Source organism: Nycticebus coucang, chromosome 10 (assembly GCF_027406575.1).
Source record: "Nycticebus coucang isolate mNycCou1 chromosome 10, mNycCou1.pri, whole genome shotgun sequence".
Taxonomy (NCBI): Eukaryota; Metazoa; Chordata; class Mammalia; order Primates; family Lorisidae; genus Nycticebus; species Nycticebus coucang.
Window position 1 is genome coordinate 94,501,988 of NC_069789.1, and position 63,890 is coordinate 94,565,877.

The 63,890-nt window shown below is 38.4% G+C and overlaps 1 protein-coding gene and 1 non-coding gene across 2 annotated transcripts; both read right to left on the bottom strand.

The window, feature by feature from the left end:
• Window positions 1–12,772: 12,772 nt before the first annotated feature.
• On the bottom strand, window positions 12,773–12,879 carry LOC128597912 (U6 spliceosomal RNA). The gene has a single exon (XR_008383460.1). It is a non-coding gene; the product is annotated as a U6 spliceosomal RNA (small nuclear RNA).
• Window positions 12,880–14,965: 2,086 nt separating this feature from the next.
• Window positions 14,966–40,766, bottom strand: LOC128596466 (flavin-containing monooxygenase 5-like). The gene is made up of 10 exons (XM_053606087.1): window positions 40,699–40,766; window positions 39,585–39,683; window positions 37,872–38,016; window positions 31,423–31,611; window positions 30,284–30,446; window positions 27,864–28,006; window positions 25,688–25,887; window positions 18,026–18,378; window positions 17,815–17,887; window positions 14,966–15,341 (listed from the first exon to the last, which is right to left on the bottom strand). Exons 3-10 carry the CDS (start codon window positions 38,004–38,006, stop codon window positions 14,966–14,968), a joined length of 1,632 nt encoding a protein of 543 aa, XP_053462062.1. The 5' UTR covers window positions 38,007–38,016; window positions 39,585–39,683; window positions 40,699–40,766.
• Window positions 40,767–63,890: the final 23,124 nt, after the last annotated feature.

Sequence of the window (63,890 nt, forward strand, 5' to 3'; positions counted from 1 at the left end):
GCCAGAGCCTCCCACTAAAACTGTGAGCGATAACACAACTAGTGGATGTTTTATACCATTAAATTTGGGGATGATCACCTATTTATAATGACTAACTGGAACAAGCCTCTATTCATTTTTAAATCTTCAATTATTTGTTCTTTCTTCTCCTTTGAGAGAATAATTCCTGGCTCCTGAATCACTTTCTCCTCCTTTAATTTTTTCACAGTGCTTACACAGGGAGCTTTTTATATGGGGGAGACTTATAGGTGTCCAAATATAAGTTGTTGCTCATTGACTTGCCATTGACATGTATTAACTGCCTGACTGAGTTCTACTCCTGATTTAAAGCTGACTTGGTATTCTCTGTTAATGTTAGAACAGAATATAGAATAGGGAGTTCTGGGGCTTAATCCCTACATCACTGTGAGTCAGTGTGGCACCTGAGGCCAAACAACTCAACCTATCTGTTTCATTGTTTTTAAGATGATGAAAGGATATTAAAACTTCCCAGACATCTGAGTGCTATTATACAGGACAATTACTTAGCATTCCTAATTGTCATATATATATATATATATATATATATATATATAAAAGTTAAACTTTGAAATAGATTCCCTGGCAAAGGTAGAGAAACCACATACCTAGTGAAATCCAAATGAAGGGCTGGTGCCTTTAGGCACAACAAAGTCTAGGTAGGGCCTTTTTAAAACTACAATATTGGGGTGTGGGAGCTTGGTAGTCACTACTGTGCATATGGAAGGAATTGTAAGTGATGAGTGATTGGCTCATGGAGTGATAGACAATAACCTTTCAATGAAATAAAAATTGTGGTGAAGGAGTCTTATTCCTATAACTTTCTGAAGGAAGCTGGTGGCCTCCTTCCCTTTAGCTTCTGTACAGAAGTGTCTTGAAATGTAAAGACAGTGTGCAGGGACCTCTGAAGATTCTGTGACTAGAAGGGTTTCTGGATTGGCATCTTTGCTGAATTAAGGGTCTGCCCCATGTTAAATGTCATACTCCTAAACAAAGGAAACAATACTAAACCCAAGTATATTAATGCTTGTTTGGAATTATTGCTAATATTCCTAAGATTTTTGACTGTGAACTTTTTGGACTCAACTTATTTCAACATTCAAGTTGTGTTTTTTCCTCTCATTTTCTAGATTTGGCATCTAGAGAATTATTTCCCTTGAAGATATCTAGAGTAGCAACACATCAAATTTTTATAAAAGCAAAGGGGAAATACCAAATCAAGTGTGGCTGCTTTAGGGAGCTTTCCTTTTTGGCTATAATCCGTAGAGTAGCAGAGTCCCAATGGCTGAGGAACAAAGTTGACAGGGAACAACTACATAAGTACTGAGGGTAGGCAGGGAGTGGGGTAGAGAGAGGGAGGAAAACCTCAAGTTGTAGGTCTTTATTCTACTAATGGTCACTACCCTGTTTCCCCGAAAATAAGACATCCTCCGAAAATAAGACTTACTCACAGGAAAGATAAGACGTCCCCTGAAAATAAGACCTAGCGCATCTTTGGGAGCAAAACTTAATATAAGACACTGTCTTATTTTTGGGGAAACAGGGTAGCAGTTGTAGGTTTGGGGTGAGAGAAGATGCAATGGCAGCAGCCAGCTAACTAGTGGATAAGTTTTCTCCTCCTTTGTGTCCCCATCTGGCCAACTTCTATATCTGGTTTAAACCTGGAAGAAAGGAAGAGATAATGATACAGGAAAATAACTCTTCTGGGTAAGGAGTTTAAAATTTTTTAAAATGGAGTAGTAATCTTGTGCTGGTTTGTTTAATCAAATAAATGTTACTCTATAAATTTAAAAAATTAGATCTTATAATTTTCTATATTTTTATGTTACAATATAATTCTATATTATCTAATACACTTGATTGAAATAAAATTGTGTATATTTATGTAGTAAGGCAGTATTTAAATTTTTAGTTTTGAAGCCATGTGTATTAGTCTTGGTTCTCCAAAGAAACAAAACCAACAGGATAGATAGATAAATGGTATCATGTCTGTTTTCTGTTGCTTAAAATGGAATTTATAAAACAGGATGATTTACAAAGAAAAGGAATTTATTTACTATAGTTATAGAGGCTGAGAAGTCCAAAGTTGAGAAGCCACACCTGATGAGGCCCTTCTTGCCATTGGGATCCTGAGGTGGCACAGGCATCACAGGGTGAGGGGCTTGGTACACTAGCTCAGGTCTCTCTTCCTTTTTTTATAAAGCCACTAGTTCCACTACCATGATAACTCCTTAATCCTTTAATTCACAAGTGGATTAATCCATTCATAAAGGCAGAGCCCTCATGACCCAATCACCATTAAATGTCCCACCTCTCATTATTGCCACACTGGGGATCAAATTTTAGCATGAATTTTGGAGGGGACAAATTTCAAGCCATAGTAGGTAGATAGATAAAGAGAGAGAATTTTATTATAAAGAATTGACTCACATTGTATGGAGGCTGAGAATTCCCATGATCAGCAGTCAGCAAGCTGGAGACCCAGAAGAGTTGATGTAGACTTCTAGCCCAAAGTCTGAAATCGAGGGCAATAGAAGCTGATGTCCCAGCTGAAGCAAAGAGAGAGAAAGAGAGAGAGAGCACTCATGAGAGAGAATTTTACTTTTCTTTTTGTGTTATTCAGTCCTCTAATAGATTACATGAGGTCCACAGACATTGGGCGGGGTAATATGATTTATTCAGTTTACCAAGGCAAAATGTCAACCTCATCCAGAAACGCTATCACAGACATACCCAGAATAATGTGTAACCTAATATCTGGGCCACCTAGGGGCATGTCCAGTTGACATAGAAAATTAACCATCTACCCCTTGTAATGCTTGCAGCCATATACATTTCCTTAAACCATACTTAATATCCAGCTAAAGCAAAAGGTCATAATTCTACCTAACATGATACAACTATCCTCTATACAACTGAAAATGCATTAACGCTTTCCCCAGAAGGGGAAGTAAAGTCCTTGAGTGAGGTTTACTGAAAGTTTACTCTGTATCCCATAACTTAAATACCATGATGTAAAATGAATAATAGTTAAATACTACCATAATAAGTCAATCTGGTGTTACATGAAAAGGAATAAGAGATGAAAGAAAACAAAGATATTTGCTATCTATCTATTGATCTAAACGTATAAAATATATATGATAAAACAAAGAGAAATGCTCATGACAATTATAGTTCTTGTTTCTGTAAGTGATGGTATGGTTGTAGTTTGTATTTACAAGTTCTCCTTCTTTCACTACCCATTCTGTACTTTACCTTCAGCAAGGTCATTTATTTACTCAATTAAGTGACCCAAACCTTCATTCTTGAAGGGTCTGGGCATTGGTACTCTTGCCTGAATTGTGTTGTGTTTTCTACTGACCTTAATCACAGGGCATGGTAATACTAAGAGATACCCTAAGGGAGCTCCTATATTTCAGACATACTCTTCCTTATTTCCATCATGGGGTAGATATCTAATCCCCCTTTTGTAGTAAAAGAATCACTCCCACCAGCAAAGTAACTCCCTTCTTTGCCTGTTGTCCCACAGACATGAAGACTTTAAAGGGGCGGAGTGGTAATCTTAACTTCCAGTTCAATGGAATCTTTGTTTTGTCTCCTGCTAGAAGCATTCCTCCCTCCAGAACTAAGACCTCTAGGTCAGCAGAGCATACAGTTCTGGGAAATTTTGCTAGCGGAGCACAAGGGTAACAAAGCCCCCGCCAGCTCCAGCCTTTAATTCCTGGGTCTGTGAGTCCTGATTATGGGAGAAACAGAATATACTTGATTTGAACATCACATACATCCTTTTGGAGAACCTTGTTTCAGGTATTGCAAGGTATTGCCATTTATTACTCCTTGGCAGTGTAACTAAGACCTCAAAAGGCCAACCCACTGATCTATCAAACCAGCTGCTACAGGACGGTGGGAAACACAGACCAGAGAATTTCATGAGTATGGGCCCATCTGCATTCTTATTAATTGATTTAATTTTTGTTATGAAGTGAGTTCCATAATCAGAATCAATGTCAGGTAGAATACAGTTTTGGTGGATAAGGCATTCTGTAAGTTCACAGATGGTAGTTCTGGTAGAAACATTGTGTGCTAGGAAGATAAATCTATATCCAGAGTAAGTGTCTATTCCAATATGTACACAATGGTTCCCCTTCTGAGATGGAAATAGTCCAGGGTGATCAGCCTGCCACCAGGTAGCTGCTGGATCACTCCAGGGGATGGTGCCATATTAGGGACTCAGTGTTGGTCTCTGCTGCTGGCAAACTAGGCACTCAACATGGGTTGTTACCAGGTTGGCCCTGGTGAGTAGAAGTCCATGTTGCTCTATCCCTGCCACCAGGGCCACTTTTCTCATGAGCCTAGTGGGTGATGACAGGGGTGGCTGGGGAAAGAGGCTGACTGGCATCCATAGTATGGGCTATTCTATTCACTTGACTATTAAAACCCTCTGCTGATGTCATGCTTTAGTAAGCATTCACAAATATCATCATGTTTTTGCAGATTCAGAGAGCTATCCACATACTTCTTTCTCAAATTTCCTTGTCCCTAACTTTCCAATTATGTTCCTTCTAAGTTTCTGACCATCTAGGCAAACCATAGGTGGCAGCCCATAAATCAGTGTATAATTGCATGTTCGGCCGTTTCTCCTTCTAAGCAAAACAAATAATTAGGTGCACTGCTTGAAGTTTTGCTCACTGGGAGATTTCCCCTCACTGTTATCGTTCAGGAATGTCCCAGAAAGGGACTATAGTGTTGCTGCTGGTCCCTTTTGCAGGATGCCTGCATGTTGTGCAGGACCCATCTGTAAACTGTCATAAGTCTTCTCTTCCTCTGTCGGTTGATCAAAGGAAACTCCCCATGAGGCCACAAGTGCAGACTTGGAGAGAGAAAGGCTGTGTAGCAAAAGTGTGGACTACAGGTATTTGGAAGGTACTTCATGTAACTGACTTGTGCCTTCAGGGCCTGCTAGGGCCTGAGCACATATATACACCTTCAATTTGATAACAGAGAGATAATACTAGATGTGCCGTACTTGGTGTATCAGATAACACCCATTTGGTGATGGACAGCTCAGATTACATGGCAACTTTGTGGCCAGTGGTTAAGCACATAGTTTTTTTTGTTTATAACTCTTACAAACTCATAAACTATACTCTTATAAACTCAGAAACCATAGCTCATGACTATAGGTACTAGTCCTGTACCTGATTGATTTTGAGTTTTCCTTTGCCCTTGATAGTAAGGTTTTTAATCCAAAGTGGTTATAACAAAGGCTAGACTTGCTCTGTATCTATAGAAGTATTGTTGTGTTAAAACATACAAAGACGGGCGGCGCCTGTGGCTCAGTCAGTAAGGCGCCGGCCCCATATACCGAGGGTGGCAGGTTCAAACCCGGCCCCGGCCAAACTGCAACCAAAAAATAGCCGGGCGTTGTGGCGGGCGCCTGTAGTCCCAGCTACTTGGGAGGCTGAGGCAAGAGAATCGCTTAGGCCCAGGAGTTGGAGGTTGCTGTGAGCTGTGTGAGGCCATGGCACTCTACCGAGGGCCATAAAGTGAGACTCTGTCTCTACAAAAAAAAAAAAAAAAAAAAAAATACAAAGACATTCCCCTGTTTCTATCATTCCCATTTCTCATCCTTCTCCTGATCTGTTCTGCATGACAGCTGGCCATACTCTGAATCCTGTGTTTCTGGGGTTTCCATATCAGTTGGATTCTGGCTGTGTTCAACCAGTGGGAGATCCTGAAGGGAGATACAAGGGTACAAAAGGATGGGAAAAGTTGGGATATTTTTCCCTTCATTATCCTTGCTGAGTGGCATTTCTAGTAGCAGCCATGGCTCTTCTGTGGCTCTGGTTCTTCTGTAATCTCAGCTTTTTCTGGTGTCCCCCATTGCAGAGATCCAATAGCACAACCTTTTCTCTTTAGACTTTCAGACCAGAGCTACTAGCAATTTTCTATTGTTGCTAATCTCTGGGTTGCCTTATTGTTCCTTGCTTGGCTTATCACTATTCTATTACCTTTGTAACCAATTTGCTGAATTAAATTGTCTCTATTATCAACATCTTAAGTGGTTTCTATTTTCCGGGTTGGACCCTGACTGATTTACTGTTTTTGGTACAGAAAATACTTTCTCAAGATGGGGTTATGTTCAAATATAAATGCAGTGATATAACCTTTTTTTCCGGGGGAGGAGATGCAATTCAAGTAATTCATGGCTTTGCTGCTCAAACAGTGGTTCATCATGTCATTAGGGAGCCTGTTAGAACTACAGGAATCAGACCCAGACATGCTGAAACAATATTTTTATTATAAAAATATGCCAAAGGGGTTTGTATGTACTTTAAAAATGAAAGAACACAAACATATAACATGCAGAAGTATTGTGATTACTGAAATTATCACTCGTGGTTGCTTGGAATGAAGTGCTATTTGGGAAATTAAGGAGTGGCTGCTTTAGGTCAATGTGTTAATAATGATGACCCTGATGGTGCTGGACAGTTACAGAAAGAAAGGATAATCCCATGGCTTTGAACTTGCTGTTCAAGATTTGGACAGAGAACTAGACATCTGAGCCAGCCTTAAAAGAAGTCTTTTTTCTTGTAGCTGCAGGGTGGGATAGCTGAGTATTAGCCCTCCAAATCCAATTACTTGAATTGCAGAATTACAATGCAAGTCGAACATTCAACTTTGTCAAGCTTAAGGAAATAGTTAGGCAGAAGTAGGATGGATCCTTAAAGTTGGGATAAAGACATTTGGGTGAAGCCAGATGTAACTGAGAACCTTGAACCCATAATTTGCCTGATATTTCTGATTTTCCTTGCCCAAAGACTCTGAAATAGCTTCATCTGGTGTGCTCCTGCATTTGGTGCATAATTATTTAAGATTGTTAAGTCTTCTTGTGGAGTTGTACCTTTCACTATTTTATAGTGTATGCCTTTGTCTTTGTTTACTTGTGTTGATTTTGTTAATGTTATCTGATATGAGAATGGCTACATCAGCTTTCTTTTGATTTCTATTTGCATGGAATATTGTTTTCCACCGTCTCGAATCTATATTAGTCATTGTGGGTTAGACATATTTCCTAGAGACAGAAGACAAATTGGCTTGTATTTTTTAATCCATTCAGTCAGCCTATATCTCTTCACTGGGGAGTTCAAGCCATTCAAATTTATTGTTAGTATTGATACATGTGGTGGATTTATGGTCATCTTGTTGGGTAGACCCTTACTACTTTGTTTTACCTCTTAAGCCATTGTGGTATCTGGGTTCTGAACTTTGGCTTTTGAATGGTTTTACATCGAGGGGCGGCTGTTGGGCTAATGCAGGTCTGAGTACTTCTTGCAGGGCAGGTCTGGTCTTCACAAATTCCCTAATTGCTTATCAGACAAATACTTTATTTCTCCCTCAGAAAAGAAACTTTGTTTTGCAGGCTAGAAAGTTCTAGGCTAGCCATTATCCTACCTTGAAAGGCTAAGGACAGTTCCCCATCTTCTCTGGCTTGTAAGGTGTCAGTTGAGAAGTCTGCAGTTAGTCTGATTGGTTTTCCTTTGTTATTTAGCTGTTTTCACCTGACTGCCCATAGTAGTAAACTTTTTTTTTTTTTTTTTTTGAGACACAGTCTCAATATGTTGCCCTTGGTAGAGTGCCATAGCATCACAGCTCACAGAAACCTCAAACTCTTGAGCTTAAGCTATTCTCTTGCCTCAGCCTCCCAAGTAACTGGGACTATAGGTGCCCACCACAATACCCTGCTATTTTTTTGTTGTTGTTTGGCAGGCCCAGGTCAGGTTTGAACCTGCCAGCCCCAGTGCATGTGGCTGGCACCCTAGCCACTGAGCTACAGGCACCGATCCAGGAGTAAACTTTTTCATGTTTACTTTGGCCAACCTGATGATTGTGTGACTTAGTGACTGCCTCTTTAGGATGAATCTCCCAGGATTTCTGTGTGCTTCCTTTACTGGCATATCTAGATTTCTAGCAAGGCTAGGGAAATTTTCCTCAATAATTCCCTCAAATAAATTATCCAGCTCTTGAGTATTTTCTTCTCTACCCTCACAGATGCCTGTGGTTCTTACGTTTGGCCTCTTTCTATAGTCCCACATTTCTTTTTTTTTTTTTTTTTGTAGAGACAGAGTCTCACTTTATGGCCCTCGGTAGAGTGCCGTGGCGTCACACAGCTCACAGCAACCTCCAACTCCTGGGCTTCAGCGATTCTCTTGCCTCAGCCTCCCGAGTAGCTGGGACTACAGGCGCCCGCCACAATGCCCGGCTATTTTTTTTTTGGTTGCAGTTTGGCCGGGGCCGGGTTTGAACCCGCCACCCTCGGTATATGGGGCCGGCGCCTTACCGACTGAGCCACAGGCGCCGCCCAATCCCACATTTCTCATAAGCTTTGTTGTTTCCTCTTATTTCTCAGTACTTTCTCTTAACTTATTTAACAAAAAGCTATTAACTTCAAGTTCTAATATTCTTTCTTCTGCCTGATCAAGCCTAAGTCTTTCTACTGTGCTTTGTAATTCTTTGAATGAATTTTTCATTTCCAGAAGTTCTGTTCGGGTTTTCTTTTTAGATTTCTTTAGAGAAATTTTCATTAATTTCCTGCATTGTCTTGCAGCTTCTTTTGTTGGATTTTTTTTTCTCTTGTATTTCCATAAGCTTCCTTACAACCTGTGTTCAAAATTCTTCATGTGCTATTTTAATCTTTTTGTTTAAGTTGGTATCCATTGGGGAGCAGTAATTGTTTTCTTTAGGGCAACACCTTTCACTTTGAGTTTTCATATTTCTGGAGTTTTGTTTTACTGATTCCTTCTCCTCTGGTCTCTCATTCGTGAGCCAAGTATATTAGGGCTAGCTTATGGGCTTGTCTCCAAGATCTTGAAAATCAGTTTCTGACTGTGTCAGGGAGAAGAATCCAGGTCCTGAGTTGACTTTTGGTTATTCTAACAGGTTTGATGAACCTCTCTGATTACCTCTGATCTGCTGTCTTCACCTCTTTCAGATGATGTGTAATGACTTAGAACAGGCGTCCTCAAACTTTTTAAACAGGGGGCCAATTTACTGTCCCTCAGACTGTTGGAGGGCTGGACTATAGTTTAGAAAAAACAACTATGAACAAATTCCTATGCACACTGCGCATATCTTATTTTGAAGTAAAAAACAAAACGGGAACAAATACAATTCACACCTCTTCATGTGGCCCGCGGGCCGCAGTTTGAGGACGCCTGACTTAGATCCATGGTGGGTGTTATTTGCTTATGTAAATCCACCACACCCTGTTCACTTGAGTTGGACGATGCTTTGATGGGCGATATTAGCTATATCAGTGTTCTCCCTGTCATCAGTTGATGTTTGTGTGAATGAGGGAACTGCTGAAATGATTTTTTGTGTCCTGGTAGACTCCACCCCAGGTGGAGTAAGTTGAATGCCCCAAGCTTTAGGGAGGGACTCTGTAGCTCCCAGGAGTTTCTTGATCTCCACCACCACTGAGGTGGGAGGAGGAGCAGGGCAGTTCATGCCTAGGTTTTGTGAGCCTGAAAGGTTTTGTGAAGCTTCAGTGGGGCTCAGAGCTTGCTTCCAGCTGATGGGGGAGCTGCTGGCAGGAGGGTCAGGAGCAGCTCTGCTGACCCCAGAGCTGTTCACAGGGAAGGTGCTGAATGCTTGTATGCTAAGGCACAGGATTTAGTTCTTTCTGGCCCTATCCAGTGACACAGCTTTTCTGTAGGGAGGGGTATGTGCTCCTCCAAATGGCCACTCCTTGGACCCCCCCACACACCCCGAAAGATTGAGTCAGAAAATGGTAAAGGGCATACAAACTCACCTCCCAGTTAGCAGGTGCCGCCTGCAGGAAGGAACACGCTGCAATGCAGTTTTTGTACCCTGGACGGGCTCCCGTCCCTCAGTGGAAGAACTCACTGTTCTTCCCTCAGTATCTGCCCCAGGTGGTGGATGGGGCCCTGGGCCTGCCAGGTGAGTCCTTAATCTCTGCGGCAGCAGAGACAGGTGGGGGAGTGCAGCTGGGTGGGGCTGGGTTGGGCAAACTTGGTCTCAGGCTCCACAGAAGCTTTCCAGTTAGCCGTTTTGGCAGGGGTCAAAGTCTGCTCCCAGTTTCTGGGTAAAGCCCCACCAGGGAGAGGCTGAAGTGACCCAACTCAACCAGAAAGTCTGTTGTGGAGGTAGGTCTGTCAAAGATTCATAGACTTCAGTGGGTCTCACTCTTCTCCCCAACCTCTGCTCCACAGTCTCCCTGCCTCTCTTCCCCTGGCTTCTGGGGCAGGCTGGACTCCAGACCAGCCGAGCTCCCCTGTGACTGTTTTGTGGGCTGGGAGGTTCCTGCCCGGGATCCTGGCCTGAGCTGAGAGTGTAGCCCTCCCTTGCGGGAAGGGGCTCCCTGTGAGCAGATCACAGCCAAGGCCCACAGCACAATCTCCCCACCCATCTGCCCGTGGTCTCTCTCACCTCCGTAGACCAAGAAGGTCAATCCCTGACCATGTTAGGGAAAAGCGTGCCAATCCCGTGTTGCCCACAGGTTGCCTAAGTAGGATCAATGTCCCTCCACCTAGGGGCCTGCCCTGCTCTGATGGAGCTGTCAGGCACATAGCACCGGGGTGGACCAGCGAGCTGGGAGCTCACAGTCTGAGCACCCCTAAGACTGCTGCAGGACCCCAAGAAGAGAGGCCTGAGTCCTACTCTGTGGAAATCTCAGTGTGGTGAGTCAGTTGTGTCTCTTGGCAGCCACCACTGGAGGAGGGGAAGGGACAGAAGAGTGTGTGGGGAGAGTCCTAGCACTCAGTTCACAAGGGTGTCTGGCCAGAGTGTCCAGGCTCTGAAGTCATTCAAATCACCTGGGACCTTCTGGGCCCCTGTGGGTCCCACAGTTTGGGTTGGAGTTGGAAAATGTCTTTGTGGAATCAGGCAGGACAAAACCTGAGGAGGTGAAGCCCCCTGGGGAGGATAAAGGTGCGCGGTGAGTGGAGAAGCAGTATGGTGCCTGCTATCCTGGCTTGCAGCTGTGGGAGCCAAAAGTGCCCCTCGGTGGCTAGGAGCTTGGTGCTCTGTGCACAGGCAGTTCCCAGCTCACTGGTGGCAGCAGCCTCTGGGCTCATGTGGGAGTTTCTCTAGCCCAGAGCCCTCCTGCTGTCAAAGATATGAAGGAGGGAGAAGCAGACTGCTCCACCTGCCCTTCTCCTGGACTCCTAGCCTCTCAGGGGTTGTCCTCTACCAATATCTTGCTCCTTCTTGTTCTGCCCTACAACCTGCAACTTCTTCCTGCAGAATCTTTTGTAGGTTCTGGCACTTTTACATCGGAGTTACCCGATCTATAATTTTTTCGTTGTTTTTTCTTTTCCATCTATAAGTTTTTCTTTTTCTGAGATGATCTGGCAGCTGGTATCTCTGGCTAGGCATCTTGCCAGTCCCTCCATTTATCTATTTTTTTTGGAAAAATTCTATTCATGTCCTTTGCCTAATTTTTTATTGAGTTTTTCTTTTCTTGCTGTTTTGTTTGAGTTCTTTGTAGATTCTGGAAATTAGTCTTTCATTTGATGTAGAGTTTGCTAATATTTTCTTCTATTCTGTAGGTCTCCTGTTTATTCTGTTTATTATATCCTTTGCTGTGTAGAAGCTTTTACATTTAATTAAGTCCCATTTGTTTATTTTTGGGTTTTTTGGTAGCATCTGTTTTTGTGGTCTTAGTTACAAATTCTTTACCTAGGCTGATGTCTGGAAGAGTTTTCCCCATGTTTTCTTGTAGAATTTTTATGGTTTCACATCTTACTTTTAAGTCTTCAGTCCAATTTGAATAATTTGTGTATGTTAGTGAGTCCTAGCTATTCTTTTCAATTTTTAGAGCACTTTTGAGCGTTTCTTGTAGGGTAGGTCTAACAATCACAAGTTCTCTTAGTATTTACTTGTCTGGGAAAGACTTTATTTCTCCTTCATTTATAAAACTTAGTTTTAAAGGATACAAAATTCTTGCCTGACATTTATTCATTTTAAAAGACCAAAGATAGGATCCTGATCCCTTCTGGCTTATTTTTTGTTAAGAAGTCTTCTATTAGTCTGTGCCATTTTCTTTTTTTTTTCAAAAAATTTAGGAGACTTTATTAACTCTAGGGGTTTTGATGGAATTAAATCATTTTCCAAAAGTTGGGTATGCTGTGAGCAAATTAACCTCCCTCTCTTCCTCTCTTCTTCCTTTCAACAAATATTCATTGAGCAGTTGCTATAATAAGCCTTATTATCAGCACACTTAAATAATTGTATTAATTTCTGCAATAATTTGCAATTAATAATTTCTGCTTCAGACCTGTCACTCACATGATTCTTTCTGCTTATGGAGCCTCATCTAACCCCCATCAGTTTTTTTTTTTTTTTTTTTTTTTATTGTTGGGGATTCATTGAGGGTACAATAAGCCAGTTACACTGATTGCAATTGTTAGGTAAAGACCCTCTTGCAATCATGTCTTGCCCCCATAAAGTGTGACACACACTAAGGCCCCACCCTCCTCCCTCCATCCCTCTTTCTGCTTCCCCCCCCCATAAACTTAATTGTCATTAATTGTCCTCATATCAAGATTGAGTACATAGGATTCATGCTTCTCCATTTTTGTGATGCTTTACTAAGAATAATGTCTTCCACTTCCATCCAGGTTAATACGAAGGATGTAAAGTCTGTGCCATTTTCTTTTGTAAGTTACTTGATGTTATCGCCTCACAGCTCAGGAATTCTTCATTCACCTTGACTTTGGACAGTCTAATGAAAAATGTGGAAAGCTTCATGAATTTTCATGTCATTCTGACATAGGTGCCATGTTAATGTTCTTTTTATCATTCCAATTTTAGCATATTTGCTGCTGACTTGAGCACTGGATATGTTTTCAACCCATTCAGCCATGCTATATATTTTAAGTGCAGTGTTTTATCTGCTTATATTATTGATATGTAAGGCTTTGTTTTTGATGTGCTGTTAATTATTTCGGTCTGTTTTATCTATTTTTCCTCCCTTTTATTTTTTTTCCTCTTATTGTTTGTCATTGTGGTTTGGTGGATTTCTGTAGTGGTACCGTTTGAGTCCTTTCTCTTCCTCCTTTATGCCATTGCTTTACAATGAGTTTTATACTTTTGTGTAAAAAGTTTTGGTAGTAAATGCTGTCTCTTTTTTGTTTCCAAGTTTAGGAATCCCTTAAGCTTTTCTTGTAGGATTTGTCTACAGGACAATTTGTTAATGGTAACAAATCGTAATGTTTGCTTATTTGGGAAAGACTTCATTTATGAAGGATAATTTTGCTGGATACAGTATTCTTGAGTGATAGAGTTTTCTTTTTGTCTTTCGGCCCTTTGAGTATATTGTCCTATTTTTTCTGGCCTATAAGGTTTCTGCTATGAATACACTGTTAGTTTGATGGGATTTATTTATAGGTGACTAGATGCTTCTCTCTGGGTATTTTTTAGGAATCACTATCTTTGACTTTAGACAGTTCATCTATATGTAATATACTGTGGAGAAGACATTTTTGCATGGTACAGTGGGGATCACTGAGCCTCCTATATCTGGATGTCTAAATCTCTTGCTAGACTTGGGAAATTTTCACCTATTATTTTATGAAATAGTTTCTCTAATCTTTTTATTCTCTCTTTGTCCTCAGAGATATTGATAATTTGGTCATTTTATGATTTCCCAAATTTTTTTAGTAGATATATAAATTTCTCTATGATGTTGTATGATATTTTATGATGTTTGTTATTAATGCTGTAGCTGTGCGCCTGCTTAATGCTTATCCTTTACCATATTCGTTTCATAGTCTCATTCCAACATGGTTTGACTTTAACGGGGGAATATAGAGAATCCCTATTAGCTAAATGACAAAGTCTGGGGCTTGGAAGAATTTCAAACAGTCAGTGGGAGAAGACTTCTGAGGCAGAGGACCTATTAGGCATTCCAAGAATTAAAACAGTGAAGAAGCCAACTGTCCTACATAGGAGAAGGGCTTCTCCAGAAGCCATGCAAAGTGACCAAGTTAGCCAGCTTGCAGCTGCATTTTTTACTTAGGTATCAATAGAGTCTTAGTCTTATAATTGTTTATTAACTACTTATTTCTAATATTAAAAGTTTAGAGTAATTCACCAAAAATTTTGAAATAGTTTGCACTTTTTCTTTGTTTCTTCAAAAGAATTGCTTACAAATGAATTTAAAAAAGGCATTTTTTTTTTTTTTTGTAGAGACAGAGTCTCACTTTATGGCCCTCGGTAGAGTGCCATGGCCTCACACAGCTCACAGCAACCTCCAACTCCTGGGCTCAAGCGATTCTCTTGCCTCAGCCTCCCGAGTAGCTGGGACTACAGGCGCCCGCCACAACGCCCGGCTATTTTTTGGTTGCAGTTTGGCCGGGGCCGGGCTTGAACCCGCGACCCTCGGTATATGGGGCCGGCGCCCTACTGACTGAGCCACAGGCGCCGCCCAAAAAAGGCATTTTTTATTTCTAGTAAATTGCAACCTAGAATATTTTAACATCTGTCTTTTAACTTTTATATCATACACTAAAATTTTTATGTCTGAGTGAGAATTTGATAAAAATCACTTGAAAGGAAAGAAGGATAAGGTGAAAAATAAATTCAGTGATACAGTAAAACTTTATTTCTAAATTCCTATAAGGAGAATCCAGCTTCAAGTGTGCAATTCAGGCATATTTTATGCTGCAAAAACATTCCGAAGGCTTAAACAGTATTTATTTTAATAAGATTTTCTGTGCATTCATAGTGTTTCATACAGAAATATGATGTGTAAACATTTTTAAAGGAATAACTCTGCTTGAAAAGTCTATCTAAATGTTTTCTATAGCAGTTATAATAGTACTACATAAAATTGGGCATGTTATTGCCTTAAAAATAAATCATATAATGATCCAGGTTGAGTAGAAGCTAATCAATGCTTTTTCTCCTCAACATTCACCTTTCATTTCTGTTTACTATGATGAATATATCTAAAGTATGCTAAGCCAGCAGCTAGAAATACCAGGCCGACTGGTGCCATCTTCACCCAGGAGAGCCATGAGGATGAGTGACTGTCCTCACTAGGAATTCGAGTCCTCAGAGGCTTGAGAATCCGCTCTCTCTGGGTCAGGATAGCTCTCCGGGCCCCATCCCATTTCCCTGGCCCCTGAAGGCGGTACTGGTATGGGGTACAGGGACCAAAGAAGACCTCCATGGCCAGCTTTGGATCTGAAAGAAAGAGGAACAGCAGGTTGGGCTTCACCCCTGCGAGGGTGGCGATCTCATCCATGTACTCAATGTGATCCACTTGGATTGTGTGGCGGGGTGTCTTCACATATCTGAAACAAAAGGGAAGAGTGTGGAGGATTCACAGCCTACAGCAGTGGGAGGAGGACAGATTTATATCATCCAGAACATACAAGAACTTTAATAAACTTGACTTCTAGACTTCTACTCACTTTAGAGGTGAGGAAACTAAGAACCAGAAAGCTAAATTGACAATCTGACAGCACCCAGGTACCGAAGGACAGAGCAGACACAAAATCCAAATTTCCATGTACTCTGTCCCTTAGTTTTTGATTGTAACAGCGTGACTGATCTAGAGATTGATGCTCACAGTGATCCTTACCCTTTAAGATGTTCATTTTATAAATGAAGGATTGTGATCCAGTTAAATACTTCCCTGGGTATTTTGTAGGTAGGCTGAAAACTTAACTTCCAGCCCACCTATGTGTTTGCAGTCAACTGGGAGACAGATAATCAGACAATTATTGATAATCTGACCCTGGGAGTTTGGTGGCTGTCACGGGGTAAGGCTTTAGGAGTGTAATATCCTTTGCAAAGGAAGGTGACTCTGCAGCAACACTGGGAATGAAAGCTGCCTGGGAAGTTCTCCCTTGATCTAGATGCCTCCATTCTGAGTATACATTGTGTGATGCATTTCCACGGACTTCAGAACCGTAGAGGCCTGAAGCCTCTGTTCACATGGCAGATATTATGGATTTGATATTTTTTGTGGTAATTTTACATCCAGCATTTGGAAGTAAAGTGTCTTGATGAACAAGTACCTTTTCCAATGTGCACAAGCATATTTTAAGGGATAGTAGTAGCCCTTTGCACACCTGCTGTGCAACATGGATCAGTGGTCACAGCTTTCTGATGTGAGAATGCAAAAAGTGTTGTCTTAGAGATGTGAGAGCTGGCACTTCTGCTGCATGAGCTAAACACTTTTCCCACGTTGCGGGACCTTCCCCCAATTGGAGTTTATAACCTCACATCTGAGTACTTGTTTCGGACAGGGTTACATAGGATGTAGGAAGAAAAACAGTGATGCCATTTTATGCCTTGTGCATAATCCTATTGGAAATGCTTAGCAATGCCTGCCATAGCAGGCACAGAGTAAATTTTTAATCAATTCACTCTTTCTTCTAAATATTGATGAGAATGGCACCTCATCAACTAAGGGTATTCTCATCAACTAGGGTTTTCAACTAAGGGTATTCTCTGTTACTAAGTTTGTACAACTGTAAAGTATGTATGTGTGGGGGAGGGGCTTTCATGTCTTTATATAGACACACACCCTTAAAGTCCTTAGAATTCTGAGGTAATGTGGCAAGGTTACTTATTAAGATATTCATTTGTATATTTTCTGTCTATATTCCAGTCTTCCACTGTCTGCAAAAGTGGCCAAGCCCTTTGTGTTCCCTTGTCTTAGAGACATTTTTTGTTACATGACCAAAGAAGTACCTTAATGGCAACACATCTCCCCTCCCAGCTTTGTTTCCTTAATTCTGGACTCATGGAGGAGAATAACATAAATATCCTTGAGAGTAACAAGAGAGGAGAGAAAGATTTTATACAGCATATGAAATAGAAATCTGGTTTAAAAGAGTCTAGGAACCTAAGCAAGATGTCAGAGGGAATAGTTGTGTGGGGCTCCTGAGGAGACTGGACCCTGAGCCCATCTCAGACGAAGCCCCCATCCTCAGTAGAGTCCTCTACCCTACTCATAATAAGGAAGCCAAAAGCCTCCAGGCTTTAAAGGTGTACATTAGATTATGATGTCAGTAAGGAATGTGATGTGGTAAAAATGAGAGACTGCTCCTACATTTTGGGATAGTCTTCCTGGATTCTGGTGAGATACTGGGAGAAAAACCTCTAATGATGTAGAATGATTTAAAGAGAATAAACACATGGCTGTGTGTTGCGTAACTGAGCTACATGCTTGTTTAGGAGTTGTATAACAAGATAGTATAGGAAATGGAGAAAAAGTGAGATTAAGCATGGGTATAGAATCCCAGATTAAGAATTCTGTGATCTGCCGGGTACAGTAGCTCATGCCTATAATCCAAGAATTCTGGGAGGCTGAGATGGGTGGATTGCCTGAGCTCAGGAGTTCAAGACTAGCCTGAGCGAGAGTGAGATCCCATCTCTACTAAAAATAGAAAAACTAGCTGGGCATTGTGGCAGGTGCCTATAGTCCCAGCTGCTCAGGAGGCTGAGGCAAAGGATCACGTGAAGACAAGAGTTTGAGATGGCTGTGAGCTATGATGCCTGGCACTCTACCCAGGGCAACTGACGGAGATTCTGTCTCAAGGAAAAAAAAACCCTGGATATCAACATCCAAAAAAAAAAAAAGAAAGAAAGAAAGAAAGAAAAATCTACCCAGGTTGATTGAGTGAGACTCTACCTCAAGGAAACAAACAGACAAACAAATAAAAAACCCTGACTATCCACATTAAAAAAATAATAATAAAAAAGAATTCCATGACTCCTGTGAAGGTCTATGACTAGTTGTTACTAATTATTTACCGTTTTTCTGTAGTCCTTTTCCTCTTGGCAATATCTGCCATCATGTTGTTCATTGAGGGTAATTTGCTCAGCCCTAGAAGAGAAATTTCAGAGTCTGTCAGGATTCCTAGGAATAGAGAGGAACATTTTGTTGAAAAGAGAGAACTAGTGTCAAAAAGAAACTGAAGATTAGGTGAAATACTAGGCCTTTCTCCAACATTTATTGATGTACCTTTGAACACGCGTGTAGCCCAGCGAGATTGGAGCTCTGCAATAGGTAGGATGATGCCCAGGGGCTGGATAAGACCGATGACAGCCAATGTTGGCTTCTCCAGGTCAGGAGGGAACATAAGCTTATACAGGGACACTTCGTTATCATGAACTTTGATCAAACCATCAAGGAAAGGAAAAGAAAAACTGTATCCTGTAGCAAAGATGACAACATCGATATTTTCCTCTACAGTGCCATCGTCAAAAATGGCATCTGTTTCTGTGAATTCTTTCACGTTGGGCTTCACTTGGACTTTTCCAGAAATTATGTGATTTGGCAGGTCATCACTGACAGTTGGATGCTGACTTAAGGGTCTGTGTAAAAAGAGAAATCCTGAGTAAGCAAATATACAAAAAAGAAATCATGCAAATGAGAAGGAATTGAAGCAAACAGGTTGCATTATTTTCTTGAACCCTGTGCTTATTCAACTTTTTGCCTGTAATGGCAAAGCAGAATAATTTTGTGCCCCAAGTCCTTCAGTGGCTATCTCAGCTCTATATTTTTCAAGTCCTTTACATTTTGTTGTGAAACTTCAGTGTGCAGTATATAGTATATCTTCCATTCTCTACCATGTTGATTTTAATGTTAAAATATTTTAAACTGCTGAAAATTGAGGAAAAGTGATACATGACTATGGATTGTAGTTTCAAAACAAGTCATAGTTTTTTTTTTTTACAATAACTTTTTTTTTTTTAAGTTAATGTATACAGTATAGGAAACTGAAAAACACAAGAAGCAAAGGACAAAGTCATCCATAATCGCAAGCAGTTTATAGTTTGACACGTCCTTCTAGATCCCGAGTGTACATACACAACATCTGATTTCCTGGGATTGAGATTGCACACTGTGTATCATGCTTTTTTGCACATCGTGAATATTTACCAATCCCAAATCCCAAAGCTTTATGAGTATTTTGATAACCAAGAATATACTACACCAACTCAGTCTGTTAGGAAAGAGTGTAATCCTGCCTTTCTTGGGATGAAAATTTCATAGAAGACAAAAATGGCAACAAGCCTCTAGATAAAAATACTGGCAGAGTTCTGATTAAAATACTGCATTCCAAAAAAAAGAAAAAAATTACTGCATTCCCTTAATGCTCACTTTAAAATGAAACATAAAGCAAAAGTACACTAAGTATGTTTCTAAGATAATTAACAGATGTATACCATTAGAATACCAAGAAGGTACATTTCCATTGAATTACTTAGCATATATATATATTTTTATCATAAAAATTAATATTTATTCAGTACTTGGATTGTGAGAGGCCTGCTAGGCACCACAGTTATGTTTGTTAATATAGTACTTAATATCATCTACAGAACATGTCACTTAATAATCTCAATAGAACTCTGTGATATAATAATTATTATACCCAATTTACAGATATGGACTCTGAAAGATGTTAAATAAATAATTTACCCAAGGCCATACTATCTATAAGAGATGTCAATATTTGAATCTGGACAGCCCATTTTTGTTAAAAACATTTTCAAACATTAAAATTATGAAATGAATACTGAAATTCAAAATGGGTATTATTTTGCCAAATTCATTTACCTACACAGATTTTTATCTCTCATGGAACCATGTGAAAGTGAATGGCAGATATGAGAATTCCATGATAAAATAATAATACTTAACAAACATTTCCTAAGAATAAAGATATTCATCTAACACAACCAAAATACCATTATCACACACAAAGCATTCACGGTAAGTTCCTAATGTTATCTGATAGCCAGTCCATATTCAAATTTCCACAACTGCCTCAAGCATCTTTTATAGCAGTTAATATTTTCAAGCCAGATTCGATCAAGACTATATATTCCATTTGGATGTTGTTTTCTTATCTCCTATAATGCAGAATAATGCTCACTAGTGATAGCCAAAAGGGAGGCACATGCATCCGTGGCTACTGTCAAAATGTCATGTGCACACACCTGCACACATCTCTCCTTTCATGCTGCCTTCTGCCCCTCTGCTGCCAACCTAATCAACAAGCCTTGATATACTTGTTCAGAGGTGGTTTAACAAGTCCATGTCCAAGATGCATCTTTTCTATCAATTATAACAAAAAGATACTCACAAAATGGCTAATTCACTAGTTCTATTTTTTATCATACATTGTCACCTCAGGACATCTCCAAAGCTTAAGTCATAGACTCTTTTTACTTCCTGCTCCACCTTGATTTCTACAAAACTTCTGTTGTTTATAGGCTAAATCAATCCCCATGTTAGATACATAATTCATTTGTAGAAGAATTAGCCATAAAGTTGCCTAACACAAGTACCCATTCAAATATTTGTTTAATAGCTAAATTGTCTTAAATAATTCTATCTCCAGGCATTGAATCCATGTTCCCAAGGGGAAAAATGTTAAGTAGGAGAGAGCAAAGCTTTATGCTGGAAACATTAGTCTTCTCAGAAGCTCTGTCTGGTGGGCTTTCACTTCCTCTAATGGGGGAAAGCTTTGTCACGTGAACACCCTTGCAGACAGTCTTCTGCTATGAGGAAGAAAAGAGATACTTGGCAGATGTCAGGAGGGGGTTTATCGATAGATAAGATTTGGATTGGAAATGGGATACAGGGAGAGATGTGAACAAAGATATAGATTTAGAAAAACCAAATATATATAGAAAAAGTGTGGAAGTAGCTTTTAAACATTATTTAAGGGGATGGGTGGAGATGAGATGCAGGGCCACAGGTCTGGTCTTAATGGGAGGGTAAAGAGTGAGTGAGTTTATGTATACAAATAAAATCAGACTCTTAAATTACAATCACTAGATTGAAAATAAGCTCTTACTTGAGTAAAGACTGAAGCATCCAAAAATTCAAAAAGTGAGAATCTTAGAAGTGAACCGTGGAGACTACTTTTACAATCTTGAGGCAGGGGAGGCTTTTAAAATTTAGTTTAAAAACTCAGAGGTAACAACAGAAGACCTGGACATACATGAGTATTGAAAATTTAAGGCCCATATATTTTAAAAAGTACCATAAGCTAAACCACCAGGAAAATGACATGATCAGAAAAAAATGTTAACACTGATGATTTAAAAATGTATGGATTTCTACAACACACAAATAGTTCTCACAAACATAAAAACTCATAATAATTAAGAGAATCTTTGTTTTTTATTCCACTGATAGATTAATTTTCTAAAGTATAGCTTTTGCCAAGTCACCAATCTTCTCTTTTCTTCCCTCTTCACACCTTGAGTTAGCACATTTTATCAGAAGTTTCCTTATGATATACTCCCTTTGTTTAAAAAGTCTTAGTATTGGCGGCGCCAGTAGCTCAGTCGGAAGGGCGCCAGCCACATACACTTAGGGTGGCAGGTTCAAACCTGGCCCAGGTCTGCTAAGCAACAATGACAACTGCAACCAAAAAACAGCTGGGCCTTGTGGCAGGCGCCTGTAGTCCCAGCTACTTGGGAGGCTGAGGCAAGGGAATCGCTTAAGCCCAAGAGTTGGAGGTTGCTGTGAGCTGTGATGCCACAGCACTCCACCCAGGGCAACAGCTTGAGACTCTGTCTCAAGGAAAAAAAGAAAGGTCTTAGTGTTTACATTACACAATCCCAGATAGGATCTATCTATATATCCATCTTCCTAACTTTCTTTCTTTTAGTGGTAGCTGGGGAATTACTACAAGGGAATACTCGAGACTGTTCCAAGATAGGACTGGTTGGGATTCTAAAGAAAGAAGCAGGAAAGGTCAGGGAGACCAGTCCAAGGCACTTCCTGGGGGAACTTAGGGACACAGGAGGCTGCAGTGTATCCTGGTGGTAGATGAGACAGGGAGTGTCTACGTAGTGCCTCAAGGAGGGCGGTTAGCTTATAAAGTTTACCAGAGGCTTTAATGAATTTGGCTAGGGCCGAGGCTAGTTTCCTTCAACAACCTAGACACCTTTATAGGTTCCTGCAAATGTTCAAGGCCAGAGCCTGGGTTTAATCCTTCAGGGAAGAATATGCAGCTGGTCAATATTTCTCGGTCAGGACAGAGAAAAAAGTGAGGGAAACTGAGGAATTCTACATACGATAAGAGCATGTGTATGTGAGTGGATATGTATTGTGTGTATTTTCAAAACTCCATCCTGAAATGCAGTGTTCTCTTTTCAATCTATTATTTATTTAAATATTGCACCTCTTCCATTTGTTCTAATTTCTCTTAATCTACATAGTAACCATTTTTTCCTTCAGTCTTCTTCTACTGTTGTCATTAGTTGACAAACGATATTTTTAACCTCCAAAAATTATTTCATGTGGCACTTGAATTTCCTTAAAATCTCTTATATTTTTATGCAAACTGAATTTTCGTTCCTCCTCTTTTTTCCTTAGGCATGTGTTCTGATTTTTGGACTCATCTTTTTCTCCTTGAATACTCATTCATTTATAAGAGATGATATTTTTCTTTGGCAGCTGATGTGTGGTTATTAGATTGTCCTTGGTGGAAGTTGCATAGGTGGTAAAAGACAAAGTAGACCATGTCTGTGGTCCCAAAATATGGAAACTAGCAAGCAGCCCTTCACTTACTGAGGTACCTGGATAAAAGCCTTCTTGTCCCCTCACTACAAGGCATTCCATAAACTCAGGGAGGACTCAGCATAAGGCTGGAGGTAGGGCCAGGCCTTCATCATGAAGGGCTGAAGTTGACTTTCATCATAGAGTTCCACACCAAATTCTTCCTAGGATTTGCCACTATCCTGTCCCTCCTTGGAGATCACTGCAGCTGATCCCTCGGTACTTGTCTGACCCATGGAGAAGAGAGTATAGAGCACAAAGCCTAGTTGACCCCTGTTTCCCTTAGGCTCAAGGAAATCTAGTGCAGGGGACAAAAAGAAAGAGTTAGGAATGGAGGGAAAGGGCATTGTATGGGTGGTTTCTGTTGCCAGGATCTTTTCTATTTTTCCTGTAATCAAGGATTTTGAAAGAATAGACTGTGAAAGTCATGCAATTGTACTACAGTGAACCTAGTGGAAGTTATTACTCAAATTATTTATATCCCAAGCTCAGACCTCTCCTTCAAGTTCTAGACCCACACAGTCAACAGCCTGTTTGTGACTTATCTCCCTCTGATGGCCTCATAGACCTATCAAACTTAACAGGATGCAAACAGAACTCTCAGTTTTCACCTCCTAGCCTATGGGATTGCCTCCACAGTAAATAGCTCATTTGTCAACTCAATCATTCAAGTAAAAAGCCTAGAAGTTTTTTTTTTTTTTTCTTTTCAGCCTCCCACGTATTTGGGAACCTAGCAGTTCTTGATTTCTTACATTTTCTTTTCCTATTCAATCCATCAGGAAGCACTATACGTCTATCCTCAAAGCCCATTCTGAATCTACCCACTTTACTTTTCTCTATTCCTATTATACTAACCAAGCCAATCCAATCACTCTCCTAGGCTATGGACCTTTTCTTTTCATCTCAGCCCCATCTGGGAACCCAGGCTTTCCGTTTTCCAAAACAATAGCCTGAGTGATCCTTTAATATTTAGCATCAAATCATGACCCTCTTATGCTTAAAATACTTAATGATTTCTCATTGTACTACATGAAAACGTCACTCATCATTAACATCAGTAATTATCAGGGAAATGCAAGTGAAAACCACATGAGAAATTACCTCTGACCCAGTAGGATGGCTGTTATCAAAAAGACAAGAGATACCAAGTCTTGGCAAGAGAGTGGAGAAAGGAGGACCTTTGTACATTTTTAATGGGAATGTAGATTGGCATAGCTACTGTAGAAAACAGTATAGAGATTCCTAAAGAAATAAACAAAAAAGTTCCATATGATCCAGCAATCTTTCTTCTGGTGTTTGCTCAAAGGAAATGAAATCACGAACTTGTAATAATACAAGTATGTGAACTCCATGTTCATTACAGCATTATTCACAGTAGCCTAAATATGGAAACAACTGAAGTGTTCATTGATGGGTAAATGGATAAAAGAAGGTTGTGTGTACCTGTGTACATAATGGAATATTATTCTGCATTAAAAAAGTGGGAGGTTCTGTCATTTGCCAGTGTCTACGAGTCTGGAGGATGCTATGCTAAGTGAAATAAGACAGTCACAGAAAGAAAAATACTTCATGATCTCACTTATATGTGGTATCTAAAAAAGAAGTCAAATACACAGAGATAGAGAATGAAATAATGGTTACCAGGGAGGGGTGGGGAGGAAATGGAGAGATGTAAGTTAAAGGATACACAGTCGCAGATACATAGAATGAACGAGTCTAGACAGCTAATGTACAACAGGAGGACTGTAATTAATATCGGGGATTTTTGCTGAAAGAGTAGGTTTTAGGTGCTCTTGCTACACACAGACACACACAAAAGAGGACCTCAGTAGGATGGTGTCTATGTCGATTTGCCTGACTATGGTAACCATTTTACTCTGCACATGTGTATCAAAACCCATTGTTGTATGCCTTAAATATATGTAAATTTTTAAAAAGGATAAAATCCAAACTCTGCCCCATGTCCCAGGAATACGTCCTCCGGCTGCGGCCTCACTATGTTTCCTGCACAGTATTTTCCCCTCGCTGACTTTGTTCTGATCATACTCGTTTCCGTTCTGCTCCTCAGTTCGCACCAAGCCCCTTCCTACCTCAAGAATTTTGTGATCTAGTTCTGAGTTGTCACTCCTTGGAGATGCCTTCTACATTATTCCATTAAACGATCTGGCTGCTCCCTTCTCTTACTTGCTCTTTATCACATAACCCTATTCATTTCCTTCTTGGGTCTCATCACATTCTGTAGTTTTTAAAAATCGTCCATCTCTCTCAAGTCCGATGCAGCTTTGTTCTGCTTCCACAGCCTTGTAGATGGTCACTAAATATTTTTAAATGAATGAATGCCATATTCCTTTGATTTATTTGCTGAAATATTTCAAGAATCACTCTTTCAGAGTTGCCTTTAAAGAAAATTAAGTACTCATGGGAAAAACAATTATCACTTTATAATCTCAGACCATTATTCCCTAGGTTGAGACTTTGGTTGATGCTTTTATTTTACTCTCTTAAATATTACTTCTTCATTTTATCCCCCCAACCCACCTTTTTTCTTAACTCAGCTTAGTACCATTTTCCACTTTTATCTTTTGCTTTTTTACCAAAAGCTTTAGATAGTTTCTGAACCAAGAAACTTCCAAGGCACAGACCTGGGATCATAAGGCTGCTTACACTGAGGATGGGGCATTAGAAATCTCTAACATCATGTGGGCTATTTAGACATTTTCACCCCAACCTCAGTGAAAATGACTTTGAGCTTTAATACAACCCACACCTATATTTACCACGTTATTAATCACATTTCATTGCTTTAATCTGTTTTCATGTCCTTTTTTGCTCCTCTAGACTTGAAGTTTCATTGAATGGAGGAGCAATGTGTTTATTTTTGTACATGGGATATAGCAATTAAATATTAAATGGTTGCTGAATGAATGCAACATCAGGAAACAAATGCATGCATGTGCTATATGTATATAATGTAATTGCTATGTATTAATGAATAGGTGAGATTAATTGACCAAAATAAATGGCAAATGCCAGAAGCTGTCTTGAAGGCAACTTTTATACATACACAAATTACCCAAATTAAGACCATTTGATTATCACCTGTGCTGAGGCTGCAGGCCATAATGTGCATGATTGAATCTTGAGTTCAGTATCTTTTCCATTTGGTTATTTATTTGCGATGTACTTAATATTTTCCAGAGAAAATTATTGAACCTAGTGAAAAATGAGATATCCATGGGATACCCATCATCCCAAACACGGTGTAAAATCCATGATCCTCGTCTAGTACTGAGGAATACCTGAGGGGACAGAGATAGAGCAAACCAGTGAAGGAGAGAGAGAATATCTTAGATTATATTATTTTATTCACATATTACCCATCACCAAGTTTAAGAGTATTGGCTTCTGATGATAAGGAGGTAAAATACTACACATTGATCATCAGACTAATGTCTGATGTCTACTGATTTCCAGAAAAAAAGTGGCATCTATCCATCAATGAATGAAAAACAGAAAACTCTATTAAATTTGAATGTTTCTGAACTACTATTTAAAAACAAACTCCTGAATATTGACATATGCTTCATATATAAATAAAGGCTTGGATTTAGAAGTGAAATGTCATATTAGCTTCTACTGTATTGTTTGCCTCAAAATAAAAATATACATTACAAACTTTAATGAATCATATTGTTCAGGACTAGTTTTTAGGTTAACTGAATGTAGTTAGAATCATTTCCAAATATTTCTGCAATATATTTACAAACTTTTCTGCATCCTGATACACTTAGAAAAGGAATTGTTTGATTACTGGTGATTTTATAATATTGAGGTTGTCGAATTTCAATTCTTACTGGTCACATCTGTAGAAGTACAAGATAGGTTAGAAAGGTGCCTGTGACCACACACATTCACCTTTTAAATTCTCTCTCTCTCTCTTTGAGACAGAATCTCACTATGTCATCCTTGGAGAGTACCATGGTGTCACAGCCCACAACAACCTCAAACTCTTGGGCTTAAGTGATTCTCTTGCCTGAGTCTCCCAATTAGCTAGGACTACAGGTGCCCACCGCAATGCCCAGCTATTTCTTTTTTTTTTATGTAGTTGTCATTGTTGTTTAGCTGGCCCGGGTTGGGTTCAAACTCACCACTCTCAGTGTATGTCACTGGTGCCATAACCACGGTCTTACGGGTGCTGAGCTATAAATTCTTACTAAAATTATTTTTTAGAAACCCAACTCTTAGTACCTTAGTAATAATTTTTCTGAGAAACTGATGTTGAATGATAACAAATAAAGATAAATAAGTATAAAAAATTAATAGTAATAAAGATACCTGAACAACCTAGTAGGTTGAGTTTTCTATTAATTAAGGTTTTATTAAATGTGCTCAATGATCTTATATGCAAAATGTTATCTCATTTTCTTTTAAAATCAGGATTGTTATTAATTTTTCGAGAAAAGAAAAGATAAATAAAGCATAAATGAAGTTCTTGGATAAATTGCTTTTGTATAAAATGAAATACAACTAAAGCAGAATTTACTAACTCCTTCTATCTTCCCTCATTATTATGGATACATTGCAATACAGCTGTTGGAAAAGAATCATATAGTTATCATCATTATTGATTCTCCTCTTTTTCCTGTTCCTTAATCTACCACCAAGAGCTATTGATTGCAGATAGACTCTCAATGTCTTGTTGTTACTGCTATTTGAAGTCTATTTCAGGACCCAGGTGTTGATGTGGTAGTGAAAAAAGTCGGATTAATTGTCTAACATTGTGTTTTATCTCTGCTAATGTTTTGCTCCATTAGCTCAGTTAATAGTAATTTATTCATAGGTGGGGCTTGGTGGCTCACACCTGTAATCCTAGAACTCTGGGAGGCCAAGGTGGGTAGATTGCTTGAGTTCAGGAGTTCAAGACCAGCCCGAGCAAGAGTGAGACCCCCCATCTCTACTAAAAATAGAAAAATTAGCAGGGCATTATGACAGGTGCCTGTAGTCTCATCTACTTGGGAGGCTGAGGCAAGCTCAAACTCAAGCACAAGAGTTTGAGCTTGCTGTGAGCTATGATGATGCCATAGCACTCTACCCAGGCCAACAGAGTGAGACTCTAGCTAAAAACAACAACAACAACAACAAAACATAGATTTCACTTTTCTTTTCTGGCCCTTCACAGACTAAATCTACATCAGGATGATACCTGATAAATGCCTAGGTTTCCATTAGGTGAAAGTTGGGTTTTCATTAGTGAAGTCATTGAAAGCAAACAAACCTGTTTTGCTACACGACTAAGCTCCACTGCAATGTCTACTCCAGAATTCCCAATGCCAACCACTATGATTCTTTTTCCCAAAAAGTCCTCAGGACTTTTGTATTCCCGACTGTGGAAGTAACAGCCTTCAAACTTCTCAATGCCTGGTGGATGAAGAGAATTTCTCATTATGAGGAGTAGTTTTTACAGTTTAACACAGAGAAGAAAGTTATGTTCTCAGTCTGTGAAAGAGCAAGACAGAGTCTGGGTCAGCAAACTGAATATTGTAGTTGTTTGAAAAATGTAATTCTATATTTTACAGAGCTCAGGGAAAGAAAGAGTGAATTTATTTATTTATTTATGACAGAATCTCACTCTGTGGCCCTGGGTGGAGTGCCATGGCATGATAGCTCACAGCAACCTCAAACTCCTGGGTTTAAACCATCCTCCTTCCTCAGCCTCCCAAGTAACTGGGACTACAGGCACCTAGCACAATGCCCAGCTAATTTTTCTGTTTTTCATAGAGCCCCTGTCTTGCTCTTGCTTAAGCTGGTCTCGAACTCTTGAGTTCAAGCAATCCACCTGCCTCGGCCTCCCAGAGTGCTAGGATTATAGATGTGAACCACCACATCCGTCCAGAAAGAATGAATTTAGAACTAGTACCCAGGGATTCCAAATATAGACTAGTGACCTTATAAAGTCTATATGTTTAATAAGTGGTAGACATGACTTCTTAGACTTATCCAAAATGAAAGTTTTACCATAATTTCATAATAATCTAATTTTATTCATTATTACATTGTCCCTTGCAGTCTTCAGCAAAATAATGAGCAGGAAATTAGTTGTTTTCTTTTGTTTTACTATTATCTAAGCATATGTAGGGCCTTTCTTAATCAATTTGACATCTCTGCCTTCCATGCTGCCCCTGGTTCTGCTGGGGGCTTCACAGCAGCCCCCATGGTGTGTCTGGCATTCTTAGACATCATCACCTTCTGGATATATTTATGTTTCTTTCCCGCTGAAATTTATTCAAGTACATACGCAACATGTCTCTCTGTAGGTTGTGCCTCTCAGCCAAAAAGCAGATAAAAAAGAGGTGGATACATATATAGACAGTTATTAATATAATTTTAATTAATGGAGATAATTACATTACAATGGTATATTGCATTTTAGCATTCAGAAGATTTTATTTTAAATGTGATTGTGTTGGTGTGTAGACAAAGGAAAGTTAGGCATTTGTCATATATAACTCAGCTAGTGAGTTGGACACCAACATCAAGTTTAAGTCCCTTGATTTCCATGTAGGACTCTTCTGTTTTCAGTTTGTGTCCATCACCAAAGTGTTTTTTATGGTGGCTTGTTAGGCATCATAAAAAGGCTCTGACAAAGCAAGTGTTTCTTTTTTCTTTTTCTTTCTTTTTTTGTTTTTTTAGGGTTACAGAGATTTTATTTAAGAAGAACAAAGAGAAAATTTAGAGCACTTCTAAAGAGAATTGATGGTAGGTCCCTCTCACAGAAGAGATAAGGTGAGAGAGACCAAAGTAAACCTCCCAGGTATTTTTATTTATTTATTTATTTATTTATTTATTTTAGAGACAAAGTCTGACTTTGTCATCCTCAGTAGAGTGCTGTGGTGTCACAGCTCACAGCAACCTCCAGCTCTTAGGCTTAGGTGATTCACTTGCCTCAGCCTCCCGAGTAGCTGGAACTACAGGCTTCTACCACATGCCTGGCTATTTTTTTGTTGCAGTTTGGCTGTGGCCGGGTTTGAACCTGCCACCCTCAGTATATGGGGCCAGTGCCCTACTCACTGAGCCACGGGTGCTGCCCCCAAGTATTTCTTAATTGACCCTTGATTGCAAATGATAGAAAGGGAAGGAAAATGGAGCAGGAATAAGGGGAGAGGCTTTTGTCAGGTTATGGGGAAGGGCTTTCCCCCCTAAGGAATAGTGGCCTTTGAAATGTGCACCATTTTATTCAACAAAATTCAAAGGGAGCTAGTTTGTTTCTATCAGCCAATTAAAATCCATGATAAATTAATGTTATTTAAGATCTTGTTCCAAACTTTAAGATTTCTAAGTTTGTGGACTTGTCAGCTTTTTGCTTTTTTTGCTTGTCATTTTTCTCTTATTGTTATTAATTTCACTTGCTCTAGAAGGGAGGGAGATCAGATGAATGGGCAGGAAACTAATTTAAATGCGGGCTAATTTTTATACGTATTAGAAGTCGTATGAAACCATACAATGTAAAAAATGGAAGTCATTTTCTTTGACTATTTTTGTATGTTAGTGTTGTCCTATTAATGTAAATGTTGAACAGGTAGTTGTTTGTTATTAAAGATTAACAGAGAAATGTTATTAATTGTAGTAATAAAATTCATTTTGCTCTGAAGGTATTTGAATAGTAGTTTTGTACCAAACAGATTCTTTGTGACACACCTGGGAAGGACTGAAGTGGTAAGTAGGGGTCTGTGTGATGTCCACTGCAGACTAAGACTCCATCAAAGACCAAAGTCTCTTGTTTCTCATCAGTCTCCACAACAACATCCCATTGTCCATTGAAAGGAAAATCTGGGTGCTTCCTCACACTTCGCACTTTGGTCTGAGAACAAGGGTGCAACACAGATGATACACGTCACTGGCCTCAGGTTGAATCCCTTCTCCAAACCTCATAAACCTGAACCACACAACTCATCTAAGGGATTCCTACCCATTTAATTCCCATTTCTGGGTACTCCCCCAGTGACCTTGTTATGTGTGCATTTTCAAGTTATTATGGGCATATAACTAGAAATATATTTTCTATAGAAATGGAAAGTTGAGACTTAACTGTGAAAAAGAGCAGAGGAGTGACTAAAGCCATAGGAAAAATATCTTTCTCTCAGAAAGACTTCCACATGAAAGGAAATAGTATTTCTAGTGTTTTCTTCTCTTAGCACAAAGCTGTCCAGTTTTCCTGGGAGTAGAATTTGAGTTTCAGAGAGGAAGTAATGTTCCACCATGATTATAGAGAGATTTTGTTTGTGTGAGTTGGGGGTCATGGTGGTAGATAGACTGTGGGAACTTAAAGTCTTCCTTGTGTTGTTTGTATGACCCTGGTTCTTGTTCTACACATAGGCAATATAATTTTGCTTGGTTACTACTGCCACTCTTCTAAGTCTTCACACATTTTGAATTTAAGGTTAACAGAGAGGGCCCTCACCATGCAGGAACAAAGTATTATCATAAGGACGTTCTGTTGGGCCCAATTCTCAGCCTTGCATTCAAGTGAGATCATCAAAACATTACTTCACCATAAGTGATAATTTTCTAGGTGGAAGCTCATGAGTGATCTCTTCCTCTGATCACACTAGAAGATGTCAGGTGTAGTTCTCTCTCCCTTTTTTTTTTTTTTGTGCAGTTTTTGGCCAGGGCTGGGTTTGAACCTGCCACCTCTGGCATATGGGGCCAGTGCCCTACTCCGTTGAGCCACAGGCACCACCCTCAGGTATAGTTCTCCTGTGTGCACACGTGTGTCTGCAAACATGCACACACACATATACACATATTTACTATGCAATATTTCATTTATATTTTACCTTAAAACGAATGTAATTCAGGAGGCCAAAGCGTTTGGCGTACATCATGAAGTAGTCCATGAGCCTGGAGTTGTGCATATAGTTGGGAAAATGATCAGGTATGGGGAAGTCACTGAAGCACATCATTTCCTTGGAAGTGTTGATGGTCACAGATTTGTAGATACTAGGCATTTTTTCTGAAGTGTTTTTCTACAGAAGAAAACTCGTCTTAATGACATAAAGTTGGCATTAACAAGAGAATCAAAATATTACCTAAAGAAGAAAAATAATCTGAGGAGTAATAAAGCAGTACATTGCCTTTTATGTGCTCCATAAATATTTTCTCCCTCACCCCCACATCTGCTAGAGAAAAAAGTTACATTGAATTGACAATAACACACATATTTGACTTCTCCATAGAAAGGGTGGATGTCAGAAACAATGAAATGGCATCTTCAAAGTTTTGAAATGAAAGAAGCTTACCTAGACGCCTATACCCAGTGAAAATATCCCTCAAAATGAAAATGAAATAAACACATACTCAGAGAAAATCTGAGAAGATGCGTCGGCAGCAATCCAATGCTGTGAGAAATATGAAAGTAAGTGCATCAGGCTGAACGGTAATGGATAAAGATGGACTCATGCAGTGGAGGAAGGGGTGGAAACTGGAAATCATAAATGTGTGACAAACAGAAAAATATTAACTCTTAAAAACAATAATAATATGCCGGACTTAAATTCAAGTAGTTAAACATAGGATATGGAAAATGAAGTCAAACTATTGTGAGATGCTTGCTTTATTAAGAAAATAGTAATATACAAAGAGAAGGTAGAATGTAATAAGTCAAGAATGCATGTTAAAGTTTGCAAATTAGAAAGGTTAACCATTTTCACCACAGATTTAAGAAAAAAGGACAACTGTTAATATGAATGCAAAAATGGATATCTAAAAAATGTACAAGAAATATAGATGGATAAAGAGTACATGAGTAAAACCTAAAGAGAAAAAGAAGAAATGAGAAATAAAGAAACAAGGACGTAAAACAAATCAAAAACATGAAAGATAGCAAATTAAAGCCAATTACATTCATATTTCATCATATGTAAACATCCCGATTAAAAGAAAAATTCCAAAAACTCAGCAAACAGCCTCTTTATGCTATTCACGTGACATAAAATTAGGTGGGAAGATCGATGTATTATGAAAACACTAATTGAAAGGCAACTGGAGTGGCTATGTTAAGATCCAACAAATTAGATATTACAGCAAAATGAGAGATGAAGGAGAAATAATAAGGACATAAAGATAAATTCTACGGGAAGACAGAAAAATCTTAATGCATTTAGTAACATCTTCAAATGCATTTAGTATCATAATTACATAAAGTACAAATGAACTTAGAAGGAGAAAGAGAAACTCATATTCATAGACAAACTCATATTTATAGCTGGAGAATTGAACTCATCTCACTAAGTAAATGATAGAACAATAGTACAGGCCAGGTGTGGAGGCTCAGGCCTGTAATCCTAGCACTCTGGAAGGCCAAGGTGGATGGATCACCTGACCTCTGGAGTTGGAGACCACTCCGCGCAAAGAGAGACCCATTTCTGCTGGAAGTAGAAAACCTAGCTGGGCGTTGTGGTGAGTGCCAGTAATCCCAGCTGCCTGGGAGGCTGAGACAAGAGGATCCCTTGAGCTCAGGAATTTGAGGTTGCTACTATGATGCCATGGCACTCTACTCAGGATGACAGAATGAGACTCTATCTCAAAAAAAAAAAAAAAGAACAACAGAACAAATATTGGTAATGGCATTATTGGCGAACACAAATTTAGCTTAATTAACATATATAGACAAACCTTAAAATGTAACTACATATTCTTTAGAGGTACATATGACATATTTTTCAATATAAGCTTATGATGAGCCATTAAAATGTCTTAAACAAATTTCAAAGGATTAAAGGCAGAGTATGTTTCCTAAAAACAGTGGAATTAAGTTGGAAATTAGTAAGAGAAAGATAACTGGAACCCGGCCCCCCCACCCCCAAATTGTTTAGAAATTAAACAACGCAGCTAATTAATGTTTGGATCAAAGAATTTATCACAGTAATATTAAGAACATTTTGAACTGAACAATAATGAAAAGATAATGGATCAAATGTGTGGGTGAAATAAATCAAATGATTTCTTCCAAATGATTGGAAGAAAATTTATAGATTAAATGCATATGTTAGACAAGAAAAATAAATTGCAAATTTCACTCTGAAGTGAGGTTGAGAGGAAGAATAGGATGTCTTCCATGAGGATTGTTATGTAACATTCTTCTGGAGACCCTAGTTAATGCAACAATAAATAAAAAGAAGCAAAAGTCATAAATAACTGGAAAGGAAGAAGCAAAGCCATTATTACCCATAGAAGTCATGATTATGTACAGCAAATCCAAAAGAATCCACATACAAAGCATTAGTGAATTTAGCAAGGTTGTTGGATATGAGGCTGACATAAAAATATAAATAATGGCTGAAAGAAATGAAAAAGTTATAAGTAAATGGAGAGGTAACACCATTTCATAAATTAGATGACTCAGTATTCTTAAAATATTGGTTCTTTGCAAATTCATGCATAGATCTGATGCAACCCCGAATATATTTCAGTAGATGTATTTGTGGAAATTGACAAACTTATTCTAAAATCTATATGGAAATGCAGAAATCCTTGAAAAGTAAAGAAAAAGCTAATGCAGAACAAAAATACCAAACTTTACTAAAAGGTACAGTAATTAGGTTAATGATGCATGGATAGAAAAATAGGCCAATGGAACAGAGTTAAGGAACAAACTCCTGCCTAAACAATCACCAATCTTCCAAAAATGTATTAATTAATTAATTTTAAAAAGGCACCACTGCAATTCTGAGTAATTCCTCTGAATAATGAGGAAAGAATGGTCTTTGAAATAAGTAGTGCTATATCCACTGGACCTCTGTATGGGGAAAAATGACCCAGATCTCACCATACTTAAAAAGTAATTCAAAATAGATCACAAACCTTTAAAGGTAGAGCAATAAAAGTTCTGGAAGAAAATGTAGGAGAATATCTTCAGGACTTTGGGGGTAAGTAAAGGTTTCTTAAACATAACACAAAAAGTAAAACCATAACAAAGCTTTATAAAATGAACTTCACTACAACCACAAGCTTCTGTCAAGAGATTTATGACAGTAAAAGCACATAATACATAGTGGCAGATGATATTCACAATAAATACATATGCAACAAAGGCCTCATATACGAAGTAAAAGAACTCTTGCAAACAAAAAGAAAAGGATAGACAGTGTAGATAAAAGTTGGCAAAAATTTTTCACAACTAAGAATATCTAAATTGCCAATAAGCATGTTAAAAGATGTCCAGCGTCTATACCCATGAGGGAGATGCAAGGAAAAGTGCACTCAATACCACTGCACACTCACCAGAATGGTCAAAATAAAAAGACTAGCAATAGAGTGTTTGGAAGGATACAGAACAAGTGGGATTCACACACTATTGATGAGAATGTAAATTGTAAATTTTAATCCCAGGAATGTACTCAAGAGAAATGAGTGGACAAATAAATTGTAGCGTTCATTCAGTGGAATACTACATAGCAATTAACAATATTGAAACGAATTATTACTATTCATATATCATGAATGGATTTGACATGCATAAATGATGGGCTAAAGAAACCAGACACAAAGCCTCATAGTAAAAAAGTAACCAAAATTCATCAAGAGGAGAATGAGTGAATACATTGCAGTATATTCATATACTGAAGCACTACACATCAACACAAAAGAAAATGAACTATTGTTACATACACAATTTGAATGAATCTCAGTTACATAAATTATAAGTGAAGAAAACCAATACAAACATATATGTATATGATCCCAAGGACCAGAAAAAGTAATTAATGGTGATAGAAATCAAAACAGTGATTACCTATGGGGATGGATGGATACTGACTTGGAAGAAACACACAGGAACATCCTAGCATTCTACAAGTATTCTATATCTTGATCTGAATAGTGGTTGCACACACATATATGCATATATATAAATGTATCACAATTAGTCCGTACACTTAAGATTTTCTTACATTATGTACTTTAGTGCACACATGGTACCTCAGCATAATTTTTTAAATAAAAAAGACAAAGCTTCACATTAGATAATAAAGTAAAATCAGGTTTTATGGTGATAAACATAAAACAAAATGACACAGCAAAATGGAAAAATTAAGTGATGGGAAAAATATGCTTCTTAGGTTCTAACTAAAAGATAACTACTTTAGTAATATTAACACCAACACAGTATATTTTAATTGAAGGTAAAAGGAACAAAAAGGTCTTTCTTATTAATCAAAGGAACTATCCTCTAAGAAGATATAGCAGACATAAACTTTTAAGCACTTACCAACAAACCTTTTGTATTTATGATAGAAACTCAAGAAGAAATAGGAAAATAGTCAACACATATAAGACATTATAACATATTTTTATTTATTTATTTAGTTTTTTTTGGTGACAAAGTCTCACTTTCTTGTCCCCAGTGAGTGCTATGGCATCATAGCTCACAGCAACCTTAAACTCTTGGGCTCAAGCAATACTCCTGCCTTAGCCTCCCAAGTAGCTGGGACTACAGGCACCTGCCATAATGCTTGGCTATTTATAACATATTTTAAAAAGATTTGTACACCCAGAATCCTGGTACAGTTTACTATGATCGCACATCTCTCTTATTATTGAGTGGTTGGACAAAGTATTTCAGTCCTTCTTCCCTTTAGTCTATTCTCAGTAGAACAACCAGGATGCTCTTTTTAAAACACAAGTCAGAGAAGATAGTTCCTCATTTTAAAAGCTCAATGTATTTCAATTTCTATCGAAGTCTAAGTCCTAACCATGACCTATAAACCCTGATAGGTCCTGGTCTCCCATTTACCCTCCCACCACCTCCTAGACTTCTCCCCCTTGATCACTAAAATCCAGCCACACCCCCCTCGTTCTTTGCCAACATGCAAGATATGCTCCAACCCCATGGCATGCCCTTGGATGTCCCTCTGAATCCTTTCCCCCAGATACCCTCTTGGCCTTCCTTCTTATATCTCAATTCTTTGTCAAAAAATTCACTTCATATTGAGGCTATCCAGGATCCCTTATTTAAATTATATTCTCCAAACTCTCCTCATTTTCTGCTTTACTTTTATTTGCTATACTTGCTTTTATCAACCATGATGCTGTTTATTCTATTCATCTTCCCCATTAGAATGTAAACTCCCTAAGGGTAAGAATTTTTGTATTTGTATGTACAAATATATTTTGTGGCACTTACATAAGTGCTTGACACAGAGTAAGTGATCAAAAAAAAATTTGTTTAATGAATGAACTCTTGAATTAAAGGAAAAACAAAATGTGTATTATGGAATATTTAGAACTAAAAGTTAATTAAAGCAATACATAGGAAAACCCATAGGTTACAGAGAGATATTTGAATGATCCTAATAGCAGGTTGGAGAGTTTATTTGAGGGCTGTGAGGAATGTTCCCTGGGCACTGGTTTGCTCCAGACACATCAAAGGAAATTCCCTGTGGGACAGTGATGATGATTATTTTGCCTTAAGTCCACTATCCACAGAAATGGAGAGATCTAGGTCTTTAAGCATGGTGTTGATGGGGACAAGAGCCAGAAGTAAGAAAAGGGAATATGTCCTTGTCCCCGGTGAGTGCTGTGGCATTCATTCACGCATACCCATGAGAATGTCAGCCATGAATGGTGAGAAGAATGGCTCTCTAGGGTTATCAAACTGGTAAATATTGATCAGAAGTGCTGGATTTTAAGGGCACCTGCAATCATGGCAAGAGCAGATAAGGGTGCCTAGGCACTTAAGTCTATTCAACATTTGGCACCAAACTTGAACACCTCAGGGCAATAGATCTCTTGCTACCAAGAGTGAGAGGAAGAAGCATCATTGCCCCCGATAGACAAAAAGAGGGTAACATGCAGAGGCCAGCCAGTCAGCAGGCTTGACCACAGAAGAGAGTACGAGACTGCGTGGGAGAAGACCAGCAATAGATCATCCTACTCCACTAATACCATGTCAAGTCAGGTAAAAAATACGTGACATCTCTGAACTTGGGCATAATATCATCTGATCAGTTGAAAGAACCCTCAGCGACCAGCCTTTTCTAATATTTTTGAAATCACCTGGATTCTCAGCTATCCTGCATAGGATACCACGAATGCCATGCCTAACCATATGAAATTGACATATATTTACAGATTTCCTCAGTTGATCAGTATTGCAAGCAAGATTAGGGTCATATATACTTCTTAAAACGTGATGTGTGGTATGTTCCCTCTGAGGAAACCACCAGGCAAATTGTTACAGCTATTTAAAAAAGTTACATGTTTAAAACCAAATAAAATCCAAACTTACCTGAAATTTCCAGAGCCCTCCAATATCATCATTTCTTTCAAAGCAGGTGGGCTCCAAATCTTCATCTAAGCAGCACTTGATGGCACCCAGTCCACTAATCCCAGCTCCAATCACAGCGATGCGCTTCCTGGCCATAGTGTCTCTTCTGGTTATAGAAACAGAGCTTTGACACTACCATCCATTCCATTTAAAGACAATTACTGTCGCAAGGACCTACTGTTTGTTGTCTTCATTTGATTATTATTATTAGCAATGAGAAGACCTCTATGTCCATTACTAGTTAGGCACCGCGATAAGTACAAGGAACACAAAAATGTACAAATAAGAGTTTCTAACCCCTGAAAATTATCTGTATAGTTAGAGAAACGCAAATGTGTAGTCCCCAGGCTATATATGGATAAATGCAATAGTACCATCATATTGTGTTTGCTGTGAGCAGGCAGCACAGGGAAGAAATATCTGGCCTCCTGGAGGAAGCAGCACAGGTGCAGAACCTAAAGATGAATGAATGGGGAACTAGGAAGGCCCGGTGTGTGTGTGTATGTGTACGTGTGTGTGCACACACCTGGCACAATGTAACATTCCAGATAGCGGAGACAATGTGAGTGAGGGAGAAAGTCAGAAAATGAAGAATTGATGTGGAGAATTGCAGGCAGTCTAATAATACTGAGCTCAGAAAGGTAAGGACTGAAATGGGCCTATTAGATATACCAAGGTTGTGGTCATTTGTGACCTTTGCCAGAGAAGTTTCAGTGCAGGGGTAGGTTAGGAGCCATTACACTGTAGTTTAAAAGAATATAAGACCAGAGAAAGTAGATGCAGTTACTGTTTACACTTTATAGAAGCCCATAAAAGTCAAGTAAATTCAACACATTGATTTTTTTCTCTCTTCTTTAATCATCTAAGAAAAGTTAATTGAAATAACCGGGAAATTTTTTAAAAAACCTGCATTTTCAAGATTACTATGAAAGTACCAATATTTAGTATCTCCAAGCCTTAGGGTGTGTATCTATTCATTTATTTACCTCTTATTTACTAGTCCAACAAAAACCTACTGATTCTTAACTATGGACCAGTTACCACTGCACTTATTGTGGAGGCTGCAAACAATAATAGCACATAGTCTTTGACCTCAAAGCCTCAACCTAAAGGGGAGAGCGGATAATGCAGATAAAGACACAACACTGTAACTGCTAAGGTTACAAACAAATTGTGTTTCAGTCTTGCTCAGTCACTTGTAATGATTATGTAGACTCAATGCCCTTTCTTGGTGAAAATTTGTTTCAGTGGAAACAAATGCTGTTTCTACCGCAGAAGTGTACTCCTCTTTCTGCTAGGTTACCTTCTATGTAGAACCTTCTCTGAACTTCTCATCCTTTTAGTGACCACAGAATGCCTTGTATAGATTTCCATTATTGCATTCAGCACATTCCTTTATTAGTTATTATTCTGTCTGTCTTATTTTGGCTGAGTAATAAACACCCAGAAAGATTTGAGACTTATAACTAACTCCCAAACAAAAGTCAATGAAATGAAATTTGAGTGAATAAGTTAATTTCTAAACTTTCCTACCATTTTTGGGGGTTGCTAACATTGATTAGGCAGTAAAAATACTATACCATACAATTATAAATCTGATAAAAATATATTAATGAGTATACCCTTGTTTCTCCCCACAACATATAGTATAAGGCAAAGATCAGAGTGACCAACCTTTAGAAAGAAGGATATTCAAGTTTAATTTTGAACTTCTTAATGAAAGTAGATATATTGTTCCCTCTGTCTTCTTGAAGACAGTCAACAGCACACCAACTTGAAGGCTTTTATAGCTTATTCTTATTGCATTAATGTGTAATCCTTTCCCACGACTCTCCCAATTTAGATTTAAAAATTGCCATAAGGCTTTTAGGGAAGGTACCATGTCTAATTTGATGATATTTGTCATTAGATATTTGTCACTGACATAAGTCTTCAATAAATTTTAATACTAATTGGCATATTGTAAAGACCATCAAAATGACATCATTTGCATTGGCTGGGGAAAGCATAACAAATATTTTGAGAATTAAATAATGTCATTAATTCACTGTCATCACAAATCAAAATACGTTTATCACTTTAGGTGATTTTATGTTAAGAAAATTTTTAGTGTGGACAATCAAAAATTCAGTTAGTGCTTATAACTCTTACAAGAAAACAAAACAGACTACAGATTATGAAAAGAAATATACCAGGAATTATTAATTATTATAATTGGATGATAGAACTGTGAGTAATGGTGTTTTTAAACTTTATATCATTCTATAAAAAATATATACATAGACAAATAAAAAGACTGTTGTTAAATATCTAGGTTTTGGGTTCTCGTTATAACCCAGGAAGAATTATAAACCCATGTTATTTTTAAAATTTCAGATAAATGTAAGGGTACAAACAACTAGGTTTCAATGTTTGCATTTGTTAGGAACTGTCCCTGTTGTAGTTGTTCCCTGCACCCAGGAGATGTGCCATATACCCTTACATTGTGCCTATTAAATGGGAGTACACCCATCCCCCTCCCTTCTCCCTGCTCCTTTCTTCCCCTCCCCCATCTTGAATTGAATTAAGTTTTTCTCTTATGTGCATAAACCAATGTTTTTGAGTCAAAAGGGAACTTAAAGGTAGTGTAGTCCAATATTTTAGCAAACATAGAAATCCTCCTCATAGTATACCTCAATTTTATGTTTATTGAGTCTTGGCTACACACAGTGATGAGGCTGCTGCTGTCTCTCATGAGTAGTGCATTCTATTTTCAGAAGGCTCTGATCACTAGAAAGTTCTTTCTTACCTTACATTAACATTTACTTGTCTTATGTACAATACCCTTCTTCTGTGCTCCCCCTCTGTTTTCTATATGATGACTCTTTAAGACAGTTTTCATATCCTATATACCTTCCTCTTTAACCAGAGAAATTTCCAAAATTAATCTAACTGTTCTCTTAATACAATGTATGACACAGCACCTATTCCTGGTGCTGAATAATTATTTGGTGAATTTGCTTTGGAAGTGAGACCCCATCATAGTCACAGGCCCTACTCTTTCCCCCCAAATAAGGGAAGTATACAAGGCCATAGGTCAGTAGGGTCATGTTAGAATTCAATTCTGATTACAATGTCCTTTTCTTCCTTTCCTCTAATCTTCACTGGTTCTGTGTAAAGGTATTTTATAATAGGGTCTCATAATAGGGTATCCTTTTATCCTTTAGCACTCAATGACATCCAACAGCAGAATGAAAATCTTGTAATGGGAAAACGTATCAACATGAGTAACCAATAAAATCAGAAATGTAAAAGCAATTCGAAAAAGATCCAAATACGCAGGAGCTCTTACACCCTAATTTTGCCTAGTATTATAAAACTCAGCAGTCCATTGCTACAAGCATCTGACTTAGTGCTTTCTTTGAGTACATTTCTTCTCTGTGCTTCAGAAGTTATAGGAGTTGGAGGGGAACACAGTTTTATGGAATTCACTGAAACTTTCAAATGAGAGTTTGTAATTCCTCTGAAGCATCTCTTATTTTCTTATTTTCTCAGGGTTTTACTTTTCTCCATCCAAAAAGATTGATAGGTCAAGCTCTCTCTTCATATCTTTGATGAACCACATTGTAATGCCAGTGTTCTAATTTGACCGGACCAGATAGAAACTCAGGCATGGAGGGCAGGTGTAACATGCTTTATTCAGCTCAAGGGTGGCAATGATCTAAGTTATGTGGAAGATTTGCCCTAGCTGCTGATGGCTGGGCAGCTAAGTTACACAAAGCAATCTGAGATCCATAATCCACAATCTGCCCTTGTCTAGCTCCTGGTGGTTGGAGAGCTGAGTTACACAGAAAGTCTACATTCTGTGATCCACAATCTGCATAGGGTGTAGGTCCTGAGCACCTTTATACCCAGAGGAACAAAAGTGGTGACATGCTAAGTAGCAGTTACATAAGTATGACTTCATTATAGACAGGCTATCTAGGAGCACAAGCCACCTTCCCATAAATACAAAGCCCAAACACTTTTGTGTGTCTCTACTCATATCCATGCCTACTTTATATGTCATATAGAGCAGTGGTTTTCAACCTCTTTTATCTCACAGCACGTTTGAACCTATAGTTAAACCTCAGTGGAGCACGTAAAATAAGAGTAAAGGGGGATTGTGGGAAGATGGCTGACTAGAAGCAGCTTTCACCAGTCTCATGTCCAAAGGGAGAGATGTTGGACTAAAGTGGGTGGAAGCTGAATGTGAGAAGCTGCACATTGAGAGATCTGTGTGAGGTACGCATCATCCAGGCTGAATCAAGCGGTGGAAACAAGAAAGTGGAAGAAAAACAACAGGTCTGAGCCTAGTTCCAGAGAAAGGGAGACTCCTTCCCCAAAATGGGAGCTCTGCGTGGTGACTGACCTGCCCACCAGCAAACAGTGTTCAAAAGTCTTCTCACCTTATCACATGGGAGAGCAAAAGCTCAATCTCGGTCCTCCATTATTGAGGTCCCACATCTGAGCCTAGCCCAATCCCACCTGGCACAAAAGACCAAATAAGACCTCCCTTCCCATCCTAGTTGCCAGAAGGACTATGCTCTGCAGAGGCTGGAGTGTTTGGTGAGCTCACTGAGAAGCTTGGGAAGTCTGCCAGAGCTGAGCTGCAGCACAAGACAGTAGCGTGGCAGTCCTAACTTTGGTGGGGAGAGGGTGAACTATCCATCTCCAGTTCCTTAGGAATTCTCAGGCAGATCTGTTTTCTGCCCTCCAGGACAACCTCTGAGCTTGATTGATTGGGTGGGCTAGTGCTTAAATGACTTTGATTTTTGACTGAACTTTGGACCTGCCCCCTCCACCAGGCAAGGCTCCCTGAGCTTGATTGAGTGGGCAGCCCTGATGTTTAAGTGACTTTATACTGAACTTTGGATTTACATTCTTCACTAGATGGAGGCTCTTTGAGCTCAGTTGGGTGGGTTGTGCCTGGTGCTTGCATGACTCTTAATCTGAACTTTAGACCTGTGTCCCCCACTGGGCACTAGCCTCCTGAGCGTGACTGGGTGGCACCCATGCCTGACCATCTTTGTCTTAGCATTGGACCTAAACTCTCCACATAACTGAAGCCCTCTGAGCTTCATTGGCTGGATGGTGCCCAGTGCATGTGTTTCTTCTGAATTCTGGGTCAATGTTGGCCACTGGGCAGCCCAATGAGCTTGATTTGGTTGGTGGAGCCAGCACTGGCAGAACAACTTTGACTGAAACTCTGGGCCAGTGCTGTCTACTGATTCTTGTCCCCTTGTAGACACTGGCGGGGGGCTGTGGATTCACCACTTGTCTGCCTTTGTTAGTGCATCGTTGACACTGGAATAGTGAGGAGTGGACTCAACAGGGACAACCTATCAATTCAACTAAAAAGTATAATTAACATATTAAAGAAAAAAGAAAGAGAGGAAGAATCTGAAAATACTCATGCAGAGGAATCAGCAGAAGAACTCTGGCAACATGAAAAATCAGAGCAGATCAACTCCCCCCTTGTGATGTCAATGAAAATATGACAGAAAATTCCATCCGCAGAGAAATTGCTGAAATGTCAGAAATAGAATTCAGAATATAGATGGCAAATAAGATAATTGGAATGGAGGAAAAGATGGAAATAGAGAACCAAAAAATAGTTCAGAAGTTGTCTCAAGAAATTAATGAATTCAAAGATAAAGTCACCAAGGGTATAGGCACAATGAAGAATGACATAACAGAGCTTAAGGAATTGAAAAAGGTATTTGAAGACCTTTAAAATACTGTAGAGTCCCTCAGAAATACAGATGAACAGTGTTAAGAAAGAATCTCAGATAAAGAAGACAAGATATTGGAACGATCCCAAGCATTTAAAGAGGCAGAAAAATGGAAAACAAGAAAAGAATATTCCCTGAGAGAGTTATATGATTATTCCAAGAAATCAAACATCTGAATTATGGGATTTCTGAAGGAGAAGAAGATGGTCCCAAAGGCACAAATTCTCTGCTTCAAGACATTATGGAAATGGTGAGAAGCTTCCCAAGTATTGCAAGAAACACAGAAATTCAGATAGTAGATAGTTTCAGAACCCTGGCATGACTCAATCCAAATGAAGTATCTCCTAGACACAAAATTAATTGTAATTAATTTTGCCAGTGTTAATATTGAGAGAAATTTCTGCAAGCAGCCAGGCATATGGAAAGTATTACTTACACAAGGAAAAGTATCAGGATGACTGCAGATCTTTCAGACGAATCTTTCTAAGCCAAAAGAAGACGATCATCAACCTTCTTTTTTTTTTTTTATTTTATTTTATTATTAAATAATAGCTGTGTACATTAATGCGATCATGCGGCACCACACACTGGTTTTATAGACCATTTGACATACTTTCATCACACTGGTTAACATAGCCTTCCTGGCATTTTCTTAGTTATTGTGTTAAGACATTTATATTCTACATTTACTAAGTTGCACCTTGTAAGATGCACCGTAGGTGTAATCCCACCAATCATCCTCTCTCCGCCCTTCCCTCTCCCTCTTCCCCATATTCTTAGGTTATAACTGGGTTATAGCTTTCATATGAAAGCAAAAAATTAGTTTCATAGTAGAGCTGAGTACATTGGATACTTTTTTTTCCATTCTTGAGATACTTTACTGAGAAGAATATGTTCCAGCTCCATCCATGTAAACATGAAAGAGGTAAAGTCTCCATCTTTTTTTAAGGCTGCATAATATTCCATGGTGTACATATACCACAATTTATTAATCCATTCGTGGATCGATGGGCACTTGTGCTTTTTCCATGACTTAGCAATTATGAATTGGGCTGCAATAAACATTCTGGTACAAATATCTTTGTTATAATGTGATTTTTGGTCTTCTGGGTATATACCTAATAGAAGAATGATAGGATTGAATGGTCATCAACCTTCTTAAACAAAACAATTTATAGCCCAAGATTCTATATCCTGCTAAACTGAATTTCACTTGTGATGGAGAAATTAAATACTTCACTGACATCCACATGCTGAGGAAATGTGCCATGGCTAGACCAGATCTGCAGAAATACTTAGACCCATTCCTAATAACAATCAACATGATGGTACACCAGCAAAGTAAACCTACCCAGAAATTAAAGAACAAAGCCAAGCTTTCTCAATGATGTAAGGGATTAAACAAGATGGACCTCTAAAAAACCAGATGACCAAAACTCTGCCATATCTATCAATTCTCTTAATTAATGTGAATCATTTGAACTCTCCTTTAAAGAGGCATAGACAGGCTGACTGGATATAAAAACTCAGGCCAGATATCTGTTGTCTACAAGAAACTCACCGTACCTCAAAGGACAAAACAAGACTCAGGGTGAAGGGATGGGCAATGGTATTCTAGACAAATGCAAAGCAGAAAAAAGCTGGGGTTGCAATCTTGTTTGCATATACAATTGGATTCAAACCAACAAAAATAATGAAAGACAAAGATGGACACTACATACTTGTCAAGGGAAACACATAACATGAAGAGATTTCAGTAATTAATACCTATGCACCCTATTTGAATCCTCCTTGATATATAAAACAAACCCTAACTGATTTGAATATGATATCTTCCCACATTATAATAGTTGAAGATTTTAACACTCCATTGGCAGTACTGGACAGATGCTCCAAGCAGAAATTAAACAAAGAAATAATGGACTTAAACAACACCCTAGACCAAATGGACTTAACAGACATTTATATAACATTTTATCCTAACAAAACTGAATACACATTCTTCTCATCAGCCCATGGATCATCTTCCAAAATTTATCTATCTTAGGACACAAGACTAACCTCAACAAATTCAAAAGAATAGAAATTATCCCCTGTATGTTCTCAGACCATTATGGATTAAAAGTTGAACTCAACAGCAACAGAAATCTTCATGCTTAAATAAAATCATGGAAACTAAATAATGTTATGCTGAATGATAGTTGGGGTCATAGACAAGATCAAGAAGGAGATCATTAGATTTCTAGAAAAAAAATAGCAAAGTCCAAACTATCAAAACCTATAGGATACTGCAAAGGCAGTCCTTAGAGGGAAATTTATAGCATTAGATGCCTTTATCAAGAAAACAGAAAGAGAGGGGGTCAACAACCTAAAAGGCGATCTCAAGCAACTAGAAAAGGAGGAACAATCTAATTTCAAATACAGCAGAAGAAAAGGAATAACCAAAATTACAGCAGACTTAAATGAAATTGAAAACTAAAGAATTATTCAGAAGATCAGTGAAATGAAAAGTTGGTTCTTTGAAAAGTTTAATAAAATTGATAAACCCTTGGCTAGACTAACCAGAAAGAGAAAAATAAGATCTTTAATAACTACAATTAGAAATGATAAAGGGAAAATAGCAACAGATGCCACAGAAATACAAAAGATTCTCAAAAATTACTACAAAAAACTTTATTCCCAGAAATATGAAAATGTGGAGGAGATGGACCACTATCTGGAAGCACAATGCCTTCCAAAACTCAGCCAGAAAGATTTAGAAATCTTGAATAGACCAATATCAAGTCTTGAAATAGCATCCACTTTGGGCGGTGCCTGTGGCTCAGTCGGTAAGGCGCCGGCCCCATATACCGAGGGTGGCGGGTTCAAACCCAGCCCCGGCCAAACTGCAACCAAAAAATAACCGGGCGTTGTGGCGGGCGCCTGTAGTCCCAGCTGCTTGGGAGGCTGAGGCAAGAGAATCGCTTGGGCCCAGAAGTTGGAGGTTGCTGTGAGCTGTGTGAGGCCACGGCACTCTACCGAGGGCCATAAAGTGAGACTCTGTCTCTACAAAAAAAAAGAAAAAAAAGAAAAAGAAATAGCATCCATTTTACAAAATCTCCCCCAAAAGAAAAGCCCTGGCCTATATGGTTTCACACCAGAATTCTATCAAATCTCCAAAGAGGAATTAGTTCCTATAATGCAAAAACTTTTCCAAAGTATAGAGAAGTATAGAGAAGGAAGGAATCCTCCCCAACACATTCTATGAAACAAATATCACCCTGATCCTCAAACCAGGAAAGGACCCAACACAAAAAGAAAACTATCAACCAATATCATTAATGAATATTGATGCAAAAATATTCAATAAGATATTAGCAAACAGAATACAATGACACCTTAAAAGGGTTATATACCATGATCAAGTAGGTTTTATCCTAGACATGCAAGGTTGTTTCAACATACACAACTCTATAAATATAATACACAACATAAATAGGATGACTAACAAAGACCATATGATTCTTTGAATTGATCCAGAAAAAGCTTTCGATAACATCCAGCATCCTTTCATGATAAAAAACAATCAAGAAAATAGGCTTACATGGAACATTCCTTAAACTGATACAGGCCATCTATAGCAAACCCACAGCCAGTATCATATTGAATGGAGTAAAACTGCAAGCATTTTCACTCAAATATAGAACCAGACAAGGGTGCCTACTGTCTCCACTGCTATATTATATAGTGTTGGAAGTTCGAGCCATTGCATTCAGGCAGAGATCAATGGGGACAGAGAACATCAAACTCTTCCTCTTTGCAGATGACATAATCTTATACCTGGAAAATTCCAGGGACTCAACTACAAAGCTCTCAGAAGTGATCAAGGAATATAGCAGCATCACAGGATACAAAATCAATAACCACAAATCAGTAGCCTTTGTATAGGTCAAAAATTGTCAAGCTGAAAATAAAATCAAAGACTCTATTCCTTTTACAATAGCACCAAAGAAGATGAAATACCTGGGAATATAACTAACAAAAGATGCGAAAAATCTCTATAAAGAACATTATGAAACTTTAAGAAAGGAAATAGTATAAGCTGTCAACAAGTGGGAAAATATACCATGCTCATGGCTGGGAAGAATAACATTGTTAAAAATGTCCATACTACCCAAAGCAACCTATAGAGTTAATGCAATCCCCATCAAAGCACAAATGCCATACTTCAAAGAATTGAAAAAATACTACTTTGAGTTCTATGGAATCAGAAAAAAACTTCAATAGTTAATACAGTTCTTAGAGATAAAAACAAATCTTGAGTCATCAAGTTGCCAGATTTTAGGTTATACTACAAGGCTGTAATGACCAAAACAGTTTAGTACTGGCACAAAAATAGAGATCTAGATCTATGGAATAGGATAGAGAATCTAGAGATGAACCCAGTCACATATCATCATTTGATATTCTATAAGCCTAACAAAAAAAAAAGCACTGGGGAAAAGAATCCTTATTTAACAAATGGTGCTGGGAGAACTAGTTATGCCCATGTAGAAAATTGAAACTGGACCCTCACCTCTCATCACTGACAAAAATTGGTTCTCATTGGATAAAAGATTTAAATTTAAGACATAAAACAATACAAATTCTAGAAGAGAGAGCAGGGAAACATCTGACTGTAGTAATCATTTGACCTGGGAAAAAACTATGAGGAAGACCACCTTAGCAATTGCAGCAACAGCAAAAATAAACAACTGGAATTTGATCAAGGTAAAAAGTTTTTGTACAATAAGGGTACCACAAACAAAGCAAACAGACAGTCATTTGAATGGGAGGAGATTTTTGCATGTTATAAACCTGACAAAGGCCTGATAACTAGAATCTACAGAGAACTCAAACAATAAGAAAAGTGCAAACAACCCCCTCTATAAGTAGACAAGAGATTTGAACAGAAACTTCTCTGAGGATGACAGATGGCCAAAAAACAGATGAAAAAATTCTCATTAATTTTAATCATCAGAGAAATGTAAATCAAAATCACTCTAAGATATCACCTAAGATATGTAAGAAATGTAAATCAAAATCATTCTAAGATATCATCTCCAGCAAGATTGGCCCACATCACAAAGTCACAAAACACCAGATGCTGGTGTGCATGTGGAGAGATGGGCACACTTCTACAATGCTGGTGGGATTAAAAACTAATACATTCATTTTGGAGAGAAGTATGGAGAATCCTCAAAGATGTAAAAGTAGACCTTCTATTTGACTCTGCAATACCATTACTAAGTATCTACCTAGAAGAATAAAAATCATTTTACCATAAAGACATTTGCACCAGAATGTTTACTGGGACTCAATTCATAATTGCCAAGTTGTGGAAGCAACCTAAGTGCTCATCAACCTATGAATGTCGTATATGTATACCATGGAATATTATTCAACCATTAAAAAATGGGCACCGTACATCCTTTGTATTTACCTGGATGGAGTTGAAGAACATTCTCCTTATTAAATTACCTCAAGAATGGAAAAGCATGTATCCCATGTACTCAATACTAATTTGAAACTACCCTGTTTCTCCAAAAATAAGACAGTGTCTTATATTAATTTTTGCTCCCAAAGCTGAGCAAGGTCTTATTTTCAGGGGATGTCTTATTTTTCCATGAAGAAGAATATGGTACACATTTATTGTTAAATGAAAATAAAGGAAATTTATTACCTGTATACGGTATGGTAGTAACTTGAGTATCTTCCAGCCTAAACAATGTTGTGGATCTTCTTAAAGACAGTTCACTTCACTGAAGGAAATTATCCAGCCAGTGTTGTGATGCTTTGAAGTCTTCAGGGGCTATGTCAAACTGTGGTGCCATTGCAAGGGCAAATTCTTGAATCTGAGCCCTATTCACAACCAAAGCCTTTGCTCTCCTGTTAACAACCATTCACAGACCAGGTCTTCCAGCTCAGAAAATAATGGTTGCCGACTTGATCCACACTTGCGCTTTTTAGCATTTCCCTTGTCCACTTGTTCAATGAGGTTACCATACTCTGCTCGCCATTTTCAGACCAATCGGATACTCAACATCTTCTCTTTACAGAAAGCAGTAAGATTTTGGCCCCAAGAGTCTTCCATGATTCCTTTCTTGTACTCCATGGAGTAGCGTTTTCTTTTTGCACTCATTTCTAGGGGTAAAAAAAAGGAACTGGGGTATCAGGGTGGAGGGAGGGGGATCACTTAAAATGACACAGGGGGGATCAGAGGGGGGAATCAAAATGGCACAGGAGAATCAGAGGGGGGATTACCATTTTAGTAACCCCTTTTGATCCGCCTGTGTCATTTTGATTGTCTCCTCTGATCCTCCTGTGTCATTTTGATTGCCCCCTCTGATCCACCTGTGTCATTTTAAGTGATCCCCCCCACCCCTTTATCAGACATTTCCCCCCTGGAGCCTTCCTGGGGACTGTCACTGGGCTGGCTGGGGCCTGGACCTGGGCTGGAGCAGGGTCTGCCACTGACTGAGAACCTTCAGTCATCATGAGGGCAGCCTTGAGCATCAGGCAGTGTCACCAGAGACAGACCAGCACTCACCACCTTCGCTGAGTCCTGTCTGCTCTGATCCTTCTGTTCTTCTACATGCATCTGCAAAAGTCTCCTCCTCTCTCCCACTGCGTGCTCACCACTCACTCCGACATCCGCTCTGCCTCCACACAGCAGTGACTTCAGGACTCCGCATAATGTCACTGGTTGCTAGATGCCAGGGCCGCCCTAGCAACCAGTTTACGGTAAATTAATTTTCATTCCGAGACAGAGCCCAGGGAGACCTTATTTTTGGGGGGATGCCTTATATTTCACCCAGAAGGATACCTATAAGTAGGTCTTATTTTCAGAGGATGTTTTATTTTCGGGAAAACATGGTAGTAGATGAACAACTACAGGTCCACATGAGAGGACACTATTGATGACACTATTGAATTCAAGTGGTGGGGAGTGTGGAATGGAGGAAGGTGCTCAGTAAACTCCCATCTATGGATACAATGTAGGGGTATATGGCACACTTTCTGGGTGAAGGATTCAAATACAACTTGTACTTTACCTTACAAATGCAAACAATGTAACCTAATTATATATACCTTTATGATAATCCAAAAGAAAATTCTTTACTTTCTTTGCAGAATTATTATATGAAACTGATTGCATGGGTAAGTGATGGACATTGTTGTAGGCACCTAGAATACTGTAGTAAAAAAAGCAAAGGTACCTACCCTGGTGGAGCTTACATTCTTCAAGAAGAGAGAGACTATCAATAATTAATCAACACAATAAGTAGCAAGTTGGGAAGAGAAAGGCACTATGGAATGGAAAAATGAAAACGTAGAGGAGATTGAGAGTACAACTGATGGGGTGGATGTGTGTATACCTTATCCTTTGATTTGTTTTTTTAAAAATACATTTAATGTATACAACATGTTTTGAATCACATATATGTAGCAAAATGATTACTACAGTCAAGCAAATTAATGAATTTCCTTAACTTAGTAAATTTATTGCCATACCCTCCCCAATTGTATTGTAAATACAGGACTTTAAGTACTTCTGGGTCAAGATAATTTATAAAAATATTAGTGGTCTATAAATCTTATGTGATCCTCTGAGCATCTGGGGAAAAGACAAAATAAAGATAAAGTGTTCTAAGCCTTTGTCAACCTACTTCCAGAAACAGAAACTCAATTGTAAAGGTGCCTGAGGAAACTCCTTGGCAGATAATGCACCTAATACTCTGAAATGGACCCTGGGCACAGGTCAGCAATTTTTCAATATGATTAAGTAGAAATGAGCAATGTTTTCACAACATCCAATTATGTTCTCATATCAGGAACAGTAGGTGAATAAATAGTTAAGCTTTCCTCTGGCTTTCACTCACTGGGAACACTACTTGCTTCTTTGTAAGCTTATGAACAATCCGTATGGGGGACGTTTCTTGGGAAAAGTTCTTATCTTGTTGGCAAACTGGAAACACACGGTAACACCCCCAGTGATCGTTTATGTCCAGGCCAAGGCTTAGCCTACAGAGGTCTGCTCTGCTCTGCTATGTCTTCTCTAACCTACTTTCTGTCCTCCTTTTTCTAATCCATTTGTTAAATATTTAATGCATGATTTCTGATGGCTGGCTATCTACTAAGCACCAAGAAGGATACAAATCAACTAAAGAAAAAGGATACAAATTAACACAAAAAGTCCAAGAAAGGAAAAACAGCAGAAGATATAATCCCAATTTTGAAAAATTTGCATTGTGAAAGAAATACACAAGATTCTATGCTCCCGGCATTAGAATTGGTCTGTCAGTCTTTCTTTGGATTTTGATTCTCTTAATATAAAAGTGTAAATAGATGCCATTTAATCTTGTCAAGGAAAAATACAGTGAAATTATCCATTAATAAGATATTTCACTAGTATGTTCCTTGGACAGAGCTAGCACTTGTAACTTCGGTTTTTCTAATATTTAGTTCCTTTATTTATTCTTTGAAAAACACTCTGCATATTGAATGCTGAATTAACTGCAAGCCATATACCTTTATTATGCAGTCTGACTTGTGCCATAATGTGAAAATCTTCTCAGGGACTCCTAGGCAACTTTTCTCTATTGACTTTTCTCCTGATTTATTACTTGGATGAAAATGTGTATTGCCTAAATTTACAAAGGTGCCAAAGTATCATGCTAATTAAATTTTATTAAGCTGATGTTAATATGAAGGGAAAAATATTTCAGAATGAGGCACATAAAACGATTTCATGATTTAAATCGAGTTTACCTAAGGTAACAATAAGCATGTGGTATAGGACTGAATCAGATGTTTTATTTGAAAGTCAAAATACATTGTGTATCTCTTTTTTCTTGTTTATGGACAATGATTGGTGGTTTTATCCTTGAAAGATATTTGACAAGAGCAGGAGCTTTGGTTCTTTGTGTTGAATTACTGTGTTTAAGTGAGTCAGATAGAGACTGTAGTGAACAAAACCAAAATGAAAACAAAGGAAACCATTAGAAATCAGAGAGAAGTCACCAGGTTAGGAGGGCTAGAGCCTACAGAATGGAATGGAGGGGGAGAAGGCAAAGTCAATATGAATGAGGTTAATCATTGTATTTAAAGCATCTCGGCTCCTATATGTTTTAGGTATGCACTACACATAATTTCCTAATTTTTTAAATACGCCCTCAGTTATGTTGCTGAGTTCACTCAGGTAGCATTCTTTGAAAAGAAGTAAATTAGGAGAATTGGTTTGGCTAGAAAGAGAGACTTGTATTTAATCTTTATTGATTGTAAAGAAGAATTATGATTTGGGAAGTTAAATAAGTATCTTAAGGATTGATAGTATAGCTTAAAATTATTTGGAAAAGTGTGAGTTGTTTTATTCTGAGCTCATTTTACCTTCTACACACTTAAAGGTTTAGATTTCATTCTACTTTATTAATAATATTCTAACCATCGATTTATTCTAATTTGTATTATATATCTTAGTTTATCCTTTATCATCTAACCTAGGGATCAGTAAACTGATTTTTATAAAAAGCCAGATAAATATTTTAGGCCTTTGGATTTTACTGTCTTTGTTTAAACTATTCAACTCTGCCGTTATTGATTGAAACAGTCATAAAAAAAATCTACATAAATGAACATGACCAGGTTCCAGTGTAACTTGATTTACAAAAGTGGGTGGCAACTGCACTAGATTCAATCTGTGGGCCATAGTTTTCCAGTCCTTGGTCTAGCCTTTTGTGTCACTTTGTTTTTTTCTTCCAGATAGTTAAACTTTGCCTTATTCAACCAATTTGAACAAGTGATGTTTGAACTTTATTTCTGTGTTTTGCAGTTTCCGTATTTTAATGTATCCATATTTTTTCCTTAGCTAGGTGGACCTTGTTTTTTTTGCTTATCTCTTATCTGTCATTTACAAAGTTGTGCGTATATACATATGTACACACACACACATTTATTGATTGAAGTTTTCAGAAGTGTTCTGTAACCTATTCTTGGGTCATAGTCATCAGGACAGTTCCAAAAATTCCAGTTCTAAGCCTTTCTGGGAATGTGGTAGTGTTATACTTCTCTTCTTTGAAGTTAGGTGTGGCCACATGACTAGTTTTGTCTAACAATATTTAAATACTGGTGACACATGTCGCATTCAGGGGGTTGATGAAGAATGAGTGCACAATTTACTGTGTTGACTTTTTTATTTCTCAACAATCTTGGAAGAATGGATGCAATTGGAGCTTCCAACACCCTGGTCTCCGACTGATTACAACATACAGTGACCTTGTGCCAACCTGCTCTGAGTGGAAATAAATCTTTGTGCTTGACAGCTAATGAGGTTTTAGGGATGTTTGTAACTGCAGCAAAACCTAGCCTATTGTGCATGGTAGAGAAACTGATACCTTGAAATGGGATGTTGCCATGCCAAAAAATCTAGAAAATTGTTAATAATATAAGAACGAAGAGCTGAGACTTTTGGTAAAATGGTCACCTTGGAAGGAGAATGATGCTTCTAACTCTAGAGCTGTAGACTACAACTTCAGGCTGCAGACCGGTACCAGTCCATAGCCTATTAGGAACTGATCTGCACAGCAGGAGGTGAGTGGCAGATGAGCAAGTGAAGCTTCATCTGCATGTATAGCTCCCCATCACTCCCATCACCACCTGAGCTTTGCCTCCTTCCAATTCCCCCACACTAACTCACCCAGGTGTGGGAAAAATTGTCTTCCATGAAACCAGTCTTTGATGCTAAAAAGGTTGGGAATTGCTGCTCTAGAGCAAGGATAGGCAAACTATGGCCTGTGGGATCTTGGGAAGGATGGAGCAAGATGGTGGATCAGAAGGATTGTTCAGCTGAGCTATCCTAGAATGACTGGGGATAAAGAGAGAACCCAGCCATACCTGGTGCAAGGACCTTTCCCAGAGTTGTAGCTTAGGCAGCACAGTGAGAAGGTGGTGAGCTGGATATAGCATATGATCTAGAGCAGTGCAAATCTGTTGAATTGGGCAAGTGATTGCAACCCATGGGATTGGCTGGCTTCCCACAGACAGAAAGGAAGCCTTCTGGAGTTCTCAGTTGTTGGGGAAAGCTATTCATTGAGTGGAAAATTTGGAAGAGTGGGCAGACTTCAACAGTATACAGCAACCAGATTTGAATGCTGGTTAGAGTTGAGTTACCATATGTTTGTTGGCTTATGAGGCAGCCATACTGAGACAGTATGCTTCCTTCCTTCCTTCCCAGGAGGCTGACATTTTGGGAAGGTCGTAAGAAGGTTTTAGCAGGGGCATAAAGCATGGCTGTCTTAATTCTGCCTGTTGGGATCAGAACTGCACTCTTGGGACAGGCTCAGGGACTCCTGAATCCCACATAGTCAGGTGGCAGTATGAGATCTGCCCCTGACAGGTTCTGGAGAGCTTTAAGATCCCAACCCCATAGGGTCTGGATGCTGAGAAAATAATCAGGCGATCACCGAAGGCAACTAAGTTAGGAATAAGGAACATAGAGGTTACTGGCTGTGTTCTCTGTCTCCTAAAAAACCCACAGTGCCACTTGGTGTCCTGGTGACATATTGTAACATATTGTCATCTAGAGCAAGGACAAGGACTCCTGGTTTTTTTTTGCGGGGGGGAGGGCTGCTTTGCTCAAGACCTAAGCTCTAAGACTAGGTATTTTGAAATAAAGGAGGAAATGAGAAGGAGAAAGGAGGACAAGGAGGTGAACAGAAGAAAGAATACATGAGGAAGAAACAACAGAAAAATTCAGGCACCATGAAAAACCAAAACAGAGCAACTCCCTCGAGGGACACTAAGGCAGCTACTACAGAAGACTCCATTTATAAAGAATTAATGGATTTGACAGAAGGGGAATTTAAAATATGGATGATAAAGACAATAAAAGGAATGGATGAGAAAACAGAAAGACATAACCAAAAGTTGGATGAGAGATATGTTGATTATAGAAAGGATATGGAGGAGATTAAGGAAATGAAGGAGATAATCAGGGAATGTAAAAATGCAGAAGAAAGTATCAAAAATAGGTTAGACCTTGGAGAAGAAAGAACTTCAGAGCCAGAAGATAAAGTTTTTGAGTTAACCCAGGTAGTTAAAAAGGCAGAAAAGAAGAGAGAGAAAACAGAATAGGCACTTAGAGAACTACAAGATTCCATGAAATGTTCAAACATATGAATACTAGGGGTTCTTGAAGGAGAAGAAGATTGTCCCAAAGGAATGGAAGCCCTACTGGAAAGTATGATAAATGAAAATTTCTGAAGTTTTACTAAAGACCCCAACACACTACTTTCAGATGGATATCAAACTCTGGGTCATCTCAACTCAATCAGAGATTCTCCAAGACATTGTAATGAACCTGTGCAAAATCAAGATGAATGAAAAGAATTCTGCAAGCAGCCAGGAGTAAGCACCAACTCACATATAGAGGCAGAGCCATTAGGATGGCAGCAGACTTTTCAACTGAAACTTCCAAAGCCAGAAGAGCCTGGTCATTCACCTTCAACATTCTTTTTATTTATTTATTTATTTGTTTTGCAGTTTTTGGCCGGGGCTGGGTTTGAACCTGCCACCTCTGGTATATGGGGCCAGCACCCTACTCCTTTGAGTAACAGGCACCACCCACTTTCAACATTCTTAAACAAAACAATTTTCAGCCTAGAATTCTGTACCCTGCTAAACTAAGCTTCAAAATTGATGGAGAAATCAAATCTTTTGCGGATATACAAGCACTGAGGAAATTCACCACAACTAGACCAGCTCTACAGAAAATACTTAGACCTATTCTCAACACTGACCATCACAATGAACCATCAGTAAAGTAAACACCTAGAAGCTAAAGGTCAAAACTTAGCTTCCACAATGACGTAAAGGATAAAACTATACAACGGACTTTCACAAAATAAGATGAAAAGAACTCCATCACACTTATCAATTTTCTCAACAAATGTCAATGGACTGAATTTACTACTGAAGAGGTACAGGCTGACTAATTAGATAAAAAAAAGCACAAGCCATCTATATGCTGTCTCTAGGAGACACTAAGACTTAGCCTTGAAGAACAAATCAAGACTCAAGGTTAGGGATGGAAAACAGTAATTGAAGCAAAAGGAAGTCAGAAGAAGGGGGGGGTGCAATCTTATTTTCAGGTATAAGCAGATTTAAAGCAATTAAAGTTGAGAAAGACAAAGGTGGACACTTTATACTGGTCAAAGGAACGATACAATAAGAAAACATTTCAATTTTAAATATTGATGCACCCAACTTAAATGCTCCCAGATTTATGAAACAGACCTTAATGAGTCTGAGAAATATGATATCCCATTATATCATAATACCCAGGGATTTTAACACCCCTCTGACAGAACTGGAAAGATCCTCTAAACAGAAACTAAACAAAGATACAACCGACTTAAACGTGACCCTAAAACAAATGGGATTAATAGACGTACACAGAACACACCACCCCAAAGCTAAAGAAAATACATTTTTTGATTTAATTTTGACCAAAGTACATTACTTAAACATTAATTTTTAGTTTAACTTGTTAATATGTTGTTTGGGATATTGCATCCTCATTTATAAGTGAAATAAGTTTGTAATTTCCCCTTTATAATAATATATTCTCTCCAATTTTAATGTCAGGTGTACCCAAATCAAGTAGAATGATTTTGAAGTATTTCTTCTTTTTCTATTGTCTATAAGATTTGGCATGATCTGTTTTTTCTTTATTATCTTTTACTTTTATTTATAAATATTAGTTGTCTATTTTTTGAGACTTAAAAAAAAAATAAGAAGTTAACTGATGACTCCATACTGAATCTCAGAGTCAAAGCATTCTATAATAGACATACTCTTATTTGACAATATGAATGTTACTTTCTTTGCATTATTATTGTTATTATTGCTTAATATTTCGATGTAGCAATTCTCTGATTTCTTTTCTGAATGTATTTATGTTCGTTCATTCTTTACGAGGTTTTTGTTTCTAGTCCCTATCTTAAACATTGCTATTGTTATAAAATTTTAAACCTCTTTAATTTTGTGAAGGCAAAAAATGGAAACCTAATAAACACATGTATATGTAAAAATTTAAAAAAAAAATTACATTTTTCTTGTCAGTCCATGGTATATACTCCAAAATAGACCACATTCTAGGCTACAAATCAAACCTTGGCAAAATTAAAAGAATAGAAATTATACATTGTATCTTCTCAGACTACAAGGCTATAAAGGTGGAACTCGACTCCAACAAAAATGTTTATCCTCACACAAAGACTTGGAAATTAAGCAACCTTATGCTGAATGATAGTTGGGTTCAGGAAGAGATAAAAGAGGAAATCTTAGAATTCCTCAAACATAGCAACAATGAAGACACAGTTACCAAAACCTGTGGGATACAGCAAAAGCAGTCTTAAGAAGGAAATTTGTTGCATTACATGACTACATTCGAAAAACAGAGAGTGCATCAACAACCTCAAGAACCATTTTACAGAACTGGAAAAAGAAGAACAATCTAATTTCAAAACCAGCAGAATAAAAGAAATAACCATGATTAAATCAGAGATTAATAAAATTGAAAACAAAAAAATCACTCAGAAAATTAATGAAACAAAAATTATTTTTTTTAAAAAAGTAAATAAAATCAATAAACCTTTGGCCCGATTAACTAGAAACAGAAAAGTAAAATCTCTAATAGCCTCAATCAGAAATGATAAATAGAAAATAACAACAGAGGCCACAGAGATACAAAAAATCATGTCTGAGTACTACAAGAAACTCTATGCACAGAAATTTGACTATGTGGAGGAAATGGATCAATACCTGGAATCACACCCTCTCCCTAGACTTAACCAAGAAGAAATAGATCTCTTGAACAGATTGATTTCAAGAACTGAGATGAAAGAAACAATAAAAAAAAAAAAATCTCCGAACAAAAAAATGCCCTAGTCTAGTTAGTTTCACACTGGAATTCCATCAAATCTTCAAAGAAGAGCTTATACCCATACTGCAGAAATTATTCAAAAAAATTGAGAAGGAAGGAATCTTCCCCCAACACGTTCTACAAAGCAAACATCACCCTGATGCCAAAACCAGGAACAGACCCAACTAAAAAGGAGAATTTCAGACCAATTTTACTAATGAATATAAATGAAAAAAATTCTCAATAAAATCCTAGCCAATAGATTATAGCTACACATTAAAAAAGTCAGTCATCAAGATCAAGTAGGTTTCATCCTGGGGATGCAAGGCTGGTTTAACATACGATGTAATTCACCATATCAACAGAAGCAAAAACAAAGACCATATGGTCCTCTCAATAGATGCAGAAAAAAAGCATTTGATAAAATTCAGCTTTCCTTTCTAATTAGAACACTTAAGAATATAGGTATAGATGGCACATTTCTTTTTTTTTTTTTTTTGTAGAGACAGAGTCTCACTTTATGGCCCTCAGTAGAGTGCTGTGGCATCACACAGCTCACAGCAACCTCCAACTCCTGGGCTTAAGCGATTCTCTTGCCTCAGCCTCCCGAGTAGCTGGGACTACAGGCGCCCGCCACAACGCCCGGCTATTTTTTGGTTGCAGTTTGGCCGGGGCCGGGTTTGAACCCACCACCCTCGGCATATGGGGCCAGCACCTTACCGACTGAGCCACAGGCACCGCCCTTGATGGCACATTTCTTAATCTGATTGAAGCCATCTACAACAAACCCACAGCTAATATTATGCTAAACGGAGTAAAACAGAAAGCTTTTCCACTTAGAACTGGAACCAGACAAGGTTGTCTTCTATCACTCTACTATTCAACATAGTGCTAGAAGTTCTAGCCAATACAATCAGGAAAGAGTTAAACGGCATCCAAGCGGGGGTAGTGGAAGTCAAATTTTCGCTTTTTGCTGATGATATGATCTCATACTTAGAAACCCCAAAAAACTCAACCACAAGACCCCCGAAGTGATCAAAAAATACAGCAATGTCTCAGGACATAAAGCCAGTGTCCACAAATCAGTAGCCTTTGTATATACCGATGACAGCCAAGGTGAGAAGCTAATCAAGGACACAATTCCCTTCACAGTATCTTCAATAAAAATGAAATACCTAGGAATATACATAACAAAAAAGATGAGGGACCACTACAAAGAAAATTACAAAACTCTAAGAAAAGAAATAGCAGAAGATATTAAGAAATGGAAGAACATACCATGCTGATGGCTAGGAAGAATCAACATTGTTAAAATATCTATACTTCCCAAAGCAATCTACAAATTCAATGCAATCCCCATTAAAATACTATCATCATACTTTCAAGATTTGGAAAAAATGATTCTTCATTTTGTGTGGAACCGGAAGAAACTCTATATAGCCAAAGCAATTCTTAGTAATAAAAACAATTCTGGGCTATCACCCTATCACACTTTTGGCTATACTACAAGGCCATAGTGACTGAAACAGCATTGTATTGGCACAAAAATAGAGACACTGACATTTGGAACCCAATAGAAAACCATGAGATGAAACTAACCTCTGGCTCGGCACCTGTAGCACAGTGGTTAGGGCACCAGCCACATACACTGAGGGTGGCAGGTTCAAACCTGGCCCAGGCCAGCTAAAAACAACAGTGACAACTGCAACAAAAAATAGCCGGGCATTGTGGCAGGCGCCTATAGTACCCACTACTTGGGAGGCTGAGGCAAGAGAATTGCTTAAGCCCAGGAGTTTGAGGTTGCTGTGATCAGTGACACCACAGCATTCTACTAAGTACATTAAATGTACATAGTGGACTCTGTCTCAACAACAACAACAATAAAAAAAAAAAGAAACTAACCTCTTACATCCACCTGATCTTTGATAAACCAAACAAGAACATACACAAGAGAAAAGATTCCCTATTCAATAAATGGTGCTAGGAGAACAGATAACCACATATAAAAGTGGTTTATCCACTTACAAAATCACTTACAAAATTACAAAAGTCAATTCAAGATAGATAAAAGATTTAAATGTAAGGCATGAAACAGTACAAATCCTCAAAGTAAGTGTGGGGGAAACACTTGAAGATATCAGACTGGGAAAAGGTTTTATGAAGAAGACTTCTGTGGCAATTGCAACAACAACAAAAATAAACAAATTGGACTTAATTAAATGGAAAAGCTTCTGTACAGCTAAGGAAACAACAACCAAAGCAAATAGACAACCTTCAGAATGGGAAAAGATATTTGCAAATTATGAATTGGACAAAAGCTTGATAATTAGGATGTATAGAGAACTCAAATTAATCAACAAAAATCCCAACAATCCCATATGTCACTGGACAAGAAACATGAATAGAAACTTCTCTAAAGAAGACAGATGAATGGCTCACAAACATATGAAAAAATGCTCATCACCCCTAATCATCAGAGAAATGCAAATCAAAACTACCCTGATTTTACCTAACCCCAGTGAGAATGACCCACATCACAAAGTCAAAGCTGCAGCTCCTGGCATGGATATGGAAAGAAAGGAACACTTTTACACTGCTGGTGGGACTGCAAACTAATACAACTTTTTTGGAAGAAAGTATGGAGAATCCTCAAAGAACTCAAACTAGACCTCCAATTTGATCCTATAGGATTATCCCATTAGTAGGCATCTACTCAGAAGAAAGAAAATCCTTTTGTCATAAGGACATTTGCACTGGACTGTTTATCTCACCTCAATTTGTAATTGCCAAAATGTGGAAACAACCTAAATGCCCACCAACCCAGGAATGGATTAACAATCTTTGGTCTATGTATACCATGGGATGCTATTCAGCCATTAATAAAGATGGAGACTTTACATTTTTTGTATTAACCTGGATGGAGGTGGAACACCTTCTTCTTAGTAAAGCATCATAAGAATGGAAAAGCAAGAATCCAATGTGCTCAATTCTAATATGAAGACAGTAGATGAGCTAATACAAGGGAAGGTGTAGGAGAAAGGGAATTGGAGGCTCACAGTGTATGGCACACCTCCTGGGGGCAGGACACAATATAACAGGGACTTTATCTAACAAATGCAATCAGTATAACCCAATTCTTTGTACCCTCCATGAACCCCAAACAATAAAAAAAGAAAAAAACCCTATGGCCTGGAGATCAAATCTGGCCCCTCGTGCATTTTCATATGGCCTACAAGCTAAGAATGATTTTTATATTTTTAAATGGTTGAAAAAAATCAAAAGAATACTATTTCAGGGCAGCACCTGTGGCTCAAAGAAGTAGGATACTGGCCTATGTCGGAGGTGGTGGGTTCAAGACCAGCCCCAGCCAAAAACTGCAGGAAAAAAAATACTATTTTATGACATGCACAAATTATACAAAATTTCAGTGCTCACAAATGATGTGTTACTGGAACCCAGCCATGCTCATTTTTTAAAATACCATCTATAGCTGCTTTTGTTTTACACTAGCAGAGTTGGGTTGCTTCTCCAAGACAGCATAGCCTGCAAAAATAAAATATTTACTGTCTCACCCTTTAAGTTAAAAGTTTGTAGACCCCTGCTCTAGACTGTAGATATATAAGTTGGAAGACAATGTTGGTTGCTAGTAAGTGTTTCAGTACTGCAGCAAAGATATAAGCACTGATAAGATTTGGCAAGTTTGCAAACAAGAACAAAGAAATAAAGAGAATTCACAATGTTGAGGGCTTACAGGATTACAAGAGGCATTGCTTCTTTACCCAGTAAGTAAAATATAAAACTAGGAAGAACTTTGAGTGACAATGGTTGATTAAAATTCAGCTTTAGGATCAGGGTCAAAATAAGGATACAGTAGTCCATCCATTGTTAAAGCCTGTAAGTAGATTAAGGTACCAAGGCCCATTCAGGGCAATGGTGCCCAGAAAATCCTTCCAGTTGAGCAAAATAGCTCAAGGTGTTGTTATCCCATCAATATCTGATGGGATCAAAGAACTTGCAATTAACTCAAGAGAGAGAGGAGGAAGACAGGGAAGGGGTGTGCATGTGTTTGTGTCAGGGTGGAGAAGCATGGGCGTGAGAAGGCAAAAAAATATAGCAAATATGAAAAGCATATGTAAAGAAGGCTGTGGTAAGAGTTGGCTGGAACTGAAGTTAAATTTTTGAGTTGCACTGACCAAAGAGCCACCAGCCTAGACTCAAATAGTTCATAATTGTTTGATAGTAAAAATGACCTTTGAACTGCCAAACATCTATGGATGTAGATGTTAGAGTGAAAAAACTGCTTAGAGGCTTGGTGACTAAGGAGGGCAGAGTCCCAAAAGCCTATTCAGGTGTGTCCCAAAAGCCTATTCAGGTGTGGCCAAGGAGGATGATTGAAAACATGGACCCACCCAGGTGGTGGAACGCAGAGAACTCCCAACTTCCAGAATGGAATCAGAGCCACATTGGAAATACTCCCACTCACAGGGTGTCTCAGAAGTCTTGCAGTGTAGTCATAAGTAAATGGTATGTTTTGAGTACCCCCTATTAAGATAGGGAATTTAGCACGAGTTTAGTCACTCTTCACCTGTTCCATCTCAACTTATTTCGACATAATTTGAGTTTTTAGGCCCAGGTTTCCTTTATTTATTTATTTAGACAGAGTCTCACCCTGTTGACCCAGGCTATAGTGCCGTAGCATCAGCCTAGCTCACAGCAACCTCAAACTCCTTGGTTCAAGTGCTCTGCCTGCCTCAGCCTTCTCAGTAGCTGGAACTACAGGTGTCCACCTTGATGTCCAGATGATTTTTCTGTTTTTAGTGGAGATGGTGTCTCGCTGTTGCTCAGGTTGGTCACTAACTCCTGAGCTCAAGTGATTCTTCTGCCTTGGCCTCTCATAGTGCTAGGATTACAGGCATGAGCCACCACACCTGGCTTCCATTATTGACTTTCAAAACCATCATTATTATGTAACTTATTTTTTCATAAAATAACATTGACCTTTGTGTTCAGTATCATACTCAGAACTATAATAATTTTTAGACATTTCTATGTTTACATGGTTTGAAAGAAAATTCCATCTCATATCATGTTTTTTTCAAGCTCTTCATTCTTAAGGTTTTGTTTAGTAAACAATTGTGGTATATGTACACCATGGAATATTATGCAGCCTTAAGGAAAGATGGAGACTTTACCTCTAACATGTTTACATGGATGGAGCTGGAACATATTCTTTCTAGCAAAGTATCTCAAGAATGGAAGAAAAAGTATCCAATGTACTCAGTCTTA

Bases quoted from the DNA above. Each gene is read 5' to 3' on its own strand.
- LOC128596466 (XM_053606087.1), bottom strand. From the start codon at position 38,006: ATGGCCAGGAAGCGCATCGCTGTGATTGGAGCTGGGATTAGTGGACTG. The intron at 25,888-27,863 runs GTTTGTTTGCTT...CTGTCCCCTCAG, and splicing joins TTAGTCGTGTAGCAAAACAG to GTATTCCTCAGTACTAGACG. The intron at 15,342-17,814 runs GTAAATAATTAG...CTTTTGTTTCAG, and splicing joins AAAAGGACTACAGAAAAACG to ATATGTGAAGACACCCCGCC.